This window comes from Amblyraja radiata, chromosome 36, assembly GCF_010909765.2.
Source record: "Amblyraja radiata isolate CabotCenter1 chromosome 36, sAmbRad1.1.pri, whole genome shotgun sequence".
NCBI classification, from domain to species: Eukaryota; Metazoa; Chordata; class Chondrichthyes; order Rajiformes; family Rajidae; genus Amblyraja; species Amblyraja radiata.
In genome coordinates, this window is record NC_045991.1 from 15,091,762 (window position 1) to 15,163,850 (window position 72,089).

Consider the following 72,089-nt stretch of genomic DNA (forward strand, 5'->3'; position numbering starts at 1 on the left):
CCCAAAAGAAGTCCCAATGATCCAGAAACTTGAATCCCTGCCCTCTGCACCAGTCTTTCAGCCACGCATTTATCCTCCACCTCGCTCCATTCCTACACTCACTGTCGCGTGGTACAGGCAGTAATCCTGAGATTGTTACCTTTTTGGTCCTTTTCCTTAACTCTCCTCCCAACTCCCTAAATCCTCCCTTCAGGACCTCTTCACTTTTTTTACCTATGTCATTTGTACCAATATGTACCACGACCTCAGGCTCCTCTCCCTCTGATTTCAGGATATCTTGGATGCGTTGAGACACGTCCGAGACCTTGGCACCAGGGAGGCAGACCACCATCCTGGTCTCCGACTGCGTCCACAGAAACGCCTATCCGACCCCCTAACAATAGAGTCCCCAATTACAATTGCCCTCTTCTTTTTTTCCCTACCTTTCGGAGCAACAGGGCCGGTCTCTGTGCTGGAGGCCTGTCCGCTGTCGCTACCCCCGGGTAGGCTGTCACCCCCATCCGTACTCAAACAGGAGTACTTATTTGCAAGGTGTACTGACATTGGAGTACTCCCTCGTTCCTGCCTCTGCCCCTAGCCCTTCCTTAGTGTGACCCACATGTCTCTCTCCCGTGGTTAGGGAAATGCCTGTTATGTATGGGGTTAATCGATATTTGTAATTGGGTGATTAAGAGACAACCCCCATGTGGTTCGGCCCCTCGAGTTTGTGGGACAGATAAAAGTCCCTGGTCACGAGGCTCAGGACCGATCATCTGGAAGAGCGCTCAGGACCAGGCACCCTTCTTGAGTGCCTCTGCCTGTGCGAGGCCTAGAGGGCTTGAACAGATAGACGCAGGGATCGAACCCACGGTGGGATAGGTACAGTCTGTGACGTGCTTTTGGTAGAATACAATTCATTGATTCAGTGCTTTTACTGAAACTAGACTGGGGGGAAGCTTAGAACCGAGCAATTATCAGCGCTTGCATTTAAATTTATCTCTGCTGTTGGCTTCAGTCCCTCCAATGCAAGTGAGGTCCATGTTCTCATGACTGCATTCCTTTAGGTATTTATTGAAGACCACGTTACATTTCAACTTTGATTATTAGTCTCCCCTTCAATTTGAGATATTATTTCATCCCCACACATTTAAATCCACCGATAATATTAAATTCCCTCTCATCATTCCTGACATCTTCTACAGATGAAATCCCACGACCTGCCCAGTCTTTTCATTAAGTTCCATCCTCTCAGTTATGGCGTCATTCTCATGAACATTCCTTGTGCTTTCCCCCATCGTTCTACATCTCTGCGACAATATCCGCTTTCGCTCTGCATGTCAGTGGTGATAAGAGTTGGGAAATGGGAATTATCAGAGGGTTGTAGAAATTTGGTGAAATTCCTGCTGTCGGGATGAGGACGGTCCATCTCAATCAACTGAGATTTGTGTTTTATTTCTTTCAGGAGGAAGCTGGTCGCAAGCGAAGGTATGACATTGTCCTGACGGAAACAGAGTAAGTGTTTTGTGGAACACCTTAAAACATTTCTAATGCTCAGTTTATAACCAGCTTTTTAATATTTGCAGGGTTCGTGATGAAGCCAAACCACTGTCGGTGGTAGATGAAGCCTTGCCGATTGAAAAGTTTCATTGCCCTGTTTCGTTCAACACGGCATTCAAAGAAACATCTGATGACTTCAAGCAAGGTAAAGCTTGTACCTTTTCCATTATTCTTCTTTGTGATATCTTTAAGCAATACCTAGATGCAAACATTAATGGTCTTTTGGACTGAAGGGAAATTGGATCTACCACTAAACCCATCAGCTGGGAAGCATCACCGAGTCAGACGTTCACACTCATGCCTTGGGTGAAATACCGTGGCTATTCACCCTATCTGTAAACCTTGTATAGATCTTATACACATCTATAAAAACACCCGGGCGGGCTCCAAAGACAAATGTTCCTGCCTGTCCAACGTCTCCTTATAACCCAGCCCTTCAAACCTGATGAAATTATCGTAAATACTTTTGCACCCTCTCTAATTTACTAACAACCATATTGTGTCAAATTTAATATCCTGACCAATGAAAGCATGAGTGACAAACACAATCTTCACCACACTGCCTGTCACTGTTTCATCTTCCATGGAACTGTGTACCTGCAGCCCGAGATCTCTCAGTTCTATAAAGTTCCCCGTTTACTGTGTATGTCCTGCCCTGGTTTGTCTCAGCAAAGTGCATCACCTCACCTTCACATGAATAAATACCACCTGCCGTTCCTGACCCCATTGGCCCAGTTCACCGGGATCACATTTACTCTCAGATAACCTTCTTCACTCTCCACAATGTTACCAATTTTAGTTCCTTCTGCAAACTGACTAACCGTGCAACCTACATACACACCCAATCGTGTATATAAATAAGGAACAACAGTGGACTCTGTCTCCAGTCTGAAACACGACCCTCTACCAACATCCTCTGTCTGCGACCTTCAGGTAAATGTTGTATTCCATCGGCTAGTTCACCCCGGATTCCATGAGATCCAACCTTCCAGAGCGGCCTCTCATGCGGTGTGCAGAAGTTGTATCTCCCAGAGGGCAGTGAATATCTGGGATGTTGTGCCCAAGGTGGTGGTGAAAAGCTGAGTTATTGGATATGTGCAACTTGGCTACAAATAAATATTTGATAGATCCAATATTTAAGATTATGGGGAACTCACACAGAAGAGGAATTGGTGCCAGCTTAGATCAGCCATGATCGCATTGAATGGAGGGGCAAGCCTGAGGAGCGGATTCTAATCCTGCTCCTGTTTTCTTGTGTTCCTATGCTCCTGTGTACCGATAAATTGACAGACTTGACACAGAGGAATTGAAGCAAAGATTAACAATACTTGTTCCTGGGACAATGAGTTTGTTGTGCGGGGTGAGATTGAGTAGACTAGGCCTGGGTACTCGAGAATTCGGGTGTATAGGAGGAGATCTCAGTGAAACTCAAAGTTCTTACAGGGCTCAGTGGGCTGGATGCGGGGAGGATGTTTCCCCTGACTGTGGGGTCTGGAAAACGGGCACCCTCTCAGAATGTGGGCTGCAACATGTAGGACAGAGATAAGGAGACATTACTGCACGCAGAGACTGGAGAACCTTTGGAATACCCTGCACAGGTGGCTGTGGAGACTCAGTCATTCAGTGCTCTTGGAGCTGAGAGCCTTGGTTGTACATTACAGCGTCGGGCCATTTGGCCCATCATGTCCATGTCCAACTATTTCCCATCTTTACTAATCGATTTGCCCACATTACATTGGTATTCTTCTGCATCTCACCTAGATAAGTGCCTCAAATATAATGATTAGACATTACCACCGCCTCCTCTGTAGCATGCTGCAGATATCACCCACTCTCAGTGTAAAGATAACTTACTAATCAGATCCACTTTAAAATTCCTTGCTCTCAAGATAAACCTGCACTCTTGATTTGATATCCCTGCTGCAGCACCGATCTCTGCTGCACTCCACCAGTCACAGACCTCCAAGCAGAAAAATCATCCTTCTACCGCTACCTTCTACCTCCAACCACCAAGCCAATTGTGGATCCATTTCACCAGCTCGCCTTGGATCTCACCTGCCTTCACTTTCTGGACCAGCCTTACATGCGGAACATTGACAAGTCCCTCAGTGAAGTTCATATATTGGTTCACAATGAGATCAGTGTGTTCTTGGTTGTACACACCCATCAAATCCACCCGTGAATCCCCTCTCTTTCAGCGACCCTACAACCACAAGTCCCCACATATTCTGTCCAACACCCGATCATTCAACCTCTGCTTCCTCCCATGGTCCAAGCCACCCCTCCGTCTCTCTCACCCTCCACTCAAAGAAACAGGGGAAGGTCCTCTGGTCCCTCATGTCTCCCCCTCCCATTCACTATGGTCATGGCGACTCCACCCCACACCTCTACCTCCTTTTTAACAACCTCAAACTACCAATCACCTCAATATCCTCTTTGCTCCGATCTGCCTCCATTTCTGAATAGCCCGCTTCATTTCTCCATCCCCACCGCAATCTTGCAATCCTCCTCACTCTCTGCACTCGTCCTCCCCGTCCACCCTCCCCCACCTCGCGAAATTCCCCTCTCCTTCCCTGGATAAAAACTCTGGGAAAGATGTCTGTTGTCCACCCGATGTGGTTGTGGGTGAAACCCCGGGCAAGGTTCCAGTTGTCCGCCCGCCTGTGCCTGAGGCCGAGCGGCTTCTCCCCCTGTCCCGGGGCCGCGCTGCCCGAGTCTCCCCCCGACCCCCGGGGACTCTCTGATTCTCTGCTTCTCCCCCCAGTCTCCGTCACCCTGGATGTGGAAACAGCGCATCCGTGGCTCGAGGTGTCTGAGGATCGGAAGAGGGTGAGAGGGACCGGGACCGAGAGGAGTCTCCCTGACACCGGGAAGAGGTTTACAGACTGGGAGTGTGTGCTGGGATCGGAGGGATTCACATCGGGGAGACATTACTGGGAGGTGGAGGTGGCGGGGAGTCGGTGGAGGCTGGGAGTCGCCGCAGAGTCTGTGGAGAGGAAGGGAGCGGTCACACGGACCCCGGAGACTGGAGTCTGGAGCATCGGGTGGTGGTTTGGCGAGTTTGATGCACTCACCTCCCCTCCATCCCCTCTCCCCGCCCGTCCCATCCCCGGGAGGGTGGGAGTTTATCTCAGTTACGAGTCCGGGACAGTTTCATTTTACGACGCGGACACCAAGTCCCATCTCCACACCTTCACTGGGAATAAATTCACGGAGAAACTTTATCCTTTCTTCTGGACTTGGGATGGAAACAACTGGCTGAGAATCTGCTCCGGTTCCGCTCCGGGTGTGTAAAAAAAATGTAAATGTGGGAAGAGTGAAATAAACAGCAACTGAAATCAGAGCTGTCTGTCTGGCTGTCGATCCGTTCATTTTAACGCGTTAACCGCGTCCGGCAACGGAACAGAAATTACTTTTCTTGATTCCGTTGGCATCTAAAAAGTTTCAGAAGTGATAAATCTGGCTGTAAATTTTTTAAATCGTCCATGGTTCTCAAGTGGGTTTTTACATAGAAAATGAAAACGCATCTGAAGAAAAATTCACAGCCAGATTTATCACTTCTGAGAATTTTTAGATACCAAAGGAATCAAGAAAAAACACAAATAATGCCTTACTGTTGATGAAATGCAGTGAGCAAACGCGATAATTCACAATATTTTCAATGTTTACCAAGCACTTTAGCTGCTGTAGTCCCTTCAGTTCTCGCTTCTCTATACCTTCATTTCGCTTCACATTTGGAATTCTAAAGTTGGGTACATGTCTCTCACACTTACCCCGACCCACAATTTTTTTCAGCGCAAAAATTCAACATTTTGGCGGTTTTTAACAGGTAGTACAGTACGCGTTTCTAGCATTAATAACATGTACGGGAAGTGCCGGATGTCTTCCAGTTGGATTTAGCGGCTCCGTGCGTCGAGCCCTATGACCCAGTGACCTTTCGTGCAACCCCCTGTCGGTTAATTGGCTTGGCGTATGTGTAAAATTGTCGCTATTGTGTGCAGGATAGTGTTCATATGGGGGTCGCTTGTCCGTGCGGACTCGGTGAGCCGAAGGTCATGTTTTCGCAAATGTAGCTAGAAATCAAACCAAACCCAAAGGTCAGAGCATTGGTACTTGCATAGATGGGGCAGCCAATTGCCTCTTAAACGCCACTTTCGCATCTGCCTCCACCACCACCACCCCTGGCAGCGCGTTCGAGGCACCCACACACCCTGTGCCCCGCACATCTCCTTTTAACTTCCCCCAGCCGGCGCATGCAGGAAAGTGTTAATGTGCGGGGATGGTTGGTCGGTGCGGACTCGGTGGGCCGAATGGCCTGTTTCCCAAAACTAAACATAACGAAGTAGAACTGATCATCAGACAAAGTCAACCTTTGCAAACTGCAATAAATGTTAAAGGGTCATATAATATCCTTTAAAGTAACCATACACGCAAACATAGATTGCCCCGAAGGCTGCTGCATGAGAGACAGGTGCACTGTTGTGGATTAAAATGAGGGCGGAGGGAGGTCTCGGGGGGGGGGGGGGGGGGGGGGGGGGGGGGTTGCTGTGAACGGAGATGCGGGTGGCGGGTCCCACTGCCCCACCGGTGTAACATCTCCTCAGGTTACACCCGAGGCTCCGTTCCTTTCTAAACATAGAAACATAGAAAGTAGGTGCGAGAGTAGACCACCAGGTCCGTCGAGCCCGCACCGCCATTCGCTCATGGCTGAACACTAAACAGACACACTTACCCACAAACAGTAGACACAAGACACAGAACACAAGACACTACCCTCCCCTTTATACCGCTATCACCCCTCTCCACCCCAAGAACCTCGCGATCTCCTGGGGGAGGCAAAAAACCGGATAAAAACCCAGGTCCAATTCGGGAAAAAAATCCGGGAAATTCCTCTCCGACCCCAATCCAGGCGATCGACACTTGTCCAGGAGATCACTCAGGTCTTACTATACTAACCATAACTAGGTCCATATCCCTGCCCTCTCCCCGTAGCCCCTTATCCCCTTGGCAGCTAAAAAACCATCTATTTTAGTCTTAAATATATTTAAAGTTTCTGCTTCCACTGCTCCCTGGGGCAGTGAATTCCATAAATTAACCACCCTCTGGGTGAAGAAGTTCTTCCTCATCTCAGTTTTAAAAGAGCCCCCCCTTATTCTGCAACTATGTCCCCTAGTTCTAGTTTCCCCGATCATTGGGAACATCCTCGGTGCATCCACCCGATCAAGGCCCCTCACGATCTTATATGTTTCAATGAGATCGCCTCTCATTCTTCTAAACTCCAAAGAGTAGAGTTCCAGCCTACTTAACCTTTCCTCATATGTCAATCCCCTCATTGCAGGAATTAATCTTGTAAACCTTCGCTGCACTGCCTCCAGGGCTAGTACATCCTTTCTTAAGTATGGACCCCAGAACTGTACACAGTATTCCAAATGTGGTCTCACTAATACTGTGTACAGCTGCAGCAAGACCTCCGTGTTTTTATACTCAATCCCCCTAGCAATAAAGGCCAAAACTCCATTGGCCTTCCTGATTGCTTGCTGCACCTGCATACTAACTTTTAGTGATTCATGTACTAATACCCCTAAATCCCTTTGCGTTGCATTACAACGCAGCTCCTCCTCATTTAGAAAATAACTTGCCCTATCATTTTTTTTCCCAAAGTGAATGACTTCACATTTATTAGTATTAAATTTCATCTGCCAAGTTGTTGCCCACTCACCTAGCTTATCTATATCCTTTTGCAGACTCTTCCTATCCTCCTCATCCCCTACTTTTCCTCCCATTTTTGTATCGTCCGCAAATTTTGATATATTACACTTGGTTCCCTCCTCCAAATCATTTATATAAATTGTGAACAACTGGGGTCCCAGCACCGACCCTTGCGGAACCCCGCTAGTTACCGGTTGCCATCCCGAGTATGAACCATTTATCCCCACTCTCTGCTTCCTATTTGTTAGCCAATCCTCTACCCATGCTAATATATTACCCCCAATCCCATAATTTTTTATTTTTAGCAATAGTCTCTTATGTGGCACCTTGTCAAAAGCCTTTTGGAAGTCCAAGTATACCACATCCACCGGTTCCCCTTCTGTCCTGCCTTAATCTTTCACAAGCCCCTTGCTCAGCTTTGTCTTTTTTCAGGCCAGTTTAATGTCTAACTATCCCCTCCCTCGTGTGAGATTAGTTGGAAGCAAATATCCTAGAGCAGTGGTTCCCAACTTTTTTTAGCTCATGGTCCCCTTGGGATCTTTTAATTTTTCTGTGCCCCTCCCCCCCCCCACGCCCTGACACTATTAGCGGGAAAAAACGTATTTCAATATTATAATACCTTCCATAAGTGTCTATTAATTGCACATATATTCTCTTTTATTCTATTCCACAAACATCAAAAATATTTCAACTACATTTTGAATTTATTAGAACTGAAATTTAGGAGGCAACAGGGTGGTAGCTCTGTGGCCCCCTTCACTGGCATCAGCCAATCTACCCTGTCCCGCCTGCAACTGGTCCAAAACGCCGCAGCGAGACTCCTGACGGGCACCCGAAAAAGGGACCACATCACCCCGATCCTGGCCTGTCTCCACTGGCTCCCTGTGCGGTTCCGTATAAACTTCAATAATAATAATACATTTTATGTATGGTCGCCTTTCAAGAGTCTCAAGGACACCTTACAAAAATTTAGCAGGTAGAGGAAAAACATGTAAGGGGAATGAAATAAATAGTAGAGACATGACTAGTACAGACAGAATTCAATTCAAAACACAATATGAGGCAATTAATGCACAGATGAAATGGGAGGGGGTCGTGGGGCTAAGGATAGGCAGAGGTGAAGAGATGGGTCTTGAGGCGGGACTGGAAGATGGTGAGGGACACGGAATTGCGGATCAGTTGGGGGAGGGAGTTCCAGAGCCTGGGAACTGCCCTGGAGAAGGCTCTGTCCCCAAAACTGCGGAGGTTGGACTTGTGGATGGAGAGGAAACCGGCTGATGTGGATCTGAGGGACCGTGAGGGTTGGTAGGGGGAGAGGAGGTCATTGAGATATGGGGGGGGGGGGGGGCAGATGGTGGAGGGCTTTGTAGGTGAGGATCAGGATTTTGTAGGTGATCCGGTGTGAGATGGGAAGTCAGTGAAGTTGTTTGAGGACTGGAGTGATGTGATGCCAGGATTTGGTGTGGGTGATGAGTCGGGCGGCTGCGTTCTTGTTCAACATACTCCTCCATGTCTACAAAGCCCTCAATGGGCTTGCCCCCACCTACATTAAAAGTCTTCTCACCCACCACTCCACCTCCAGGCCCCTCAGATCGGCCGACATGGGGCTGCTGAATATCCCGCAGTCTAGGCATAAGCTCAGGGGCGACCGCGCCTTTGTGGTTGCAGCACCTAGACTGTGGAACAGCATCCTCTTTCCCATCAGAACTGCCCCCTCCATCGACTCTTTTAAGTCAAGAATAAAGACTTATCTATACTCCCAAGCCTTTCCTGACGTCCTCTGAGTGAGGGCTACATGTATATATATGTAGTCTGTTTTGTTGTGCTATTCTTATAACAAATGTAAAGCACTTTGGCCAACGGGAGTTTTTTAAATGTGCTATATGTAGCTTGCACGAAAGGTCACTGGGTCAGAGGGCTCGACGCACGGAGCCGCTAAATCCATCTGGAGGACATTCGTCACTTCAGGTATATGTTGTTAATGCTAAAAACCCGTACGTTCCTACCTGTTAAAAACCGCCAAAATGTTGAATTGTTGTGCTGAAAAAAATTGTGGGAGTCGGGGTAAGTGTGAGAGACATGTACCCAACTTTAGAATTCCAAATGTGAGGCGAAATAAAGGTAAAGAGAAGCGAGAACTGAAGGGACTACAGCAGCTAAAGTGCTTGGTATACATTGGCCGTGCAGATATCGGAATTGAAAATATTGTGAATTATCGCGTTTGCTCACTGCATTTCATCAACAGTAAGGCATTATTTGTGTTTTTTCTTGATTCCTTTGGTATCTAAAAAATCTCAGAAGTGATCAATCTGGCTGTAAATTTTTCTTCCGATGCGTTTTCATTTTGTATGTAAAAACCCACTTGAGAACCATGGACGTATAAAAAAAAATTACAGCCAGATTTATCACTTCTGAAACTTTTTAGATGCCAAAGGAATCAAGAAAAAACACCTTAGTTGATGAAATGCAGTGAGCAAACGGCCAATGTTCGCCAAGCATTCTGGCTGTTGTCCCTTCAGCTCTCGCTTCTATCTGCCGTCATTTCTCCTCACTTTTGGAATTGTGAAGTTGGCTAAATGTCTCTCACGCTTATCCCGATTTCCATAATTATTTACAGGCAAAAATTGACAATTTCAGCGGTGGGGTTTTAACGGGCCCGCTACGCTGGAAACAATGGTAAGTGCCTACCTGCAGTTCATCGCGTGTAATCCATTTGGAGTAGCGTAGCAACAGTACGGGTCATGGGTCGTGACCCGACTGCCGTGAAACCGCCCTATATAAATAAATGTGACTTGACTTGACTTGATTGAACCTGTGGCCCCCTAAATCCCAATTTTTTTCTGTGCCCCCCTGAAATTTGCCATGGTATGGCCCCAGGTTGGGAATCACTGTCCTAGAGAATCTTTGGTTGGAAGTGGCCAGGACACCTTCACACTGAACACTTGCAGCCGAATAACATGCATTGCCCGGGACGGCAGCGAGCGCAGTGGACACACGCGGTAATGCGGTGGCAACTCGCTGTAATGCAGGGATTCAGCAACTACACGTCAGTGAAAACATATTGAACCAGGGAGATAATAAAATGGCTGCGAAACGCCCGGCCGGGAGTTGGACCGAGGAGGTAGTTTGTCCCATCTGCCTGGATTTCTTCACCGATCCGGTGGCGCTGGACTGCGGGCACAACTTCTGCCGCTCCTGTATCACACAGAGTTGGGACAGGGAGGGGAGAAACTCCTGCCCGGAATGCAGAGAGGATTCTGCAAACCGCACCCTCAGGGTGAATCGGGCCTTGGTTAGACTGTCTGAGAAAGCTCGAACACTGAGCCTGAATCTCAAAGCGAAGAAAAGCAAACTTCAGTGCGAGAAACACCAGGAAGAACTGAAGCTGTTTTGTAAAACTGACAAGAAACTGATCTGTTTGATTTGTGCAACTGCGCGGGAACACAAGTCTCACAGCTTAACGCTGATAGAAGAAGCAATTGAATCCTACAAGGTAAAACCAAATCACTTTTGATCACATCATTGTCTAATCTTTTCTTCCTTGTCTGACATTTTTATTCTCTGATCTGAAACCCAACCCCAGGAACAGGTGAAATCTTCTTTCGAATCTCTCACAGAAATGGAATCAGAGATCCAGAAAATGGAGCAGGAACAGAAAACGAGCATTTCTGGAGTTCAGGTGAGGCTTTGTGCTATCGATTTAATGTTCTTGTGTGGATTTGATGCAGTGATGTGTGCAATAATTTGGGAGAGAGGGATGGGAGGAGTGGGAGAGGGGTGAGGAGAGGGAGATGGAGAGGGGGAGGAGAGAGTGGTGGGGGGGGGGGGGAGGAGAGAGGGGAGAGGGAGAGAGGTGTGGGGAAGGGGGGAGATGGGGTACCACCATGAGGTACCATCTCCTGTTTAAATTCCATTTGGAATATTTTGGAGGACCAAGAAACCAAGAATCAAGAACCTTTATAGAACTCAGTAGTTGAGAGCCAGAACTCTTGGTAGAGGTTGAGCAGCCAAGGACTTTACTCCCTGGACCACAGCAGTCTGTGGCAGGTGTATAATATCATGAAATGAAATGATGTGTTAGATGGTCAATCTCGTACCCTTAGTATGGGGATCGAGAATGTGGAGCATTTTGGTTTTAGCTGAGAGGGAAAAGATTTAAAATGAATGTGAATGACAACTGTGGAAGTACTAGGGTACATGGAACGAGCTGCCAGATGAGGTAGCATACTCGGGTACCGTAACAACATTTAAAAGATATTCAAACAAATTTGTGGAGAGCACCGTTTTAGAACTGTCTTGGCCAAATGCGGACAAGTGGAACTAGTGCAGATGGGGCGTGTTGGTCGGTATCTAACACTTTTTCATCATTGAGCTGACGGTCCCATGGGAGGAGGCTGTGGATGAGGCTTATGAAAGGAAAAAGCTTTGATATTCAAACCTTGCAGCAGAGGAGAGAGGTTGGAGTGTAAGGGTGTGTCCAGTGGCGGTGGGGTGCAGGGGCTTTGTAGCCAGTTCCACCGCAAGGCTCCTGAGGGAAGTAGGAGTCAGAGGGCAGACACAAAGGAGGACAAGAAAAGAACTTGCCAATGCTGCCGAACGGAGCAGTCACTGGCTGTGGCTGAAGAGGATAGATGCTGTCTGGGCTGCCACGTGACCATCTAGAGACCAGCAATAAGACACACACCCAGGTCTGATCACCCTGCGGTGGGCCTGCCTCGACTGAGGATGTCTTGTGATAAAAGGCCGAAACACCCAGTGACGTTGAGGTACACAACTGAAGATGTGTCTGATTGTTACCAAATTCACTTGGTGGTCATACCCATGAATGTCAATTGTAGTGAAAATCTTAGGGATTGTAACACCCAGTCCTACTAATCAATCTTGCTGTGTGACTCTATGAAGTCTGTCATTCTAAGTGGTGCTGGTGTCTGCTACTTCTGATGACCTGGTTCTGTCCACTGAGGGTTAATGGACACATGAAATGGAATAGGCTGCAGGGAATTATACTGGGGAAATGGGAATTATTTGATTGTGCGTTACTTTCACATATTTCATAATTATCAAGACGAGTACTTAAATTGCCAAGGTAATGAGATAAAGAAGCAGAGGAAGGAGTATATGGAGGAGATAAAAAGTTTAAAAGCGGATATGCTGGTGTCTCACGAGAAAAATAAAGAAGACTTAATAAAACAAGTTATAACGACGGTAAAAAGTATGATGGATGAGTGGAAGGAAAAGGCTAATGCCGAGTTACAAACTCAAATTGAGGAGGTAAAGGATATAGCTGCTGGGATGGAAAGAAAGCTGGATGACAAGATAGATCCTACTATAATTTCGCTAGACCAACAAGGCGAAGCAATTAAAGAGCTAACTAAGATTGCTGAAGTGAATACTAAGGAGACCGAAAAACTCCGTGCCGAGAACAAACGCCTCTTAGAATTATTACGTAAAACAAACGAGAAATGTATTGATCTGGAGGGACGCCAACGCCGTAAAAATTTGCGTATAGTTGGTCTGAGCGAAGGTCGTGAGGGGAGTCAAGATCCTCGAAAATTTGTTGCAAAACTTTTAATGGATATTCTGAATTTGGATCATGAACCCCTGTTGAGCCGTGCACATAGGGCTCTAAGACGGGCCCCTGGGATAGGTTCATCGCCCAGACAAATGATTGTAAAAGTGGCCTTTGACCATGTCTTCGAAGAAATGATGAAGATAATAATAAAAAAGAGAAACCTGAAATACGAGGGAGACAACATCAGTATTTTTAGAGACTACCCAGCAGAAGTGGCCAAGAAAAGATCACTATTTAAATAAACAAAAGGTATCCTGAGGAATTTACAGAATACTAAGGATCTGAGATATGGCTTGATGTACCCAGCAACACTGAGAGTAACTTATGATGACAAGGAATATCGTTTCGTTAAGCATACTGAAGCATTGGAATTCGCCCGAGGCATACAGCAGAAGCCAGAAGATGAAGAGAGAGAAGACGTGGAGGAAGAACCCGAGGGAGAAGGAGAGGACTGAACTTTTATCATCGACCTGTGGTTATGAAATACTCACTTAGAAGGAAGTGGAATAATGGACATTTAGTTGTAGTTCTGTATTAATTATTAGAAAATATTTAATTATTCCATGATAATAGTATTACATATTATAGTATTAAATACAATTGATATTAGTAATTAGCAAATAGTAATATGAATAATAGAAATAATTACTAAGTACTAAGTATATAAAGTTAGTACCCCACCCCAATATATATAGCATTTGAGATAGGAGCTGGTATAATTAACATCTTTTTTTTTAATTAAAAAAACGGAAGTCTTTAGATTAATGGCCACGTTAGTGTGGCTTTCACCTTCACATACTACACACTATACAAGTGTAGTTTCTTTTTTTTCTGAGCACCCTATTAACACCTTTTACTTTTTTTTAATTATTGATATTTCTTATTGTTTTTGTTTTTTATTGATTTTATATTATATATTATTTGAATGTAGATGTGAAGGATATTGTGTATTTAGTTTAAGAAGACATAGATGCGGATTAAGGTGGATAGAAATTCTCATTGGATTGATGTCCGGGTGCAACGGGGAGCTGGGGGAGTCAAGAAGGCTACTCCAAAAAAAGCCACCCTAATAGTAAAATGCATGATATAAAGGTGAAGTGATGGAGTAACCTTCTGCAGTTGGAATGTAAAAGGAATTAATGAACCAATTAAAAGGGGAAAGGTGTTAGCTCAGTTGAACAGATTGAAGACAGATGTCATTTTCCTTCAAGAGACTCATCTTAAAAAAGATGCTCAACATAGATTAACAGCTAAATGGATTTCTAAGGTGTATCATTCTACATTTATTCATAAATCTAGAGGAGTTGCAATAATTATTCGCAAAGGTATACCTTTCATACAAAGTTCTATTATAGAGGATAAAGAAGGCAGATATGTAATAATTACAGGGGAATTATATTCAAAAAAGGTAATTTTAATGAATATATATGCCCCTAATTTTGATAATCCATTATTTTTTAAGAAAATATTTAATAATATTCCTATATCCACTCAACACAATTTAATAATTGGAGGTGATTTAAATTGTACTTTAGATAACTATCTAGATAGATCATCTGCAAAAAGGAAAGCTGCCTCGAAATCAAGTAAATTCATAAATGCTTTTATCAATACATCTAATATTAAAGACATCTGGAGGTTAGATAATCCATCCGGACGAGAATATTCTTTTTTCTCGCCCGTACATGGAACCTATTCGAGGATAGATTATTTTTTAATAGATTCTAAATTACTTCCTTTTACGTATGATGCAAAATATCATAATATTATCATCTCGGATCATGCGCCATTAACATTTAAGATAAAATTAAAAGATATATCTAATAAAACTACTACCTGGAGATTTAACCCTCAGATATTAAAGGACAATGACTGTTGTAAATATGTGATGGATCAGATTAAATTATTTTTTGAAACTAATGATAATCCTGAAACTTCTCCATCACTATTTTGGGACACATTTAAGGCATTCATGCGTGGCGCAATAATATCCGCACAAGCACATCTCAATAAAGAAAATCGAAAAATAGAACAAAATTTAGAAAATGAGATAAAACGTCTAGATAATGAAAATATAAAACAGCCTTCCAAAGAGTTAAGTAATAAAATTGCATCAGTAAAATATAGATTAAATAAAATATATTCTAATCAAGTGATTAAACTTTTTCAACAAACTAAGCAAGTGTATTTTGAATTTGGAGATAAGCCACAAAAATTACTAGCACGACAGCTTAGAAAATTAGAAGATGAGAAGATGATACACGGAATTAGATCGGAGTATGGAAATATATTAATTACTCCAAAAGATATTAATGATAGATTTTTACAATATTATAAAAATCTTTATTCGTCAAAACTAACAGGACAAACAGATAGTATGGAAATATTTTTACAAGAATGTCAAATCAATAGCTTAGATCAGGAAGGTAGAGAATTGTTAAATGCTGAAATAACAGTAAAAGACATTATAGAATCAATTAGTTCGCTAAAGAACGGAAAAGCAGCGGGCCCAGATGGCCTGAGTGCAGAATTTTATAAAAAATTTCAAGATCTGATTTCTCCAAGATTACAAATAATGTATAGATATGCATATGACCAAGGAAAATTACCAGAATCTCTAAATGAATCCACAATTACACTCATCCCTAAAGTAGATAAGGATTTGGAAGATCCTGGATCATATAGAGCGATTGCCCTTTTAAATACAGACCAAAAAATATTAACTAAGGTCTTATCTAGGAGATTAAGTTTAGTGATCTCTAAATTAATACATTATGATCAAACAGGTTTTATCCCAAAACGTTACTCATCCCATAATCTCAGACGTTTGTTTAATATTATATATTCAAAAAGAATACGAGATACGGAACTAGCGGTTATATCACTAGATGCAGAAAAAGCGTTTGATCAGGTGGAATGGATGTATTTATTTAATATAATGGAAAAGTTTCAATTGGGGGATAGATTTTGTAAATGGGTAAGAATTTTATACTCGAATCCTATGGCAAGAATTTTGACTAACCAAATTTTATCAGCCAAATTCAAACTCTCTAGGGGATGCAGACAGGGATGTCCGTTATCACCCTTATTGTTCGCATTGGTGATAGAACCATTGGCGGAAAAAATTAGATCTGAACCTGAAATATATGGCTATAATACTGATACAACAATTAATAAAATTTCTTTATATGCAGATGATGTTTTGATTTATATTACAAAACCGGAAATTAGTATTCCCAACCTGCTAAACATTATAACTAAGTTTGGTGCATTTTCTGGGTATAGGATTAATTGGGATAAAAGCGAGATTATGCCAATAACAGGAATAAATCTAAATACATTACAACAATACCCATTAAAAGTAGTTACAGACAAACTTAAATATTTAGGGATTAACGTAACTAAAACTCATAACTCATTAATAAAATCCAACTATCCTCAACTATTAGATAAACTTAGAAAAAATATTTTATATTGGAAAACACTTCCTATATCCATGATTGGTAGAATAAGTGCCATAAAGATGGTATTTCTACCACAGTTGTTATATTTGTTTCAGGCTATTCCTTTTTTTCTTCCGAAAACTTTTTTTTAAAAATTGATAATATTGTCAATAGTTTTATTTGGGATTATAAAAATCACAGAATAAATAAAAAACATCTATGCAAAGCTAAGATAAATGGAGGATTAGCACTTCCAAACTTTTTATATTATTTTTGGGCTGTTCAGATTAAGAATATGAATTTCTGGTGGGTAAATATGGATCATGAACCGACATGGTTAAATATAGAAAAGGAAGACTGTCTACCTTTCAATGTAGGTTCGATAATTTTTGCACCAACGGAAGTACAAAAAAAATATTATAAAGACAACCTAATAATATATAATAATAGACGTATTTGGAAACAAATAGTTAAGACTCTACATTTGGATAATCTCTCATTTAGATTACCAATTATGAATAATCCATCGTTTAAACCTGCTATATTAGATGGGGGGTTTAAACAATGGGATGATTTAGGAATTACAAGGATAGAACACCTTTATAGAAAAGGAAAATTTCTTCTATTCCAGGAGTTACAAGATATTTATGGATTGTCTCCACAACATTTGTTTAGGTATTTACAAATTAGAGATTATATTAAATCCAATACACAAGATTATAAAAATAAAGAAGCAGGATTGTTAGACGAACTGTTTAATTTATATCCAAATACAGAAAAATTAATAGCCTATATATATAACATCATTTTGGATAAGGAGAATCCAATAACGGAAGTATATCGTCAAGCATGGGAAAATGAAATGGGATTGGCTATAACAAAAGAAAACTGGGAAGAAAGTCTACAACGAATACACCGGTGTTCATTAAACGCCAGACATATACTGATACAATTTAAAGTATTATATAGGTTACATTATTCGAAAACTAAATTAAATAGTATTTTTCCGAATCTCTCCGCTATTTGTGATAAGTGCAAGAAAGCAGAGGCAAATTTAATACATAGTTTCGTTACATGTCCTAAATTGAATTATTACTGGACAGAAATTTTTAAAGTTATTTCTGAAGTCATCAAAGTTAAATTGGACCCTAACCCAAAGCTAATAATATTTGGAATTCCGGATTTACATCTATCACTTACAGTAAATCAAAGAAATTTTTTTGATTACTGTTTGATAATTGGGAAAAAAATCATATTGAAATTTTGGAAGGGAACATTATCCCCCACAACCAAAATGTGGGCAACAGAGATGATGGAGACGTTACATCTGGAAAGAATTAGATTTGTCCTATTGGACAAGTATAATTCTTTTGAACAGATATGGTCTCCATATATACAGTATTTAGAGAAGTAGCTGTTCTTGGCAACACAGCTCGGCGTGCACCCTGCGGGATTTGGTGAGAATAATTCATTTTTATATTGGAATTAACATATATGTCTTTATTGATACTATCACTTGTAGTAGTGTTATTAATAATACATATTGTGGTTTCTCAATTTTTTTTTTTTTTTTTTTTTTTCGTTTCTCTTTTCTTTCTTATATATAATCAAATTATTATTTAATCACTCTCTTATTGATTTATAACTGTTCTATTCTTTCTCTATCATTATTTCTAAAAAAAATAGTAGATAAGTATTACTAGTGTTTTACTTAATGCAAATTGAATTAATTTGATATAAAGTTGTTTGAAGCATTGTAATTGATTACCTTTAATAAAAAAATATATTATAAAAAAATAAAAAAAATAAATTGCCATGGTAATGAAAGCTATGGATTAAATACATGTAAATGGGATTAGTGTAGATACGTACAGAGCCCAGCATGGACATGTTGGGCCGAATGGCATATTTCTGCACTCCAGAACTCGACATTGATTAGCTGATTGTCACATTCCATGTCATGAGGAAACACGGCAGAGTGACACATTATATATATTTTTTTAATTTAATTTTATTATTTATTTCGAACAGAATAAAAGAATAAAAAGCAAATGTGAAACAGCATACAAAAAACAAAACAAGAATATTTATAAAGTGTCATAAACAATATCTATAAATAAATGAAATCATATGTGTCCGAAAAGCAGCAGGAAGAAGCCAAAGCTTATTAATTCCCACCCCTTATTCAACTGCTTGTAATTATCTTATACAAATTTAGCTGCAATATGTACACCATATGTACACCATCCACTATATGTACACCAAATTAGTTACATTTGAACACTAATCAAATATTTACAAAGCCATACAAAAAAGAGAAATAAAATAAAAAACCCGCATATACTATACAGTATCTTAGTCATATATACAACCCATCACTCTATAATCACCCTTCCCAATACAATCAGTATAACAAATATCCCACTCACCTATCCTCATTCCAATACCCCTTTAAACAAGTGTTTTTGTACATCTTTTTAAACTGATTGCTATGCACATACTTTTAAGAGTTGTTGCGTACAGTTTTGGTCTCCAAATCTGAGGAAGGACATTATTGCCATAGAGGGAGTGCAGAGAAGGTTCACCAGACTGATTCCTGGGATGTCAGGACTGTCTTATGAAGAAAGACTGGATAGACTTGGTTTATACTCTCTAGAATTTAGGAGACTGAGAGGGGATCTTATAGAAACTTACAAAATTCTTAAGGGGTTGGACAGGCTAGATGCAGGAAGATTGCTCCCGATGTTGGGGAAGTCCAGGACAAGGGGTCACAGCTTAAGGATAAGGGGGAAATCCTTTAAAACCGAGATGAGAAGGCAAGGCAAGGCAAGGCAAGGCACGTTTATTTGTATAGCACCATTCGTGCAAACAGCAATTCAAGGTGCTTTACAGGAAAGAAAAAATAAAATAGTCAATAATTAAAAATTGCAAAATAAGCAATACGACAAATGTATGAATAATAAAACAACGTCAATGAAACAATAAAACGATTTAAAAAAGCACATAAAAGGGTTAAAATTAGACGGTTAAGATTACCTGCATGTCGGGTTATGGAAAAGCTCTAGTAAACAACAGTGTTTTTAGGCCTGATTTAAATGCGCTTACAGTCTGTGCACACCTCAGGTGTTCAGGGAGCTTGTTCCACAGGTGTGGAGCATAAAAACCCAATGCTGCTTCAGCCTTTTTAGTTCTGACCCTGGGAACACAGAGTAAACCTGTCCCTGAAGACCTGAGGAGTCTAGGCGCCTCATATACAACAAGTAGGTCAGAGATGTATTTTGGACCAAGGCCATTCAGTGCCTTGTAGGTCAGTAACAGAATTTTAAAATCTATCCTCTTACACACAGGGAGCCAGTGCAAAGATTTAAGGACAGGTGTAATGTGGTCCATTTTCTTGGTGTTGGTCAAGACTCTGGCAGCGGAATTTTGGATAAGCTGCAGTTGTTTAATTGATTTTTTATTGAGACCTGTAAATATGCCATTACAATAATCTAACCTACTAAAAATATATGCATGAACAAGTTTTTCAGTGTCGTCTTTGGACAGAAATCCCTTGATTCTTGCAATATTTTTTAGATGGTAATAGGCAGATCTGGTAATGGTCTTTATATGGCTGTTAAAATTCAAATCCGAGTCCATAACTACACCAAGATTTCTGGCTTTGTCTGTGGTTTTCAGTGCAATTGAGTCGAGTTGAGCACTCACCTCTAGCCTTGATTTTTTGGGACCAAAGACAATAATTTCTGTCTTATTTGTATTGAGCTGGAGGAAGTTCTGGTTCATCCACTCATTGATATGTTTGACACACTGGCTCAGTGAGTGTAGGGGACTATGGTCATGTGGTGACACTGCGATATATAGTTGTGTGTCATCAGCATAAGTGTGGTAGGATATGTTAAAATGCTCTATGATCTGAGCTAGGGGGAGCATATAGATGTTGAACAAAATGGGTCCAAGAATGGAGCCCTGAGGAACCCCGCATGTGAGTTTTGTACGTTCTGATTCAAAATTACCAAGGGAAACAAAATAATCCCGATCTTTCAAGTAAGTTTTGAACCAGTCCAGCACAGAACCAGAGAGTCCCACCCACTTCTCCAGTCTGTCAAGCAGTATGTTGTGGTCCACCGTATCAAAAGCAGCACTGAGATCTAGCAGTACCAAAACTGAAGCTTTTGATGCATCACTGTTTAGATGTATGTCGTTTAGGACCTTAGTGAGTGCAGTCTCGGTGCTGTGATGTGGCCGAAATCCCGACTGGAAAACATTAAAAATATTGTTTTGGGTCATAAAGCAATAAATTTGTTGGTAAACTACCCTTTCAATAATCTTTGCCAAAAATGCTAAATTAGATATGGGCCTGTAGTTGCTCATAGCTGAGGCATCCAAATTAGGCTTCTTTGATGAAGCTGAATTTTAGTTAAAATATAAGAAGATATTAAATTGGCTTCTGGGCTAGCTTACAGCTTATATTTAGTCTCAAATTAGGCTTGCCTCAGGTTGCGGGTGTGTGGGATAATAAATCCTATAACATTGTCTCCCAAGTGAGGAAGTGACAGAGAAAGAAACAGCTAGTCACATCTTTGAAGTAAGATGCCATAAACCAAATGGCCTATGTTTATGAAGGACCAAATGACAGAGAGGAAGCAGCGAGAGCTAGGGTGATCTCTGTGAAGATAAAATGTCGTAAACCAAATGGCCAATGTTATCTTGTACTATGTAAACAAAAGGCCTTTGATGTGATGCATTCTGTGGAAACCTTTTCATGTACCTCTGACCAACCTCTGACCATGACTAATGTCTGTGAAATGTGCTAAGGGGACAAAAAAACACTATTTAAGGCAATGTAATTCTGTTGTTCAGTGAGGTGAACGGAGGACGATCAAGTGTCTGTAATGGTCACTTGACTGGTGTTCTCCCTCCCTTCCATCGGCCGATAATAAGTAAAGTTTTGAACTGGTCTACCAAACAGTTTGTGTGGTGTCTGTTTATTAAGAAGCGAACCTGGTTTAGTAGTTAAGAAAGTAGCTTTTTCATCTTCAATAGGGGCTTGATCACTGCTGTTTTTAAGGCTTTGGGAAAATGCCCCGATTGAAGGGAAGTGTTTACTATATTCAGTACTTCTGGTGCAACACTGTTAAAAATATTTTTAAAGAAGCTTGTGGGCAGCAGATCAAGACAGCAGGTAGTGGACTTTAGCTGTTGAACAGTTTCAGTCAGAGATGCACAATCTAAAAGTTTAAAATGTTGTAGATTCATTAGTGAATCTGGAGGCATAGGTGACAAAGCCATGTTCCCTGAGGTGGAGCTAGACATTGTTTGTCTTATTTTCAGAATTTTATCGGTGAAGAAATCTGCAAAGTCATTGCACGACTTGCTGGACAGGAGCTCAGGAGGGACTGATGATGAGGAGTTTGTCAGTCTATCGACAATGGCAAACAGGGTGCGGGAATTATTATTTTTGTTGATAACCTCTGAGAAAAAGGACTGCCTTGCCCCTTTCAATTCCTGATTCTAGATACGGAGGTTGTCTTTGTAGATGTCGTAGTGGACCTGTAGTTTGGTTTTTCGCCACCTACGTTCGGCCTCTCTACACTTTGTTCTTTGGGATCTTACTGCTGTGGCATTTCTCCATGGTGACATTTTCCTTCCAGATAAAACCTTGGTCTTTAGTGGTGCAATAGCATCCATAAGAGTCATAACATTGAAGCTAAAACCATCCACAAGGTCATCGACAGAGGCCGAGGGCAGAGTTGCTGGTGGTCTATAGGCCTGAGCAAACAATGCGCCGGTGTTTTCATTGATACAGCGCCTTTCGATCACCTCTGGTTCTCTTCTGATACTGCTAGCAGAGATGGTCGTTTAAAAAAATACACAGTGGTGATCGGAAAGAACAACATCAGTCACCATAACATCAGAAATGTCGAGACCCTTGGAAATAATCAGATCCAATATATGCCCCCTATTGTGAGTTGGCTCTGTTACGTGCTGATTAAGTCCAAAGTTGTCCAAAATGTTCAGGGCTCTTTTGTACCTCCATCCTCTGCATTATCTATGTGAATATTAAAATCACCCACTAAGTCAACACAATCGAAATCAATGCATACAATGGACAGTAATTTGGCAATCTCATCAAAAAACTGTGCATCATATTTTGGTGGCCTGTAAATAGTTAAAAGTATTGTTTGCTGGGGAGAACTCAGCTGAGCAGCGACATATTCGAAGGAGTTGAAATTTCCACAGGACATTTTCTTGCATTGTAAAGTCTCTTTATATAAAATGGCGACCCCACCTCCTTTTCTGTGTATTCTGGCTTCATTTATAAAAATAAAACCGGGAGGTGCTGATTCAATCAAAACTGTGTCACTATTATTTACACTTAACCATGTTTCTGTTAAAAAGATAAAGTCAAGATTGTGCTTAATAATAAAATCATTGATTAAAAATGACTTGCCTACTAGTGATCTAATGTTCAGTAATGCCATACTTGTATTAAAAGCATGATTTGCAACAGTTGGTAGAGTTGGTAGAGGTGTGTAGTCCACGGACCGCAGATTGTCCACACAGACTCCAGCGCCCCTGTTCCTCCTCTCTCGAGAAGAACTTTTTTCACACAGAGAGTGGTGAATCTCTGGAACTCTCTGCCACAGAAGGTAGTCGAGGCCAGTTCATTGGCTATATTTAAGAGGGAGTTAGATGTGGCCCTTGTGGCTAAGGGGATCAGAGGGTATGGAGAGAAGGCAGGTACGGGATACTGAGTTGGATGATCAGCCATGATCATATTGAATGGCGGTGCAGGCTCGAAGGGCCGAATGGCCTACTCCTGCACCTAATTTCTATGTTTCTATGTTTCTATGTTCTGTTTAAGAGTTTTTTTTAATTATGTTCCCCTCTCAAATTATACCCACCCTGTCTTTCCATAAACAGTTTTTGTATATTTCTTGGAAGTAAATTATTTCTTGCTTTGTACATGATTTGCGCAGTCTTAAATTTAACCAGATCAGTGAACTTCAGTGTATGTGACTTTAAGAATAATAAATTGGTATGTTCAAGATATCCAACGTTATTGATAATTCTTATTGCTGTTTTTTGTAATGTGCATAACGGCTGTAGGTTGGTTTTGTAGGTGTTAACCCATATCTCCACACAGTAACTCAGATATGGCAATATGAGTGTATTATACAGAGTATGTAATAATTTGTGGTCCAGAATGTGTCTTGATTTTCCCAATTTTGCTATAGACTTTGCCAGTTTTGCTTTGACGTGGTTTATATTGATTTGCATCTTTCATCTGACAGGAAGAGTCACACAACCTTCAGTCACTGATCACATCCCAGTTTGCTGAACTGCACCAGATTCTCACTGAGAAAGAGCAGCGCTTACTCAGAGATGTCCGGGAAGAAGAGGAGAAGATTGTAAAAACAATGGAGAAAAATCTTCAAGAGATTCAAGAGAATTTAAATTCCATTCAGGAGGAACTCTCAAAATTACAGGGACAGATAGACCACAAGGACGGTGTGATATTTCTGAAGGTGAGGGGTTACACTACAGTTGGCAAAGTGAAAGTGCACAGTAACAAAATGGTGGGTTAAATTTCTGAAATAAATGCTGCATTTACCAGTATTTCAGTACTAGGTCAATGTTCCATCTGTCGAACTACTCACCACATCCGACAATAATGCCCCAAATTCCAGGAAACTTCATGTATTTATCCTACTTCAACTTAAATTTATCTGCAATATTGTCTTCAGGCCACCCTGTGAGTTCCACATTCTTTTTACTGTTATTCTTGTAGAATTTATTAAAGTCCATCATACATTTCAGGTTTTATTTTTCTTCTCCCCATAAGTAGTGACAATATTTCCAACCCCCATACATTTAAATCTGCCGCTGATCTTAAAATGTTCCATCACATTATCTCTGACATGTTACAATAAAAGACAAATGGTGCAGGAGTAGGCCCTTCGAGCCATTCAATATGATCATGTCTGATCATCCACAATCAGTACCCCATTCCTGCCTTCTCCACATATCCCCTGACTCCGCTATCATTAAGAGCTCTATCAAACTCTCTCGTGAAAGCATCCAGAGAATTGGCCTCCACTGCCTTCTGAGGTAGATCATTCCACAGATTCACAACTCGGGGTGAAATGTTTTTCCTCATCTCTAAATGGCCTATGCCTTATTCTTGAACTGTGGCCCCTGGTTCTGGATTCCCTGAACATCAGGAACATGTTTCCTGCCTCTAGCGTGTCAAATTCCTTAATAATCCTATATGTTTCAATAAGATCCCCTTCCATCCTAAATTCCAGACTATAAAGATGTTCGGCATGGACTTGTAGGGCCGAGATGGCCTGTTTCCGTGCTGTAATTGTTATATGTTATTATACAAGCCCAGCTGCTCCATTCTATCAATATATGACAGTCCCGCCATCCCGGGAATTAACCTTGTGAACCTAAGCTGCACTCCCTCAATAGCAAGAATGCCCTTCCTCAAATTTGGAGACCAAAACTGCACACAATACTCCAGGTTTGGTCTCACTTCAGTCTAGTACAACTGCAGAAGGACCTCTTTGCTCCTGTACTCAATTCCTCTAGTTTTGAAGCCCAACATGCCATTAGCTTACTTCACTGCCTGCTGGACCTGTGTGCTTACTTTCAGTGACTGATGAACAAGGACCCCAGATCTCTTTGTACTTCCCCTTTCCCCAATGACACCATTCAGACAATCTGCCTTCCTGTTCTTGTCACCAAGGTGGATAACCTCACATTTATCCACATTAAACTGCATCTGCCATGCATCTGCCCACTCACCCAACCTGTCCCAATTCCCTCTGCAGCCTCATGGCATCCTCCTCACAGTTCACACTGTCACCCAGCTTTGCGTCATCTGCAAATTTGCTCATGTTACTTTGAATCCCTTCATCTTAATCATTAATGTATATTGTAAATAGCTGCAGTCCCAGCACCGAGCTTTGCGGTACGCCACTAGTCACTGTCTGCCATTCTGAAAGGGACCCGTTAATCCCTCCTCTTTGTTTCCTATCTGCCAACCAATTTTCTATCCATGTCAGTACCCTACCCCCAATATCATGTGCTGTAATTTTGCCCACTAATCTCCTATGTGGGATCTTATCAAATGCTTTATGAAAGTCCAGGTACACTACATCCACTGGCTTTCCCTTGTCCATTTTCCTAGTTACACCCTCATAAAATTCCAGATTAGTCAAGCATGAATTCCCCTTGGTAAATCCATGCTGAATCAGACCGATCCTGTTACTGCTATCCAAATGTGCCGCTATTTCATCTGTTATAATTGACTCCAGCATCTTCCCCACCACTGATGTCAGGCTAACTGGTCTATAATTCCCTGATTTCTCTCTCCCGTCTTTCTTAAAATGTGGGGTAACATTCGCGACCCTCCAATCCACAGAATTTGATCCTGAATGTGTAGAACATTGGGAAATGATTACCAATGCATCCATGATTTCTAGAGCCACTTCCTTAAGTACCCTGGGATGCAGACCATCAGGCCCTGGTGATTTATCAGCCTTCAGTCCCATCAGTCTACCCAACACCATTTCCTGCCCAATGTGAATTTCCTTCAGTTCCTCTGTCACCCTAGGTCCTCTGGCCACTAGTACATCAGGGAGATTGTATGTGTCTTCCTTCAGGTAGAAGGTACAGGAGCCTGAAGACTGCAACAACCAGGTTCAGGAATAGCTACTTCCCCACAGCCATCAGGCTATTAAACCTGGCTCGGACAAAACTCTGATTATTAATAACCACTTTCTGTTATTTGCACTTTATCAGTTTATTTATTCATGTGTGTATATATGTACATTATGGTGTATGGACACACTTATCTGTTTTGTAGTAAATGCCTACTGTGTTCTGTGTGCTTAAGCAAAGCAAGAATTAGGGACACATGACAATAAACTCACTTGAACTTGAACTTGAAGACAGATCCAAAGTACCTGTTCAACTCATCTGCCATTTCTTTGTTCCCTATAATAAATTCACCTGTTACAGTCTGCGTTCTTGGCTAGCTTACCTTTGTACCTTATCTTCCCCCCCCCCCTCCCCCCCCCCCTGTATTACCTTTTTAGTTATCTTTTGTTGCCCTTTAAAAGTTTCCCAATCCTCACTCAGGCTTCCCGCTCATCTTTGTTACGTTATACTTCTCTTTTATGTTTATACTGTCCTGGTCTTCCCTTGTCAGCCATGGTCGCCCCTTACTCCCCTTGGAATCTTTCTTCCTCTTTGGAATGAACTGATCCTGCACCTTCTGTATTATTCCCAGAAATACCTGCCATTGTTGTTCCACTGTCATCCCTGCTGGGGTATCTTGCCAGTCAACTTTGGCCAGCTCCTCCCTCATGGCTCCATGGTCCCCTTTGTTCAACTGTAATACTGACACTTCCGATATTCCCTTCTCATTCTCAAATTGTAGATTAAAACTTATCATATTATGGTCATTATCTCCTAATGGCTCCTTTACCTCGAGTTCCCTTATCAAATCCAGTTCATTACACAATACTAAATCCAGAATTGCCTTCTCCCTAGCAGGCTCCAGTACAATATGCTTTAGGAATCCATGACGGAGGTACTCCACAAACTCCCTTTCTTGGTGCTGCCGAACGGAGCAGTCACTGGCTGTGGCTGAAGAGGATAGATGCTGTCTGGGCTGCCACGTGACCATCTAGAGACCAGCAATAAGACACACACCCAGGTCTGATCACCCTGCGGTGGGCCTGCCTCGACTGAGGATGTCTTGTGATAAAAGGCCGAAACACCCAGTGACGTTGAGGTTCACAACTGAAGATGTGTCTGATTGTTACCAAATTCACTTGGTGGTCATACCCATGAATGTCAATTGTAGTGAAAATCTTAGGGATTGTAACACCCAGTCCTACTAATCAATCTTGCTGTGTGACTCTATGAAGTCTGTCATTCTAAGTGGTGCTGGTGTCTGCTACTTCTGATGACCTGGTTCTGTCCACTGAGGGTTAATGGACACATGAAATGGAATAGGCTGCAGGGAATTATACTGGGGAAATGGGAATTATTTGATTGTGCGTTACTTTCACATAATATTTCATAATTATCAAGACGAGTACTTAAATTGCCAAGGTAATGAAAGCTATGGATTAAATACATGTAAATGGGGTTAGTGTAGATACGTACAGAGCCCAGCATGGACATGTTGGGCCGAATGGCATATTTCTGCACTCCAGAACTCGACATTGATTAGCTGATTGTCACATTCCATGTCATGAGGAAACACGGCAGAGTGACACATTATATATATTTTTTTAATTTAATTTTATTATTTATTTTGAACAGAATAAAAGAATAAAAAGCAAATGTGAAACAGCATACAAAATAACAAAACAAGAATATTTATAAAGTGTCATAAACAATATCTATAAATAAATGAAATCATATGTGTCCGAAAAGCAGCAGGAAGAAGCCAAAGCTTATTAATTCCCACCCCTTATCCAACTGCTTGTAATTATCTTATACAAATGTAGCTGCTATATGTACACCATATGTACACCATCCACTATATGTACACCAAATTAGTTTCATTTGAACACTAATCAAATATTTACAAAGCCATACAAAAAAGAGAAATAAAATAAAAAACCTGCATATACTATACAGTATCTTAGTCATATATACAACCCATCACTCTATAATCACCCTTCCCAATACAATCAGTATAACAAATATCCCACTCACCTATCCTCATTCCAATACCCCTTTAAACAAGTGTTTTTGTACATCTTTTTAAACTGATTGCTATGCACATACTTTTAAGAGTTGTTCTGTTTAAAAGTTTTTTTTAATTATGTTCCCCTCTCAAATTATACCCACCCTGTCTTTCCATAAACAGTTTTTGTATATTTCTTGGAAGTAAATTATTTCTTGCTTTGTACATGATTTGCGCAGTCTTAAATTTAACCAGATCAGTGAACTTCAGTGTATGTGACTTTAAGAATAATAAATTGGTATGTTCAAGATATCCAACGTTATTGATAATTCTTATTGCTGTTTTTTGTAATGTGCATAACGGCTGTAGGTTGGTTTTGTAGGTGTTAACCCATATCTCCACACAGTAACTCAGATATGGCAACATGAGTGTATTATACAGAGTATGTAGTCATTTGTGGTCCAGAATGTGTCTTGATTTTCCCAATTTTGCTATAGAATTTGCCAGTTTTGCTTTGACGTGGTTTATATTGATTTGCACCTTTCATCTGACAGGAAGAGTCACACAACCTTCAGTCACTGATCACATCCCAGTTTGCTGAACTGCACCAGATTCTCACTGAGAAAGAGCAGCGCTTACTCGGAGATGTCCAGGAAGCAGAGGAGAAGATTGTAAAAACAATGGAGAAAAATCTTCAAGAGGTTCAAGAGAATTTAAATTCCATTCAGGAGGAACTCTCAAAATTACAGGGACAGATAGACCACAAGGACGGTGTGATATTTCTGAAGGTGAGGGGTTACACTACAGTTGGCAAAGTGAAAGTGCACAGTAACAAAATGGTGGGTTAAATTTCTGAAATAAATGCTGCATTTACCAGTATTTCAGTACTAGGTCAATGTTCCATCTGTCGAACTACTCACCACATCCGACAATAATGCCCCAAATTCCAGGAAACTTCATGTATTTATCCTATTTCAACTTAAATTTATCTGCAATATTGTCTTCAGGCCACCCTGTGAGTTCCACATTCTTTTTACTGTTATTCTTGTAGAATTTATTAAAGGCCATCATACATTTCAGGTTTTATTTTTCTTCACCCCATAAGTAGTGACAATATTTCCAACCCCCACACATTTAAATCTGCCGCTGATCTTAAAATGTTCCATCACATTATAGAAACATAGAAATTAGGTGCAGGAGTAGAGGCCATTCGGCCCTTCGAGCCTGCACCGCCATTCAATATGATCATGGCTGATCATCCAACTCAGTATCCCGTACCTGCCTTCTCTCCATACCCTCTGATCCCCTTAGCCACAAGGGCCACATCTAACTCCCTCTTAAATATAGCCAATGAACTGGCCTCGACTACCCTCTGTGGCAGGGAGTTCCAGAGATTCACTACTCTCTGTGTGAAAAAGGTTATTCTCATCTCGGTTTTAAAGGATTTCCCCCTTATCCTTAAGCTGTGACCCCTTGTCCTGGACTTCCCCAACATCGGGAGCAATCTTCCTGCATCTAGCCTGTCCAACCCCTTAAGAATTTTGTAAGTTTCTATTAGATCCCCTCTCAATCTCCTAAATTCTAGAGAGTATAAACCAAGTCTATCCAGTCTTTCTTCATAAGACAGTCCTGACATCCCAGGAATCAGTCTGGTGAACCTTCTCTGCACTCCCTCTATGGCAATAATGTCCTTCCTCAGATTTGGAGACCAAAACTGTACGCAATACTCCAGGTGTGGTCTCACCAAGACCCTGTACAACTGCAGTAGAACCTCCCTGCTCCTATACTCAAATCCTTTTGCTATGAAAGCTAACATACCATTCGCTTTCTTCACTGCCTGCTGCACCTGCATGCCCACTTTCAATGACTGGTGTACCATGACACCCAGGTCTCGCTGCATCTCCCCTTTTCCTAGTCGGCCACCATTTAGATAATAGTCTGCTTTCCTGTTTTTGCCACCAAAATGGATAACCTCACATTTATCCACATTATACTGCATCTGCCAAACATTTGCCCACTCACCCAGCCTATCCAAGTCACCTTGCAGTCTCCTAGCATCCTCCTCACAGCTAACACTGCCCCCCAGCTTAGTGTCATCCGCAAACTTGGAGATATTGCCTTCAATTCCCTCATCCAGAGGGAATTAACTCTGACATGTTACAATAAAAGACAAATGGTGCAGGAGTAGGCCCTTCGAGCCATTCAATATGATCATGTCTGATCATCCACAATCAGTACCCCATTCCTGCCTTCTCCACATATCCCCTGACTCCGCTATCATTAAGAGCTCTATCAAACTCTCTCTTGAAAGCATCCAGAGAATTGGCCTCCACTGCCTTCTGAGGTAGATCATTCCACAGATTCACAACTCGGGGTGAAATGTTTTTCCTCATCTCTAAATGGCCTATGCCTTATTCTTGAACTGTGGCCCCTGGTTCTGGATTCCCTGAACATCAGGAACATGTTTCCTGCCTCTAGCATGTCAAATTCCTTAATAATCCTATATGTTTCAATAAGATCCCCTTCCATCCTAAATTCCAGACTATAAAGTTGTTCGGCACGGACTTGTAGGGCCGAGATGGCCTGTTTCCGTGCTGTAATTGTTATATGTTGTTATACAAGCCCAGCTGCTCCATTCTATCAATATATGACAGTCCCGCCATCCCGGGAATTAACCTTGTGAACCTAAGCTGCACTCCCTCAATAGCAAGAATGCCCTTCCTCAAATTTGGAGACCAAAATTGCACACAATACTCCAGGTTTGTTCTCACTTCAGTCTAGTACAACTGCAGAAGGACCTCTTTGCTCCTGTACTCAATTCCTCTAGTTTTGAAGCCCAACATGCCATTAGCTTACTTCACTGCCTGCTGGACCTGTGTGCTTACTTTCAGTGACTGATGAACAAGGACCCCCAGATCTCTTTGTACTTCCCCTTTCCCCAATGACACCATTCAGACAATCTGCCTTCCTGTTCTTGTCACCAAGGTGGATAACCTCACATTTATCCACATTAAACTGCATCTGCCATGCATCTGCCCACTCACCCAACCTGTCCCAAGTCCCTCTACATCCTCATGGCATCCTCCTCACAGTTCACACTGTCACCCAGCTTTGCGTCATCTGCAAATTTGCTCATGTTACTTTGAATCCCTTCATCTTAATCATTAATGTATATTGTAAATAGCTGCAGTCCCAGCACCGAGCTTTGCGGTGCGCCACTAGTCACTGTCTGCCATTCTGAAAGGGACCCGTTAATCCCTCCTCTTTGTTTCCTATCTGCCAACCAATTTTCTATCCATGTCAGTACCCTACCCCCAATATCATGTGCTGTAATTTTGCCCACTAATCTCCTATGTGGGATCTTATCAAATGCTTTATGAAAGTCCAGGTACACTACATCCACTGGCTTTCCCTTGTCCATTTTCCTAGTTACACCCTCATAAAATTCCAGATTAGTCAAGCATGAATTCCCCTTGGTAAATCCATGCTGAATCAGACCGATCCTGTTACTGCTATCCAAATGTGCCGCTATTTCATCTGTTATAATTGACTCCAGCATCTTCCCCACCACTGATGTCAGGCTAACTGGTCTATAATTCCCTGATTTCTCTCTCCCGTCTTTCTTAAAATGTGGGGTAACATTCGCGACCCTCCAATCCACAGAATTTGATCCTGAATGTGTAGAACATTGGGAAATGATTACCAATGCATCCATGATTTCTAGAGCCACTTCCTTAAGTACCCTGGGATGCAGACCATCAGGCCCTGGTGATTTATCAGCCTTCAGTCCCATCAGTCTACCCAACACCATTTCCTGCCCAATGTGAATTTCCTTCAGTTCCTCTGTCACCCTAGGTCCTCTGGCCACTAGTACATCAGGGAGATTGTATGTGTCTTCCTTCAGGTAGAAGGTACAGGAGCCTGAAGACTGCAACAACCAGGTTCAGGAATAGCTACTTCCCCACAGCCATCAGGCTATTAAACCTGGCTCGGACAAAACTCTGATTATTAATAACCACTTTCTGTTATTTGCACGTTATCAGTTTATTTATTCATGTGTGTATATATGTACATTATGGTGTATGGACACACTTATCTGTTTTGTAGTAAATGCCTACTGTGTTCTGTGTGCTTAAGCAAAGCAAGAATTAGGGACACATGACAATAAACTCACTTGAACTTGAACTTGAAGACAGATCCAAAGTACCTGTTCAACTCATCTGCCATTTCTTTGTTCCCTATAATAAATTCACCTGTTACAGTCTGTGTTCTTGGCTAGCTTACCTTTGTACCTTATCTTCCCCCCCCCCTCCCCCCCTGTATTACCTTTTTAGTTATCTTTTGTTGCCCTTTAAAATTTTCCCAATCCTCACTCAGGCTTCCCGCTCATCTTTGTTACGTTATACTTCTCTTTTATTTTTATACTGTCCTGGTCTTCCCTTGTCAGCCATGGTCGCCCCTTACTCCCATTGGAATCTTTCTTCCTCTTTGGACTGAACTGATCCTGCACCTTCTGTATTATTACCAGAAACACCTGCCATTGTTGTTCCACTGTCATCCCTGCTGGGGTATCTTGCCAGTCAACTTTGGCCAGCTCCTCCCTCTTGGCTCCATGGTCCCCTTTGTTCAACTGTAATACTGACACTTCCGATATTCCCTTCTCATTCTCAAATTGTAGATGAAAACTTATCATATTATGGTCATTATCTCCTAATGGCTCCTTTACCTCGAGTTCCCTTATCAAATCCAGTTCATTACACAATACTAAATCCAGAATTGCCTTCTCCCTAGCAGGCTCCAGTACAAGATGCTTTAGGAATCCATGACGGAGGTACTCCACAAACTCCCTTTCTTGGGGTCCAGCACCAACCTGATTTTCCCAATCTACCTGCATGTTGGGCAAGAGTGACCATAATATGGTTGAGTTCTTCATTAGGATGGAGAGTGACATTGTTAATTCAGAAACAAGGGTCCTGAACTTAAAGAAATGTGACTTTGAGGGTATGAGACGTGAATTGGCCAAGATAGACTGGCCAATGATTCTTAAAGGGTTGACGGTGGATATGCAATGGAAGGCATTTAAAAACTGCATGGATGAACTACAACAAGTGTTCATCCCAGTTTGGCAAAAGAATAAATCCGGGAAGGTAGTGCATCTGTGGATAACAAGGGAAACAGGGATAGTATCAAAACAAAAGAGGAAGCCTACAAATTAGACAGAACAAGCAGCCTGCCAGAGGACCGGGAGAAATTCAGAGTCCAGCAGAGGAGGACAAAAGACAAATTAGGAAAGGGAAAATAGATTATGAAAGAAAACTGGCAGGGAACATAAAAACTGACTGCAAAAGTTTTTATAGATATGTCAAGAGGAAAAGATTAGTTAAAACAAATGTAGGTCCCTTGCAGTCAGAAACAGGCAAATTGATCATGGGGAACAAGGACATGGCAGACCAATTGAATAATTACTTTGGTTCTGTCTTCACTAAGGAAGACATAAATAATCTGCCGGAAATAGCAAGGGACCGGGGGTTAAATGAGATGGAGGAACTGAGTGAAATCCAGGTTAGCCGGGAAGTGGTGTTAGGTAAATTGAATGGATTAAAGGCCGATAAATCCCCAGGGCCGGATAAGTTGCATCCCAGAGTACTTAAGGAAGTAGCCGCAGAAATAGTGGATGCATTAGTGATAATTTTTCAAAACTCTTTAGATTCTGGAGTAGTTCCTGAGGATTGGAGGGTAGCTAATGTAACCCCACTTTTTAAAAAGGGAGGGAGAGAGAAAACGTGGAATTACAGACCAGTTAGTCTAACGTCGGTGGTGGGGAAAATTCTGGAGTCAGTTATTAAAGATGGGATAGCAGCACATTTGGAAAGTGGTGAGTTCATTGGACAAAGTCAGCATGGATTTATGAAAGGTAAATCATGTCTGACGAATCTTATAGAATTTTTCAAGGATGTAACTAGTAGAGTGGATAAGGGAGAACCAGTGGATGTGTTATATCTGGACTTTCAGAAGGCTTTCGACAAGGTCCCACATAAGAGATTAGTATACAAACTTAAAGCACATGGTATTGGGGGTTCAGTATTGATGTGGATAGAGAACTGGCTGGCAGACAGGAAGCAAAGAGTAGGAGTAAACGGGTCCTTTTCAGAATGGCAGGCAGTGACTAGTGGTGTACCGCAAGGCTCAGTGCTGGGACCCCAGCTATTTACAATATATATTAATGATCTGGATGAGGGAATTGAATGCAACATCTCCAAGTTTGCGGATGACACGAAGCTGGGGGGCAGTGTTAGCTGTGAGGAGGATGCTAGGAGGCTGCAAGGTGACTTGGATAGGTTGGGTGAGTGGGCAAAGGCATGGCAGATGCAGTATAATGTGGATAAATGTGAGGTTTTCCACTTTGGTGGCAAAAACAGGAAAGTAGACTGAATGGTGGCTGATTAGGAAAAGGGGAGATGCAACGAGACCTGGGTGACATGGTACACCAGTCATTGAAAGTAGGAAGGTACACAAAATTGCTGGGGAAACTCAGCGGGTGCAGCAGCATCTATGGAGCGAAGGAAATAGGCGACGTTTCGGGCCGAAACCCTTCTTCAGACTGATGGGGGGTGGGGGGGGAAAGAAAGGAAAAGGGGAGGAGGAGGAGGAGCCCGAGGGCGGGCGGATGGGAGGGTGGGAGGAGACAGCTAGAGGGTTAAGGAAGGGGAGGAGACAGCAAGGGCTAGCCAAATTGGGAGAATTCAATGTTAATGCCATAAGGACGCAAGGTCCCCAGACGGAATATGAGGTGCTGTTCCTCCAATTTCCGCTGTTGCTCACTCTGGCAATGGTGGAGACCCAGGACAGAGAGGTCGGATTGGGAATGGGAGGGGGAGTTGAAGTGCTGAGCCACCGGGAGGTTATTGCGGACTGAGCGGAGGTGTTCGGCGAAACGATCGCCCAACCTACGCTTGGTCTCACCGATGTAAATCAGCTGACATCTAGAGCAGCGGATGCAGTAGATGAGGTTGGAGGAGATACAGGTGAACCTTTGTCGCACCTGGAACGACTGCTTGGGACCTTGAATGGAGTCGAGGGGGGAGGTGAAGGGACAGGTGTTGCATTTCTTGCGGTTGCAACGGAAAGTGCCCGGGGAGGGTGTGGTGCGGGAGGGAAGGGAAGAATTGACGAGGGAGTTGCGGAGGGAGCGGTCTTTGCGGAAGGCAGACATGGGGGGAGATGGGAAGATGTGGCGAGTGGTGGGGTCACGTTGGAGGTGGCGGAAATGGTGGAGGATTATGTGTTGTATTTGCCGGCTGGTGGGGTGAAAGGTGAGGACCAGAGGGACTCTGCCCTTGTTGCGTGTGCGGGGATGGGGAGAGAGAGCAGTGTTACGGGGTATGGATGAGACCCTGGTGTGAGCCTCATCTATAGTGGCGGAGGGGAATCCCCGTTCCCTGAAGAACGAGGACATTTCCGATGCCCTGGTATGGAATGTCTCATCCTGGGAACAGATGCGGCGTAGGCGGAGGAATTGGGAGTAGGGGATGGAGTCTTTACAGGGGGCAGGGTGGGAAGACGTGTAGTCCAGATAGCCATGTGAGTCAGTGGGTTTGTAATGTATGTCGGTCAGGAGTCTGTCCCCTGTGATGGAGATGGTGAGGTCAAGGAATGGTAGGGAAGTGTCGGAAATCGTCCAGGTGTATTGGAGTGCCGGATGGAAGTTGGTGGTGAAGTGGATGAAGTCAGTCAGTTGTTTGTAGGTGCAGGAGGTGGCACCAAAGCAGTCGTCAATGTAACGGAGGTAGAGGTCGGGGATGGGGCCCTGGTACGTCTCGAACAAGGATTGTTCAACGTACCCGACAAAGAGGCAGGCGTAGCTGGGGCCCATGCGTGTGCCCATAGCTACGCCTTGTGTTTGGAGGAAATGGGAGGAGTCAAATGTAAAGTTGTTGAGAGTGTCAGTGGCTGGGTATAGGTTGCTCCTCTGGTCGAGGAAGAACCGGAGGGCTCCGAGGCCATCTTGGTGGGGGATGGAGGTGTAGAGTGACCGGACATCCATGGTGAAGATGAGGGGGTGAGGGCCCAGAGAGTGGAATGCGTGGAGGCGGCGGAGAGTGTCTGAGGTGTCTAGAACATAGGTGGGGAGGGATTTGACCAAGGGGGATAGGATGGAGTCAAGGTATGTGGAGATGAGTTCGGTGGGGCACGAACACGCAGAGATAATGGGTCTGCCGGGAGAGCCGGGTTTGTGGATTTTGGGGAGAAGGTAAAAACGGGCCGTGCGGGGCTGGGGAACGATGAGGTTGGAGGCTTGGTCAGGTAGGGCGTGGGAATTGATGAAGTCGGTGATGGTGCTAGAAATGGTGGCCTGGTGCTCGTCAGTGGGGTCATTGTCCAAGGGTAAGTAGGAGGATGTGTCCGAGAGTTGGCGCGTGGCCTCAGCTTTGTAGAGATCGGCGCGCCAGATTACCACGGCAGTAGGAAGTAGGAATGCAGGTGCAGCAGGCAGTGTAGAAAGCAAATGGTATGTTAGCATTCATATCAAAAGGATTTGAGTATCAGAGCAGGGAGGTTCTACTGCTGTTGTACAGGGTCTTGGTGAGACCACACCTGGAGTATTGTGTATAGTTTTGGTCTCCTAATCTGAGGAAAGACATTCCTTAAATTAAACAGTAACAAAACAGAATTTCTCCCCATTGGCTCCAAATCAACACTTACCAAAATTAACAACAAACCCATTCTCACTATTGACGGCACCACTGTCTCCCCATCTCCTCAGGCCCGCAACCTTGGTGTGATCTTTGACTCAACCCTCTCCCTTGAGCCTCACATCCGCCATGTTGTCAAAACCTCCTTCTTTCACCTCCTGAACATCGCCAAAATCAGACCCTCTCTCACACCCCCCGCTGCTGAAAGACTCATCCATGCCTTCATCTCCTCCCGACTGGACTACTGTAACTCTCTTCTCTTTGGCATTAATTCCAGCAACATCAACCGACTCCAACTGGTCCAGAATGCAGCCGCCCGACTCATTACCCACACCAAATCCTGGCAGCACATCACCCCAGTCCTTAAAGAACTTCACTGGCTTCCCATTTCCCACCAGATCATCTACAAAATCCTGGTCCTCACCTACAAAGCCCTCAACCACTTGCCCCCCCCTTATCTCACTGACCTCCTCTCCCCCTACCAACCCTCACGGTCCCTCAGATCCATTTCAGCCGGTCTCCTCTCCATTCTGAAATCCAACCTCTGCACTTTTGGAGACAGAGCCTTCTCCAGGGCGGCTCCCAGGCTCTGGAACTCCCTCCCACAATTGATCCGAACTTCTGAGTCCCTCACCCTCTTCCAGTCCCGCCTCAAGACCCATCTCTTCACCTCTGTATACCCTTAGTCCCATGTCCTCCTCCCCTTTGCATCTCTGTCTTACTGCTCTATTTTGTTTTGTTCTTGACTCACCATGTAAAGCGACTTTGAGTCCTTGAAAAGCGCTATACAAATAAAATGTATTATTATTATTATTATTATTCTTGCCATAGAGGGAGTACAGAAAAGGTTCACCAGACTGATTCCTGGGATGGCAGGACTTTCATATGAGGAAAGACTGGATAGACTCGGCTTGTACACGTTGGAATTCAGAAGACTGAGGGGGGATCTTATAGAAACGTACAAAATTCTTAAGGGGTTGGACAGGCTAGATGCAGGAAGATTATTCCCGATGTTGGTGAAGTCCAGAACTAGGGGTCACAGATTAAGGATAAGAGGGAAGACTTTTAGGACCGAGATGAGGAAATCATTTTTTACACAGAGAGTGGTGAATCTGTGGAATTCTCTGCGACAGAAGGGAGTTGAGGCCAGTTCATTGGCTATATTTAAGAGGGAGTTAGATGTGGCCCTTGTGGCTAAAGGGATCGGGGGGTATGGAGAGAAGGCAGGGATGGGATACTGAGTTGGATGATCAGCCATGATCATATCAAATGGCAGTGCAGGCTCGAAGGGCCGAATGGCCTACTCCTGCACCTATTTTCTATGTTTCTATGTTGAAATCTCCCATAACAACCGTAGCATTAGCTTTGGGACATTTTGCGACCAATTTTAACTCTTGATTCATCTTGCACCCTATATCCAGGCTACTATTTGGGTGACTGTATATAAGTCCCATTAGGGTCTTTTTACCTTTACAATTCTTCAGTTCTATCCATACTGACTATACATCTCCTGATTCCATATCACTCCGTGCTGGGGACTGAATTTCATTCCTCGCCAACAGAGCTACCCCACCCCATCTGCCCACCTGTCTGTCTTTTCGAAAGGACGTAAACTCTTGAATATTCAATTCCCAGCCCTGGTCCTCGTGCAGCCATGTCTCTGTAATTCCCACAACAAATTTCTAACTGAGCCTCAAGCTCATCCACTTTATTTCTTATACTTCGTGCATTCATAATAATAATAATAATAATAATAATATATTTTATTATCATTGCACATAAGCACAACTAGATTTGGTATGCAGCTTCCATCCGATGTCATAACTTGAATAACTAATACAATTTAGATATCCCGAGAACATGGTTTGTAAAAGAATAGAAAATAGTCAAAACAGTTCAAACAGACCAAAGTGCAGATGTGTCTGTGCGACGTGACCATCCGAGGGAGACAGTCCAGGGGGGATGGGGGGCACTCAGCAGGGCTGGTTCAGAGTCGCTATAGCTCTGGGAATGAAGCTGTTCCTGAGTCTAGAGGTTCGGGCGTAGAAGGCCTTGTAACGTTTGCCGGAGAGAAGTAGTTCGAACAGTCCATTACAGCAGTGTGAGGAGTCTTTATGGATGCTGACGGCCTTCCTGAAGCACCGTGTGTGGTAGATGCCCTCCAAGGCTGGTAGCAGTGTCCCAATAATCTTCTGCACTCTGTGGAAGACGCTCCTCTCCGCCTCCGTGCAGCTGAGATACCACATAGAGATGCCATACGTTAATATGCTCTGTGGTGCAGCGGTAGAAGGTTGTCAGCAGCGTCCTTGTCATAGATAAAACTTTTAATCCATTACTCCCCGCACCATTCACATTGATGCCCATTTCACTTGGCTTTATTCCCCTATCCCTTCCTGGGCGTTCTGCCCCGTTAATTCTGGTACCTTCTCTTTTCTTTTACTCTCTTTCCCTTGTATCTCCATTTTGTCCTCCCTCCTCCAGATAAAATCCCATGACCTGCCCGGTCTTACTCGTAAGTTGCATACTCGCAGTTATTTTCATCGACATTCCTAATACTCTCTCCCCCGTGTTCGATGTCTCTACGACAATATCCACTTACTGTCTGTGTGACAGCGACAAAGCGTTGGGAATTCTCAGAGGGTATTTTGTAGCAATCTAGTGAAATACCCGCCGTCGGAATCATGACGATCCATCTCAGTCTATTGAGATTTGTGTTTTTATTTATTTCAGGAGGAAGCTGGTCGCAAGAGCAGGTAGGACATGCGTTTGACTGAAACAATGTACGTGTTTACAGTACCGCTCAAAAAAAACAGCTAATGCTCAGTTTCTAACCAGCTGTTAAATATTTGCAGGGTTATTGATGAAACCAAACCAATGTTGGTGGTAGATAGCGCGTTGCCCATTGAAAAGTATGATCGCACCCTTTTCTACAACATAGCATTGAGCGAAACATCTGATATCATCAAACGAGGTAAAACTGATACCTTTTCCATTGATCTTTTTTAAGACATCTTTATGCAATACTTATATGTGAAGATTAATGGTATTAATGGACTCTGGGGGGAAGTATCACAAAGACAAAGCAAAGATTGTTTGCATTTGAATAGATCCTTGTTCCTGGGAGAATGGGTTTGCTGTGCTGGGTGAAATTGCGTAGACTAGGCCTGTGTACTCGAGGGTTCAGGTGTATTAGAGGAGAATTCAGTGAAACACAAAGTCCTTACACGGCTCAGTGGGCTGGATGCAGGGAGGATGTTTCCCCTGTCTGAGGGGGTCTGGAGCCAGCGGAAACCCTCTGAATGTGAGCTGCACCATTTAGGACAGAGACAAGAAGACATTACTGCATGCTGAGACTAGGCAACCTTTAGAATTCATTGCACACCCGGTGGCTGTGCATAATCAGTCATTCAGTGCTCTTGGAGCCAGAGAGCCATGGTTGTACATTACAGAATCATGCCATTGGGCCCATCACCTCCATGTCCACCCTTTTCCCCAGCCACACAAATCCCATTTGCCCACATTAGAACCATATTAGTCTGAAGAAGGGTTTTCGGCCCGAAACGTTGCCTATTTCCTTCGCTCCATAGATGCTGCTGCACCCGCTGAGTTTCTCCAACATTTTTGTGTACCTTATTCTACACCTCGTTTGCCAAATCGCAATGCCTCTTAAATATAGTGGTTACATCTGATTTCACCACCTCCTATGGCAAAATATTCCAGGTATTAACAACCATTGCTGTTCATTTTATGTTTTCATGGCTTTGATGTGAATGTAGGAGGTGTGACTACTAAGTTTGTGGAGAATGGGTAATGTTGGGGATAGCAAGGTAGTCTGTCAAAGTCTGCAGAAGGATATAGGCTCGATCATCGAAACCTTATTGTCATGCAGGGATATCAATACCGGAGGTTGCAGGTGGTTGCCGGAGGTTGCAGGTAGGGAGACTGACAAAAACCTCCGGGAACCGCACGGAAACCTTGGGCAAAGTCTCCAGAGGTTTCCGTTCAGGTTTCCTAAGTGGGACAGGGGCATAAGTCTCTTTGAAGAGCAGCCACGAATGGCAACTGAAATGCAGGAGTCAATTTGTAGACAGGAACACACAAAAGGAGTTTAAAAAGATGCTATACAGTGCAAAGTGATTTGGGTTTATTTCAATTGAAGTATTAGAAGCACCAAGCACAGAATTCATATAAATCTTTCTATTCAGTTCTTGTGAATGTTACTGGTGATGCGAATTATCCAAATTCAACATCAGGGTATTAAGTGTATGTTGTATTAATTTACAAACCTACAATATTGTAAGTGGTTAAGAAGTGTTTAAGATGGAACTGCAGATGCTGGAAAATCGAAGGGACACAAAAATGCTGGAGAAACGCAGCGGGTGCAGCAGCATCTATGGAGGGAAGGAAATAGGCAAAGTTTCGGGCCGAAACCCTGAGGCTAAAACCAAGTTTAAATGATCTATCACACCAAGGGGGAGGGTATAAAATGACCCTATCTGCTGACCTATGACCTATAAATGAACAATTATCTACTGCCTTGGGTCTACCAGACACCCTAAATGGACCCTTGGACCCATCTAGGCTAGCCTAGATATTAAAGATACCAGTTAAAACCAGGTTTAGATGGTCAATTACAGCCTTGGAAATACAAAATCACCCATTGCCTTGGTCCTACCAGATTCCCCAAATAGTCCCTGAATTGCCTGACTTTTTTTAATACTGAAGATATGAAAGTGAATTAGGTGACAAATTAAACTTCTTTTTTTGCTTTATCTGTTGGGATAAATTGCAGACTTGATTTTAAAAATCTCAAAAATTTGTAACATTGCTTGATGGGGGCACGCACATTGAATTCTCCCAATTTTGTTAGCCCTTGCTGTCTCCTCCCCTTCCTACCTCTCCTTCAGCCCTCTGACTGTCTCCTCCTCCTTTATCCGCTATTCTCCCCGCCCCCCACCAGTCTGAAGAAGGGTTTCGGCCTGAAACCTTGCCCATTTCCTTCGCTGCCTAGATGCTGCTGCACCCGCTGCGTTTCTCCAGCATTTTTGTCTACCTTCGATTTTCCAGCATCTGCAGTTCCTTCTTAAACAAATAACATTCACCAAAGATCCTATAGCTCCGAGATGGGATCTTTGCTGCCGCATGGAGTCAGTCGCATACAGGTGGGACAGGCCTCGTAAACACTGCCTCGTTAACCTGCCGTCACTCATGAGCGCGCTCCAGTTAAAGCTCCATTCACAAAATCATTTGTTCTCTCTGACGTCACCGGGCCGCCCACTGACGCGTGTTTGGCCGGTCCAGAGCACTATTACCCGCCCACTGACGTGTGATTGGCCGCCCGTGATCACGATGGCCCGCCCACTAACGTGTGATTGGTCGCCCGTGATCACGATGGCCCGCCCACTGACGCGTGATTGGTCGCCCGTGATCACGATGGCCCGCCCAATGACGCGTGATTGGTCGGCCCAGATCTGGATGGCCCGCCCCCTTAAGCGTGATTGGTCGGTCCAGATCACTATGATCCGCCCCCGGATGCGTGATTGGCCGGCTGAGATCATGATGGCCCGCCCGCTAACGCGTGATTGGTCGGTCCAGATCACCATGTCCCGCCCACTGACGCGTGATTGGTCGGCCCAGACCAGGATACCCCGCCCCCCCCCCGCTGACCGCGTGATTGGCCCGCGCCATCCCTTCTCTCCAGGGATCTCAAGTCAAGTCAAGTTTATTCGTCACATACACAGACCCAGAGATGTGCAGTGAAATGAAAAGTGGCAAATGCTCGCGGACTTTGTGCAAAAAGACAAACAACCAAACAAACTATAAACACAATCATAAACACACACATATTATTTTACATATTAAATATTGGAAGGAAAAACGTTCAGTAAAGTTAGTCCCTGGTAAGATAGGAGTTTACAGTCCGAATGGCCTCTGGGAAGAAACTCCTTCTCAACCTCTCCATTGGCTATTTCCATGCCTGACCTGTTCCGCTGAGTTATAGACCCAGAGACAGACAAAAAAAACAAACAACCGTGCAAGCTATTCATTCACACATGGTCAGTATCTGTACATTTAATAGTGTTATTTATTCATGCGGTGACTTCGACTTCTGTACATTCATCACCTATCGTTCCAGAGAGTACTCGTGGGAAAATGTTAAAACGCGTGCAAAGGTTGTAATTTGTCTGTACACAAAAAAGCTGGAGAAACTCAGCGGATGCAGCAGCATCTCTAATGAGCGAAGGAAATAGCCAACGTTTCGGGCCGAAACCCTTCTTTACTCTGATGGTGGGTGGGGTGCTGGGAGAAGAAAGGAAAAGGGAGGAGGAGGAGCCCGAAGGCTGAGGGAGAAATAGGAAGGGGAGGAGACAGCAAGGGCTAACAGAATTGGGAGCATTCAATGTTCATGCCCCCAGGATGCAGACTCCCCAAGCGGAATATGAGGCGCTGCTCCTCCAATTTCCGCTGGTGCTCGCTCTGGCCATGGAGGAGACACAGGACAGAGAGGTCGGATACGGAATAGGAGGTGGAGTTGAAGTGCTGAGCCACCAGGAGGTCAGGTTGGTTAATGCGGACCGAGCCGAGGTGGTCGGCGAAACGATCGCCAAGCCTACGCTTGGACTCAGACTCTGCACAATAACATCACTTCAATACCAGACACTGCAATGAAGAAGGGGCCTCGTCCCGAAACGTCACCCATTCCATCTCTGCAGAGATGAAGCTTGTCCCGCTGAGTTACTCCAGCTTTTTGTGTCTATCTGCAGTTCCTTCTTATACGCTCGATTTTTATTTAATAATCTCATGTGTAAACTTGAATTCAATGATTCAATTATACTCTATTGTCACGTGTACCTCGTGACTGTGGGATTATTTTCTTTTGCATGCAATCCGGTAAAATACAGACCTCGCCTCCTCCATGGCCAGAGTGAGTCCCACCGCAAATTGGAGGAGCAGCACCGCATATTTCACTTGCGTAGTTTGCACCCCAGCGGTATGAACATTGACTTCTCCAATTTCAGGTAGTCCTTGCTGGCCTCTCCCCTTCCAAGCTCTCTCACACATACCACTGTCTCCGCCTCTTCCTTTCTTCTTCCCCCCCCCACCCCCACCCCCATACCAGTCTGAAGAATGGTGATAAAATCACTTCAATACCAGACACAATAACATCACTTCAATGCCAGGCACTGTAATGAAGAAGGGGTCTCGACCCTAAACGTCAACCATTCCTTCTCTCCAGAGATGCTGCCTCACCCGCTGAGTTTCTCCAGCATTTTTGTCTACCTTCGATTTTTCCAGCATCTGCAGTTCTTTCTCAAACAATCATACTCTATTGTTCAATGTACCTCGGATCAGTGAAATGCCTTGTTTTTGCCAGCAATCCGGTAAAATACAGATCTGACCTGGGCGGTAAAGTGGGCGCCGACTAGGTTGCGAGAAGTTCATGGAACAGTCTATATTTCCCCGCAGCGGCGAACCAGGCCCCGCCGCACCAGGCAGCAGGCGCCACCCGCGCCGGCTCCCCCTTTGTTCTCGGCTGCCCACGCCCGGTTGCTCTCGGCTTGAAATGATTCAGGGCTATTTTCCCAGCGTGGAAAAGTCAATGACGGGACGCCATAGATTTTAGTACAGTAGGGGATCTTTCAAGGAGATGTGCGGGGCATGTTTTATCACACAGGGTGGTGGGTGCCTGGAACGCGCCGCTGGAGTGGTGGTCGAGGCACATACGGAGGAGGCATTGCAGTCTGATGTGGGCTGAAGGAACTGTTCTGGTTCTATGTGGCCCTCAACAAAACCGACAGGTTCATTAGAGCTCCCATTCTCAGCTCCTTACCCACAACCATTAGATTCTTGAACCGACCTGTACTGCCTGCGTTTGGCCCCCATACCTCTAACCTTTCCTATCAATGTACCTGTCTAAATGCTTCTGAAACGTTACGATAGTGCCCGCCTCATATACCTCCTCCAGCAGCTCATTCCATACACCTACCACCCATTGTGTGAACAAAGTTACACCCTCAGGTTTCTATTAAACCTTTCCACCTTCACCTTAACCCTCTGTCCTCTGGTACTTGATGCCCCTCCTCTGGGCAAGGGGCTCTGTGCGACTACCCGATCTGTTCCTCCCATGATTTTTTTACATCTCTTCTAAGATCATCCCTCATCATGGAAAAGCAGCCAACATAATCAAATACTTGTTCTACCCCGGTCATTCATTCTTCTCACTGTACTTGTCGGGCAGAAGGTACAGAATCTTACCAGTCTCAGGAACAGCCTCCTTCCCTCTGTTATCAGGCTTCTGAATGATCCTTCCATAAGCTAGACATTGTGTGTTGAAGGGCCTGTTCCTGTGCAGTATTGATGACGTCTTGTTTTCTCTGTTGAGCGGCAGTGCAAGGTTGATTTTCTGACCAGTGGAGCTTACTTTACTTTAGATATACAGCATGGAAGTAGGCCCTTCGGCCCACCGAGTCCACATCGACCATCGATCACCAATTAGTCACCAATCACTTGGTCTCTGTTATCCCACCTTCCCGTTCACTCCCAACATACTTGGGGCAATTTACAGAGGGCCAATTACCCTACAAACCCGCATGTCTTCTGAATGTGGGAGAAAACCGGAGCACCCGGAGGAAACCCACGCGGTCACAGGGAGAATGTGCACGCTGCGAACAGTGAACATGGTCAGGATCGAACCCGGGTCTCTGGCCCCGTGAGGCAGCGGTTCAATCTGCTGCTCCATATTACCTCAGAAATATTAACCCTTCCCTCTCCAGATACTGTACACTGCCCGACCTGCTGAATGCCGACAACGCTTTCTGTATTTTTGTTGGCATTTTATGGTCAGACTCATGTTCCAATCACCCATTTAACTGGAACAACTTTAGTTTAAGGGAATGAAATTTACCCGAAGCTGATTACAAATGACATCGGCTTTCTGGTCAGGGCTGTGATTGACGGGGCTGAGCCCCGCCTCCCCTCAGCCTTGCCCCGCCCCTTTCATTGATTGTTCCACAGCTCCGGGCTCCCCCGGGTCCTAAAGCCCGTCCACACGTTGTTGTCCAGCCTGACTTACCTCCTCTGGCAGCTTGTTCCATTTCCCCACGACCTTCAGTGTGGAAATATTGTTCCCCAGGTTCCGATTAAATCTTGCACCTCTCACTAGGTATGTTGCAAAGCCTACCTGAAGCGTCGCTGAATATCTGCCGCTGCGGGTGTGAGCGATTTTGGCGCCGTTTAGAGGGGGCGGGTTTAAAACGCGATTTTCTCAAGGCTGTTCCAATCGAAAATGTTCAGCCTAGTTAATTATTAACGAAAAATCGCTGATAGACCCCGTCGCAAAAGCTATTATTAGATTTAAAGGCCTTGAATAATAGTTATAGTAGTTTAAAAATCAATCTTTAAACCCGCGACCGTCAGCAACCGCAGGGTCTCATAAAGAAAATAGCAGAAGGTAGGTTGTATATTTTTACATTCAAAAGGGCTTCTAAAGATCCTTTTATACAAAATTTAATATTGCGAGTAGCTCAATTTGGGCCCATTATATCGCGCAGTATTTTTCTCGGCATTTGAGGCACAAATCTACCGCAATGTGAACATTCTAAACCAGCGCGTTCCACAGGGACCCACTGGAAAGCTGATTTAAATGGGCCTTTATTTACAGCAATTAAACACTGAATTCCTTCCATTTGGCCTATAAATTAATGTAAATGAGATTTAAAAATCATGTTTATTGTGAATTATTTGTGAATATTATTTGGACATTTAGGCTATTTAAAAATGTTAATCATTTATTAAGAAATGGATAGATGTTTAGATCTAGTAATTGAAGTCTGAAATTAGCTACAATTAGGTAACTAACTAATTATATGCTTTAATTTCAGGTCATCCAAGTAAGATTATTTTATATTTGTTTCAGAATGCTTCAATCTATGATAACTGAAAATTTCATTCAGTTCTCTTAATTTTTAAGAAAGTTATGGGCTTTTGACTGTTCACGATCACAGCTTTTTTGTTATGTCCATAGAAAATCAATAGGGAACAAGATGCTCATTTCCGAGTATGAAAATGGCCATAACTTTTTAAATACTTGAGATATGAAAGTGAATTAGGTGTCAAATTAAACTTATTTTTATGCTTTATCTGATGGGATAAATTACAGACTTGATTTTTAAAATCTCAAAATTTTGTAACATTGCTACTCTCACCACAAACCTGTGTCCTCTAGTTCTCGACTCCACTACTCCGGGTAAAAGACTGTGCATTCACCCTATCCATTCACCTCTTGATCCCATGAACTTCAGCCTCCAGCGCTCCAATTAATTACTGCAGGGCGTCAGCAGTTTCAGCGAATGGGAATGCGTTTTGAACCAGGAAGTGGAGGTTAAAATGGCTGCGAAAAACCCGGTCGAGAGTTGGACCGAGGAGGTACTTTGTCCCATCTGCCTGGATTTCTTCACCGATCCGGTATCACTGGAGTGTGGGCACTACTTCTGCCGCTCCTGTATCACACGGAGTTGGGACAGGGAGGGGAGAAACTCCTGCCCGGAATGTAGAGAGGAGTTTACAGACCGCACCCTCAGGGTGAGTCGGGCCTTGGCGAGACTGTCTGAGAAAGCTCGAACACTGAGCCTGAATCGGACAGAGAAGGAAAGTAAACTTAAGTGCGAGGAACATCAGGAAGAACTGAAGCTGTTTTGTGAAACTGACAAGAAGCTGATCTGTGTGATTTGTCGAGATGCGCGGGATCACAGAGATCACCGCTTCATGCCGGTTAAAGAAGCTGTTGAAACCTACAAGGTAAAAGCAAACCGATTTTGATCGCATCATTGTTTAATTCCATCTTTATAATCTAACACTTTTATTCTCTGATTTTCAATCACAATCCCAGGATCAGGTGAAAACTTCCATCCAGTCTCTCACAAAAAAGCAATCAGGGATCCAGCGAATGGAGCAGCAACAGAAACAGAAGATTTCTGGAGTTCTGGTGAGGCTTTTAAGTTTCGATTTCCTGATCTTGTGTAGATTTGATCCCTGTGATGCGTGTAATAATAGGGCAGCGCAGTGACACAAGTAGTGCTGCTGTCTCCTAGTTCTGGTGAGCGGGTTCGATCCTGACCTCGGGTGCTACCCGTGTGGTTCATGCCTTCTCCCTGTGACCGCGTCGGATTCCTTCCACGTCCCCAATACACGCTGGTTCAATGGTCAATCGGTGACTGTTATAATCCCTGGGAAAGTGGGTGGTGGACGGATAAATGGGAATTAATGGGCAGGTGAAAAGGAACAGGCAGCAGGGAATTGTATTGGGGTAGAGGATTGATGGGTTATAACATTACCCTCACGACATTTCCTGAAGTCTGAACAAGGGTCTCAAGCATCACCCGCTGAGTTCCTCCAGCATTTTTGTCTACATTAGACAAACTATTGAAATGCCGAAACAAATAAAACATGCACAGGCCAAATGTCACCGTTAAAGTCGTGAGGAAACACAACCAGTGACATTATATATTAATCTTCACCTTTTATTTCATAGGAACAGTCACACGACCTTCAGTCCAAGATCACATCCCAGTATGCTGAACTGCACCAGATTCTCACTGAGAAAGAGCAGCGCACACTGGCAGATATCCGGGAGGAAGAGAGGAAGATTCTAAATACAATGGAGACAAATCTTGGAAACCTTCAAGAGAATTTAGAATCCATTCAGGAGGAACTCTTAAACTTGCAGCTACAGATGGATCAAAAAGACAGTGTGGTGTTTCTGAAGGTGAGGGGTTACACTACAGTTTGGTGAAGTGAAAGTGCAGTCACAAAATGGTGGGTGACATTTCAGAAATAAATGCTGCATTTACCAGTAATTGAGAACTGGGTAAATGTTTAATCTATTCCAGCTGTTGTTGTTCCTAAACTAATTGGCCTCCCGTATAATCTATGGGATCTCAGGAATGCCTGGCCGGAATGTAGAGAGGTGTTTGTATTCTGTAGCGTTTGGAACAACGATGGGTGATCCTATATCTGATCCCAAGGACCACGAATGGACAGAGGGCAGTAAATCTCTGGGATTCTCCAACCAAGAGACTCTGAGAGGGGTCACAGCTTAAGGATAAGGGGGAAATCCTTTAAAGCCGAGATGAGAAAAACTTTTTCTGTGGAACTCTCTGCCACAGAGGGTAGTTGAGGCCAGTTCATTGGCTATATTTAAGAGGGAGTTAGATGTGGCCCTTGTGGCTAAAAGGATCAGAGGGTATGGAGAGAAGGCAGGTACGGGATACTGAGTTGGATGATCAGCCATGATCATATTGAATGGCGGTGCAGGCTCGAAGGGCCGAATGGCCTACTCCTGCACCTAATTTCTATGTTTCTATGTAAGATGTATTTAAACCAGAGGCAGATACATTTTTGAAAATTCGGGCGATTGTAATTGAAGTGAATGGGGCAAAGAGGAGAAGTTCAGTCCTGGGCTAGATCAGCCATGACCACATTGTGGGGATTAACATTGAAATCTAAAATGTGGCGCACACATCATCTATATCCGGTTCCAATCAGCAGTGGGTGGTCACCTTGAGGGAATTTGCTCTGTTTGTTTTGTCCATCTTGTTTCACCATAGAATGACATCCCATTTAACATCATAGACAGTCCATTTGGCCCATCCTATCCAGTCAAGATTTCTGCTCCACTCATCATCCCTCCTACCTATTCTCCACACCCGGTAACTATATCCCAAATTCCATGAGCCCTAATGTGTTTACCCCACTGTTAATCCTGGCTAAATTGGACCAGCCAGGACTTCAAAATGGGGTTAAGTTTCAGGGTTTGCTGGGAGATTTGGTCAAATTGGAATTGCTCTCTGGGACTGGCTGCGAGAGATTCCAGGAAGTCTGGAACTTAGATACAATTTGCAAGCAAAGAATGGGAAGCCTTGCAAATCCTGTCAATCTGGTACAAAATGCATAGAATGGATTGGATGGCTGCAAACCAGACATATACCTTGTAAATAGCTTGTAAATAATGTTGCAGAGTCTGACTGCTAAGTGTTGATTGGATGAGGTGTTGAGCCTTGTATTAGAGTTCTGTTCATCGGGGTAAATGTTTCCAAGTTGACTTCATCTTGAAGTCGGTTGTGAATACAATGTATTGAATTGTTGTATCATTGGGTTAACCATATAACATATAACAATTACAGCACGGAAACAGGCCATCTCGGCCCTACAAGTCCGTGCCGAACAACTTTTTTCCCTTAGTCCCACCTGCCTGCACTCATACCATAACCCTCCATTCCCTTCTCATCCATATGCCTATCCAATTTATTTTTAAATGATACCAACGAACCTACCGCCACCACTTCCACTGGAAGCTCATTCCACACCGCTACCACTCTCTGAGTAAAGAAGTTCCCCCTCATGTTACCCCTAAACTTCTGTCCCTTAATTCTGAAGTCATGTCCTCTTGTTTGAATCTTCCCTATTCTCAAAGGGAAAAGCTTGTCCACATCAACTCTGTCTATCCCTCTCATCATTTTAAAGACCTCTATCAAGTCCCCCCTTAACCTTCTGCGCTCCAGAGAATAAAGACTTAACTTATTCAACCTTTCTCTGTAACTTAGTTGTTGAAACCCAGGCAACATTCTAGTAAATCTCCTCTGTACTCTCTCTATTTTGTTGACATCCTTCCTATAATTGGGCGACCAAAATTGTACACCATACTCCAGATTTGGTCTCACCAATGCCTTGTACAATTTTAACATTACATCCCAGCTTCTATACTCAATGCTCTGATTTATAAAGTCTAGCACACCAAAAGCTTTCTTTACCACCCTATCTATATGAGATTCCACCTTCAAGGAACTATGCACGGTTATTCCTAGATCCCTCTGTTCAACTGTATTCTTCAATTCCCTACCATTTACCATGTACGTCCTATTTTGATTTGTCCTGCCAAGGTGTAACATCTCACATCGATCAGCATTAAACTCCATCTGCCATCTTTCAGCCCATTTTTCCAAATGGGCTAAATCACTCTGTAGACTTTGGAAATCCTCTTCATTGTCCACAACACCCCCTATCTTGGTATCATCTGCATACTTACTAATCCAATTTACCATCCCTTCATCCAGATCATTGATGTACATGACAAACACCAAAGGACCCAACACAGATACCTGAGGCACCCCACTAGTCACCTGCCTCCAACCCGACAAACAGCCATCCACCATTACCCTCTGGCTTCTACCATTCAGCCACTGTTGAATCCATCTTGCTATTCCTGCATTTATACCCAACAGTTTAACCTTCTTAACCAACCTTCCATGAGGAACCTTGTCAAAGGCCTTACAAAAGTCCATATAGACAACATCCACTGCTTTACCCTCGTCAATTTCCCTAGTAACCTCTTCAAAAAATTCAAGAAGATTAGTCAAACATGACCTTCCAGGCACAAATCCATGTTGTCTGTTCCTAATCAGACCCTGTTTATCCAGATGCTTATATATATTATCTCTAAGTATCTTTTCCATTAATTTGCCCACCACTGAAGTCAAACTAACAGGTCTATAATTGCTAGGTTTACTCTTAGAACCCTTTTTAAACAATGGAACAACATGCGCAGTACGCCAATCCTCGGGGACTATTCCCGTTTCTAATGACATTTGAAATATTTCTGTCATAGCCCCGGCTATTTCTACACTAACTTCCCTCAATGTCCTAGGGAATATCCTGTCAGGACCTGGAGACTTATTGACTTTTATATTTTTCAAAAGTGTCAGTACTTCTTTTACTTTGAAACTCATAGTATCCATAGCCACTCTACTCGTTTCCCTTACCTCACATAATTCAATATCCTTCTCCTTGGTGAATACAGAGGAAAATAAATTGTTCAATATCTCCCCCATCTCTTTTGGCTCTGCAGATAGCTGCCCACTCTGTCTCTCCAATGGACAATTTTATCCCTCGTTATCCTTTTGCTATTAATATAGCTGTAGAAACCCTTTGGATTTACTTTCACCTTACTTGCCAAAGCAACCTCATATCTTCTTTTAGCTTTTCTAATTTCTTTCTTAAGATTCTTTTTACATTCCTTATACTCCACAAGCACCTCATTTACTTCATGCTGCCTATAATTATTGTAGATCTCCCTCTTTATCCGAACAAGATGTCCAATTTCCCTTGAAAACCAGGGCTCTTTCCAATTTTTACTGTTTCCTTTCAACCGAACAGGAACATAAAGATTCTGTACTCTTAAAATATCCCCTTTAAATGTCCTCCATTTCTCTTCTACATCTTTCCCATAAAACAAAATGTCCCAGTTCACTCCTTTTAAATCATCTCGCATCTCATCAAAGTTAGCCTTTCTCCAATCAAAAATCTCAACCCTAGGTCCAGTTCTGACCTTCTCCATAATTATATTGAAACTAACGGTATTGTGATCACTGGACCCGAAGTGCTCCCCAACGCATACCTCCGCCACCTGTCCTGTCTCATTTCCTAACAGGAGGTCCAGCACTGCCCCTCCTCTAGTAGGTACCTCTATGTATTGCTGCAAAAAACTATCCTGCACACATTTTACAAACTCCAAACCATCCAGTCCATTTACAGAATGTGTTTCCCAGTCTATGTGTGAAAAGTTGAAATCTCCCACAATCACTACCTTGTGCTTACTACTAATATCTGCTATCTCCTTACATATTTGCTCTTCCAATTCTCGTTCCCCATTTGGCGGTCTATAATACACCCCTATAAGTGTTGCTACACCTTTCCCACTTCTCAGTTCCACCCAAATAGCCTCCCTAGATGAGCCCTCCAATCTATCCTGCCAAAGCACTGCTGTAATATCTTCCCTGACTAGCAATGCAACACCTCCACCTCTTGCCCCTCCAATTCTATCACACCTGAAGCAATGAAATCCTGGAATATTTAGTTTCCAATCACAGCCCTCCTGCAACCATGTTTCACTGATCGCCACAACATCATACTTCCAGGTGTCTATCCAGACTCTAAGCTCATCCACCTTTCGTACAATGCTCCTAGCATTAAAATATGCACATTTAAGAAACCCCCCGTCTCTTCTTCTCTGTTTATTTCCTTTTTTTTCTTTCTCCTCTTGTGTCCGAGTGCTTCCCTTTTCTGCTTCCTGCCTCCCATTCTGTCTACTAGCTTTCTCTATTTGAGTCCTTCGCCCCAACCATTCTAGTTTAAAGTCTCCCCAGTGACCTTTGCAAATTTCCCCGCCAGGATATTGGTCCCCCTCGAGTTCAAGTGCAACCCATCCTTTCTGTACAGGTCCCACCTTCCCCAAAAGAAATCCCAATGATCCAGAAACTTGAATCCCTGCCCTCTGCACCAGTCTTTCAGCCACGCATTTATCCTCCACCTCGCTCCATTCCTACTCTCACTGTCGCGTGGTACAGGCAGTAATCCTGAGATTGTTACCTTTTTGGTCCTTTTCCGTAACTCTCCTCCCAACTCCCTAAATCCTCCCTTCAGGACCTCTTCACTTTTTTTACCTATGTCATTTGTACCAATATGTAACACGACCTCAGGCTCCTCTCCCTCTGATTTCAGGATATCTTGGATGCGTTGAGACACGTCCGAGACCTTGGCACCAGGGAGGCAGACCACCATCCTGGTCTCCCGACTGCGTCCACAGAAACGCCTATCTGACCCCCTAACAATAGAGTCCCCAATTACAATTGCCCTCTTCTTTTTTCCCCTACCTTTCGGAGCAACAGGGCCGGTCTCTGTGCTGGAGGCCCGTCCGCTGTCGCTACCCCCGGGTAGGCTGTCACCCCCATCCGTATTCAAACAGGAGTACTTATTTGCAAGGTGTACCTACATTGGAGTACTCCCTCGTTCCTGCCTCTGCCCCTTGCCCTTCCTTAGCGTGACCCACATGTCTCTCTCCCGTGGTTAGGGAAATGCCTGTTATGTATGGGGTTAATCGATATTTGTAATTGGGTGATTAAGAGACAACCCCCATGTGGTTCGGCCCCTCGAGTTTGTGGGACAGATAAAAGTCCCTGGTCACGAGGCTCAGGGCCGATCATCTGGAAGAGCACTCAGTACCAGGTACTCTTCTGGAGTGCCTCTGTCTGTGCGAGGCCTAGAGGGCTTGAACAGATAGACGCAGGGATCGAACCCACGGTGGGATAGGTAGAGTGTGTGATCTGTGACGTGCTTTTGGTAGAATACAATTAATTGATTCAGTGCTTTTACTGAAACTAGACTGGGGGGAAGCTTAGAACCGAGCAATTATCACCGCTTGCATTTAAATTTATCTCTGCTGTTGGCTTCAGTCCCTCCAATGCAAGTGAGGTCCATTTTCTCATGACTGCATTCCTTTAGTTATTTATTGAAGACCGCGTTACATTTCAACTTTGATTATTAGTCTCCCCTTCAATTTGAGATATTATTTCATCCCCACACATTTAAATCCACCGATGATATTAAATTCCCTCTCATCATTCCTGAAAACGTCTACAGATGAAATCCCATGACCTGCCCAGTCTTTTCATTAAGTTCCATCCTCTCAGTTATGGCGTCATTCTCATGAACATGTCTGTCGATCCGTTCATTTTAACGCGTTAACCGCGTCCGGAAATTACTTTAGTGAAAATATGAAGATTGAAACAATCTCCCTTCCCGCGGGTTCAGCAGCAGCCGCGGGCGGCGGGTCCTGAGCTCCGGGCTCCCCCGGGTCCTAAACTCCCCCCGAGTAACAACACAGGCTGGGCGTGTGTGCTGCCCAAACAAGCGGTGTTGGTGCGGAATTCAACAGCGGCGTAAAGGCGAGTTTGGGGATAGGTGGAGATGGAAGGGCGGAATAACATCGGAAGTGGTCAAGATGTTACTTTTGAAATAGATTTAAACTAAAATGTATTTACAAATAAGATCCGACATAATATTTATAGCGGATAGATGGATAGAGGTGTTTTAGAAATTGGTATATGTGAGGGAGATTGAATTGAGTTACGCGAAGTGCGTGTAGGATGGTGTTAGTGTGCGGAGATTGTTGGCCGGCGTAGATTGGTGGACCGAGGGGCTCGTTTCCGCTCTGTGTCGTCAAATTAAACAAATTGCGAGCAATTTCGCAAAGTGCAAAGTGAGTAACTCAGCTGGTTTCCCCCAAGAATGATACCCAAAACGTTGAGTTACTCCAGCACTTTGTATCCACAAGTACATCCACTTCCTCCCGAATGAGGAAGTTCAAACAGGCTGCCACCTGGCGTCACCTCGTCCGTTACTCAATTCTCCAACACATTGCACAACACCATATCATGCAACTATTCCGAGAATCATTTCACCCCATAATTTTGCTGGAGCTACTATAGAAAACATAGAAAAATAGGTGCAGGAGTAGGCCATTCGGCCCTTCAAGCCTGCACCGCCATTCAATGTGATCATGGCTGATCATCCAACTCAGTATCCCATCCCTGCCCTCTCTCCATACCCCCTGATCCCTTCAGCCGCAAGGGCCACATCTAACTCCCTCTTAAATATAGCCAATGAACTGTGGCCTCAACTACCTTCTGTGGCAGATAAATCCACAGATTCACCACTCTCTGTGTAAAAAATGATTTTCTCATCTCGGTCCTAAAAGACTTCCCTCTTATCCTTAAACGGTGACCCCATGTTCTGGACTTCCCCAACATCGGGAATAATCTTCCTGCATCTAGCCTGTCCAACCCCTTAAGAATTTTTAAAGTTTCTATCACATCCCCCCTCAATCTTCTAAATGTCTGCGTGTACAAGCCGAGTCTATCCAGTCTTTCTTCATATGAAAGTCCTGCTATCCCAGGAATCAGTCTGGTGAACCTTCTCTGTACTCCCTCTATGGCAATAATGTCTTTCCTCAGATTAGGAGACCAAAACTGTACGCACTCATTTGATTTTTGTATAAAAATTCAAAAAGTTTGGACTGAAATTTTTGAAATCTTCACAGAATTAGTTAAAATAAAATTGATACCAAAAGCAGAATTGATTATTTTTGGAACAATGGAGGACAGCCCTGAACTAACTGTGTTTCAAAAGAATCTATTTAATTACGGGTTAATAACGGGAAAAAACTTATACTTAAATTATGGAAAAACGCCCCAATACCAACAATAAATATGTGGATTTCAAATATGTTCGAAACATTACACCTGGAAGATATGAGACTCCTTCTTGCAGGCAAATCAGACCACTTCCAAAAGACGTGGTCTGCATTTATCGACTTACTACAAGTATAAGGTGCAACAGTACTCTGAAAAGAAATGGTTTCAGGATCTGGTAAGGGGGGGATGAAAAATACGAAGTTGGTATATTCCTTTCTGCTCTGTCTTCTTAATAGAGCTTTTGTTTCATTTTCTCTTTTGTCTTTTCTACGGCCTATTTCTTAACTTTTTTCTCGAACTCTTCGCGTAATGGGTCTTTTTTCTTGATCACTTTTTCACACAATCACGACTCTTTCTCACTTTCTTTACTTTTTTCTCTTTTGAAAGCTTAAAAAATGAAGTGGTACAAGAAATGTAATAAGTTATATTTGGCTTGAATTAATGTAATGTACTTTACTTCTAAAAAATAAATAAAATAAATAAAATAAAATAAAAATAATAATAATAATTTAGCTGGAGCAAAAATAAAATATCTATTAAAGCATCTTTAGGGTGGCATTGTGGCATAGTGTGAAAAGAGTGAAGACATACACCACCAGATTCAGGGACAGTTTCTTCCCAGCTGTTATCAGGCAACTGAATCATCCTACCACAACCAGAGAGCAGTCCTGAACTACTATCTACCTCTTTGATGACCCTTGATTGAACTTTGCTGGCTATACCTTGCACTAAACGTTATTCCCTTATCATGTATCTGTACACTGTAAATGGATCAATTGTAATCATGTGTTGTCTTTCTGCTGACTGGTTAGCACGCAACAAAGGATGTTCACTGTCCCTCGGTACACGTGACAGTAAACTAAACTAACTAAACTGGCGTTAGATCTACGGCCTTACGGCGCCAGAGACCCGGGTTCAATCCTGACTACGGGTGCTTGTCTGTGCGAGGTTTGTACATTCCTACATGGGTTTTCTCCGACATCTTCGGTTTCCTCCAACACTCCAGAGACGTACAGTTCTGTAGGTTAATTGGCTTGGTATAAATGTAAATTGTCCATAGTGTGTGTAGGATAGTGTTGATGTGCGGGGAACGCTGGTCGGTACGGGCTCAGTGGGCCGAATGGCCTGTTTCCGCGCTGTATCTCTAAACCAAATTAAACAAATTACAATACCAGGGCCAGACATGGCACAACAAACGTGAATAAAAGCATTACACCAAAATTAATTAAATATGCTACACATTTTTTACACAATTATGAAATTTCAAATATAGTACCAGGAATTTTCATTATCAATCCCTTACTACAATGGCGAACGAATACACTAGATGGCAGTAAAATGCAAACCATTTTTAAATTACAGTAAAAAATCCAGTTTACAACCCAGCGGTATGAATATTGATTCCTCTAGCACCCTAACCCCTGCATCCCCCCTCTCTCCGTCCCTTCCCCACACAAGTACTTATACCAGCTTCAAAGCCGTCTTGTTGAGTCTCATTGTCTGTAACTCATTCGCATCCAGCCCACAGCTAACATGGAAATTTCTTCCCAATAACCCTTTCTGGCTTAAGCCCTCCCTTCACCACCTCCAGTTTAAATTCCATTTGGAATATTTTGGAGGACCAAGAAACCAAGAACCAAGAACATGGAAAATAGGTGCAGGAGTAGGCGATTCGGCCCTTCGAGCCAGCACCGCCAATCAATATGATCATGGCTGATCATCTAAAATCAGTAACCCGTTCCTGCTTTCTTCCCATATCCCTTGATTCCATTAGCCCGAAGAGCTAGGTAGACACAACATGCTGGAGTAACTCAGCGGGACTGGCAGCACCTTTGGAGAGAAGGAATTCCTTCTCTCCAGAGATGCTGCCAGTGCCACTGAGTTACTCCAGCATGTTGTGTCTCCCTTCAATTTAAACCAGCATCTGCAGTTCTTTCCTAGCCGTAAGAGCTATATTTAACTCCATCTTGAATATATCCAGTGAATTGGCCTCCACTGCCTTCTGTGGCAGAGAATTCCACAGATTCACAACTCTCTGGGTGAAAAAGTTTTTCCTCATCTCAGTTCTAAATGGATTACCACAGTCTCACACTGTGACACCTGTCACTGGACTCCCCCAACATCGGGAACATTTTTCCAGCATCTAGCCTTTTTCTAACCACGGCCTGTTCCCTTTATCATTGTTATTTTTTTGCATATCTTTCATTCATTTGTTTTATATCTTCCTCTATCACCATCTATATCTCTTGTTTCCCTTTCCCCTGAATCTCAGTGCGAAGAAGGGCCTCGACCCGAAACGTCACCTATTCCTTTTCTCCAGAGAAGCTGTCTGACCCGCGGAGTTGCTCCAGCTTTATGTTCTCAAATATCTTCATTGTGTGAAGTTTTTTTTAATAACATCGAACATTGTTCTTAAGTCCATCTGAATGCTTTTATTTTTAAGCCGTTTGGATAACAGTGAGACCCTTGGGTTTAACAAACACACTCCCCCTATGATGTGACACAAACCTCAGGAAAATCCAAGTGTGATAAATCCAAAGTAACAGGCAGTTATTTGGGATATGAAGCTGGATCCAATCCCTTAAGGGCCTGTCCCACCTGGGCATCATTTGCGCGTCACGCAGGTGAAAGCAACAGGTGTCCTAAACTTTCTGAGGCGCAACTTTCATCAATGTTCAACTTCTGTCAAGGAGAAGCTATACTTCACCCTCGTTAGACCTCATTTGGACTATGCAGTTGCAGCATGGGACCCATACACAAATACAAACATTTCTTCCATCGAACGTGTCCAAAGACAGGCAGCTCGATTTGTTACTAACACCAATGAGAGAGAAGCGAGTATCACCAAACTTCTGAATTCTCTGGGGTGGAACCCTCTACAAGACAGACGTGAAGCTCACCGTTTGACCTGTTTTTACAAAATGTTAAATGGTCAGCTCGACATAGATTACAAGACCTACACCAAACCCAAACCAATTAGGAGCAGACGAGGGTATTCGATCCAATTTGCGATCCCAGCTACAAAGACAGATGTGTACAGCAATTCGTTCTTCCCCCGCACAATTAAAGCATGGAATAATCTCCACCCAACTATAGTTACCCAACCAGATGCAACTACATTTAAAGTAGCACTTTCTTCCCAATAACTCTTTCTGGCTTAATTCCTCCCTTCACCACCTCCAGTTTAAATTCCAGTTGGAATATTTTGGAGGACCAAGAACCAAGGATATTTTTTTTTTTTGTATTTTTATTAGAAGCAATCTACAGTAGTATAAACCGCGGCATACGACAAAATACATTTTGTGTACAACTTCTATTTTAAATTTAACAAGAAAGAAATAGAACGAGAAAGAAAGAACGAGAAAGTGAAAGAGTGAAGGAAGTAGTGATGTCAGACTCAGATTCAGATTCAAACTTTATTGTCATTGTGCAGTGTACAGTACAGAGAAATGGAAATGCAGTTCACATCTCACCCAGAAGAGCGAACATAGAATAATGAGCAATAAATATATGTACGTACATACAGTTGTAGTAGTGCAATTTTCTGGGGGGAGGAGTGTCCGGGGGTGGGAGGGGGGGGGGGGGGGGCGGGTGACTGGCATTCACCGAGGTACAGATTTATATAATGTAACAGCCACAGGGAAGAAGCTGTTCCTGGACCTGCTGGTCCGGCAACGGAGAGACCTGTAGCGCCTCCCGGATGGGAGGAGGGTAAACAGACTGTGGCTGGGGTGAGAGCAGTCATTGACGATGCTGAGCGCCCTTCGCAGACATCGCTTGCTCTGGACAGGAACCGGTGATGCGTTGGGCAATTTTCACCACCCTCGGCAGTACTTTCCGGATGTGTAAACCTCTGGACTGCCAGATGTGCAGACCAGGGGAGAGCAAGTGATAGTCTATAGGACAAATAAAGAAGGAAACCCATAAAATAATTTTTAAAACGCGAAAAAACAGAAAGGAGAAAAGAAGAAAAAATGGACCCTTATGTGTGGATATACCGGCTTCATATCTCACCACACCCATCACCCAGTTCGTGAATCGGTTGATTTCCAGAGTTGTGTTGCACCATACTATACTTGTAATGAATCAATTAAAGGAGACCATGTCTTTAAAAATTGCTCTGATTTTCCTGCTAAGACGAGTCTCATATCTTCAAGATGTAGCGTCTCAGACATGCCGTGCGAGGATTTTGAGAATCCCAAAGTCCTGGTGCGCCGCGCTACCACACGTCACTGCCTACGCCACCACGTCTCACCAGGCGCCTTGCGCACGTCGTGCCTCGTGACGCATAAATGATTTTGCGTAAATGACGCACAAATGACGCACAAGTGGGACTGGCCCTTTAATCATCAAAAGCCTCCCGCTGCCTCAGCAAGGCCAGCAGCATAATCAAGGACGAGTCGCACCCTGGCCACTCCATCTTCTCCCCTCTCCCACCACGCAAAAGTATACATGTGAAAACGCACACCTCCAGATTCAGGGACAATTTCTTCCCAGCTGTTATCAAGCAACTGAATCATCCTACCACAACCAGGATGTGGTGCCATCCTCAACTACTATCTACCTCATTGGTGACCCTTGGACTCTCCTCGATCAGAGTTTGCTGGCTTTACTTTGCACTAAACACGATTCCCTTATCATGTATCCGTAAACGGCTCGATTGTAATCTTGTATTGTCTTTCCGCCAACTGGATAGCACGAAACATAATAGTTTTTCACGGCACCTCGTTACACGTGACAATTAATGAAACAAAACCAAAAAGCCATTCCGTCTTCCATGAGACGTTCCCTCTGTGAAGATTGCTTCGTGATGGGAGGAGGGCAGTAGGTTCTGAAGATGACAGTCAACTCTTCCTGCTGTTGATCACATGCAGGACTGGGCCTTCAGGCACACCTGTGGGAAGGGTGGACGGTCGGGCAGGTAATATTCACCTGGACTCGTTGCGGTGAGCTACACAAACCGCTGGTGGTGGAATAGCCCAACCAGGGTGGCCAAGGGTGGAGGAAGCTCTCGCACTTCAGTCCCAACTCCTGTCTCTCAGGGACCGGCAATCGCTCATCCAGGTGGGCCACTGGCGTGAGGTAGACCTGCAGAGCAACAATGGAGAGCAGAAACAGCAGAAGCCTCTTCACCACATCCTTCTCAGCTGGGATGGTCTTCCGAGGCTGTGGATCCAAATAGAGAGAGAGTCAATGAAAGGATCTAGGGAATAGTCTCACTCGCTAGAATTTAGAAGATTGAGGGGGGATCTCATAGAAACGTACAAAATTCTAGAAGCTGCTGCACCCGCTGAGTTTCTCCAGCTTTTTTGTGTACCTTCGATTTTCCAGCATCTGCAGTTCCTTCTTGAACAAAATTCTTAAGGGGTTGGACAGGCTAGATGCAGGAAGATTGTTCCCGATATTGGGAAAGTCCAGAACTAGGGGCCACACACATTCTAAGGATAAAGGGGAAATCTTTTAGGACTGAGATGAGAAAAAATATTTTTTACACAGAGAGTGGTGAATCTGTGGAATTCTCTGCCACGGAAGGTAGTTGAGGCCAGTCTCATTGGCAATATTTAAGAGGGAGTTAGATGTGGCCCTTGTGGCTAAAGGGATCAGGGGGTATGGAGAGAAGGCAGGTACAGGATACTGAGTTGATGATCACCCATGATCGTATTGAATGGCGGTGCCACCCTGGAGCTTACTGTGGCAACGTGAAGGTACACCATAGGAAACATCAGGATGTTACTGAGGCAATAAATAGATTAATGGCTGCCACGGTGGCCCAGTGGTAGAGTTGCTGCCTTACAACGCTTGCAGCGCCAGAGACCCGGGTTCGATCCCGGCTATGTGTGCTTGTCTGTGCGGAGATTGTACGTTCTCCCCGTGACCTGTGTGAGTTTTCCCCGTGATCTCCGGTTTCCTCCCACTCTCCAAAGACGTACAGGTTTGTAGGCTGAATGGCTCGGTGTATGTGTAAATTGTCCATAGTGTGTAAATTGTCCATAGTGGGCTCCACTTTTCCTTGATCCTTTTTGCGTACCTTTCATTCATTGGTTCTCTGTCTCCATACTAAACTACCAAACTATCTTGTAGTAATCAAAATTTCGCACAGCACGGCTCAAGAACAGGCCACCGCGTCTGCTGAACCTGCGCCCAAGATCGGTGTTGTTATGGTGCGTAAGGTCGAGGGTAGGCTGATCTGTAACGGGGTCCCCCCCCCCTCTCTCTCTCTCTCTATCCCCGCATGTTGCTGCATTTACGAGAAGCCTCGAGCGTTCGGGGAGAGCAGCTCGGAGAGCGTAGAGGAGAACGGCGGCTGCGGCAACGCTCACTGCCTGCGGGGCCACAAGAAGCCCTTCCCGGGGGCTGCCAGTGCGGGGCCCGCTGGCGGGGGGGGGGTTTAAAGCCCGGGGGTCCCGCCGACAAACCCCACCCCCCAGAGCCGGCCCACAGCCCCAAACCATCCCACCCTCCGGCACCGCCACCTGCCCACAAATGACCCGGCGGCAGAGGCACTGGGGAGGGGGGAAGGGGGGGGGAGGACGCATCACCACCCCCCTGGACCACCCACTCCCCTTCCTCCCTCACACCTCCCCTCACCCCCTCCCTCAACCGCCCTGCGACCCCCAGCAAGTCTGCCCCCTCCCCGAACTGAAGCGACCCCCCCCCTGAACCTTTGCTTTCTCCCACATGAGAGGTTTCTTTTTTAAACTAGATCTGTACGTTTATATTGCATTTGTAATTCATTTAATAGGAACCTTTTTTTTTCTTTTGTGTCGGTTTGCCACAGCAGGCGGACCCTGGGGAACAACGGGGAAAGGGGATGGACCCGGAGGGGTGGAGGGGTCGGGGGGGGGGGAGGTTGGATGCGACGCAGGGAACCACAGGTTTGCACCATAATCCCGCAGAAAATTCGTGAATGGAGGGACGAGAGTGGGGGAGAAAAGAGTTAAGAAGAGAGAGGAGAGGAGATAATGAGAGGATTGGAGGGGGAGGGGAAGAGTGGGAGGAGCGGAGAGGGAGAATGGGGAGGACTGAGGAGGGGGAGGACTGAGGAGGGGGAGGACTGAGGAGGGTGTGGGTGAGAGAGAGGGTGGGAGATTAGAGAGGGGAGGAGAGAGAGTTGGAGGAGGATTCTGGGGAGTGGAGGGGGCAAATATTAGTCGCTGGGGAGCGCGTGATCGAGACCCATGGAAGGTCGGGGAGAGGAGGGGGCGTAGGGTAGGCATCTGTCCCCGTAGGGCCCGAGACAGGTGGCACGGTGTAGACTGACTTTGTAACCTCCCCCACTTCCCCTCTCCCCCCCCCCCCTTGTGTCCTCCCCCTTCCCTCAACACAGTCACGCATGTGGGAGTCTCTTCATCCCCCCCCCCCCCCACCCCGCCACAGATCGGATGTATTGAAATAAAATTGGTCTTGCTCAAAACTGGAGGTAGCGTGGGGGACATTGAATGAAGCGCCGGCCGGGGCGGTGTACTGTACTGTCTGTGTGGACTTTGTGCGTTCCTTCCCCTGTGACCTGCGTGGGATTCCTCCCACACTCCAAAGACGTGCAGATTTGTAGGTTAATTGGCTTCGGTAACAGTTGTGTAGGATGGTGTTAGTGTACTGGGAGAGGAGAGGGAAAGGGGATTGTCCCCCTTGGGGTAAAAATCGTAAGTGATAGGAGTAGAAGGCCATTCGGCCCATCAAGTCTACCCCGCCATTCAATTGTGGCTGATCTATCTCTGCCTCCCAACCACATTCTTCTGCCTTCTCCCCATAACCTCTGACACCCGTACTAATCAATAATCTATCTACAATGCCCTCCATAATGTTTGGGACAAAGACCCATCATTTATTTATTCGCCTCTGTACTCCACAATTTGAGATTTGTAAAATAAAAAAATCACATGTGGTTAAAGTGCACATTGTCAGATTTTAATAAAGGCCATTTTTATACATTTTGGTCTTACCATGTAGATATTACAGGAGTGTTTATACATAGGTGTCCCCCCCCCCCCCCATTTCAGGGAACCATAATGTTTGGGACACAGCAATGTCATGTCAATGAAAGTAGTCGTGTTTAGTATTTTGTTGCATATCCTTTGCATGCAATGACTGCTTGAAATCTGTGATTCATGGACATCACCAGTTGCTGGGTGTCTTCTCTGGTGATGCTCTGCCAGGCCTGTATTGCAGCCGTCTTTAGCTTATGCATGTTTGGTGGCTAGTCCCCTTCAGTTTTCTCTTCAGCATATAAAAGGCATGCTCAATTGGGTTCAGATCAGGTGATTGACTTGGCCACTCAGGAATTGACCATTTTATAGCTTTGAAAAACTCCTTTGTTGCTTTAACAGTATGTTTAGGATCATTGTCTTGCTGTAGAATGAACCGCCGGCCAATTAATTTTGAGGCATTTGTTTGAACTTGAGCAGATAGGATATGTCTATACACTTCAGAATTCATCATGCTACTCCCTTCAGTAGTTGTTTTATCAATGAAGATAAGTGAGTCAGTACCTTCAGCAGCCATACATGCCCAGGCCATAACACCCCCACCACCGTGTTTCACAGATGAGGTGGTATGCTTTGGATCTTGGGCAGTTCCTTCTCTCTTCCATACTTTGCTCTTGCCATCACTCCGATAGAAGTTAATCTTCGTCTCATCTGTTCACAAGACCTTTTTCCAGAACTGTGGTTGCTATTTTAAGTACTTCTTGGCAAACTGATTTTTGCGGCTAACCAGTGGTTTGCATCTTGCAGTGTAGCCTCTATTTCTGTTCATGAAGTCTTCTGCGGACAGTGGTCATTGACAAATCCACATCTGACTCATGAAGAGTGTTTCTGATCTGTCAGACAGGTGTTTGGGGATTTTCTTTACTATAGAGATAATTCTTCTGTCATCAGCTGTCGAGGTCTTCCTTGGCCTGCCAGTCCCTTTGCAATTAGTAAGCTCACCAGTGCTCTCTTTCTTCTTAATGATGATCCAAACAGTTGATTTGTAAGCCTAAGGTTTGGCTGATGTCTCTAACAGTTTTATTCTTGTTTCTCAGTCGTATAATGGCTTCTTTGACTTCCATTGGCACAACTTTGTTCCTCATGTTGATAAACAGCAATAACAGTTTCTGAAGGTGGTGGATAGACTGGAGGAAGACTAGGTGCTGAGAGCTCTCTTATACCTGCATTAAGGAGTCATTTAAACACACCTGAGCAATTACAAACACCTGTGAAGCCACGTGTCCCAAACAGTATGGTACCCTGAAATGGGGGGACTTTGTAAAAACACAGCTGTAATTTCTGCATGGTTTAATAGTCACAGTTTAATAATAAGGGGAAATCCATTTAGGACTGAGATGAGGAAAAACAATTTCACCCAGAAAGTTGTGAATCGATGGAATTCTCTGGCACAGAAGGCAGTGGAGGCCAATTCACTAGATGTTTTCAAGAGAGAGTTAGATTTTGCTCTTAGGGCTAACGAAATCAAGGGATATGGGGGGAAAAGCAGGAACGGGGTACTGATTCTGGATGATCAGCCATGATCATGTTGAATGGTGGTGCTGGCTCGAAGAGCCGAATGGCCTACTTCTGCACCTATTTTCCAAGTAACATCCTCTCCACATCCACTCTATCCGAACCTTTCACTGTTCGGTATGTTTCAATGAGGTCCCCCCTCACACTTCTAGACTCAGTCTGTGACATTGTGGCAGGGTAGGGGAGTGTGTCACACCTATTCTCTCTGTTTCTATTCTGTTTCTTCAGAGATGCTGCCTGACCCACTGAGTTACTCCACCTTTTTGTGTTATCTTCTTGTGTTGTGTGTTTGGGTAGATCTGCAGGCCTGGGGTGGGGGGGGGGGGAGGTACAAAGTGCTGGAGGGCCTCGTGGGTCAGGCGGCATCTGTGGTGGGGGCAGGAAGGGGTGGCGTCACATCTGGAGGTTTCCCCCAAGATGGACACAATAAGCTTGAGTAACTCAGCACGACAGGCAGCATCTCTGGAGAGAAAGAATGCGTGAGGTTTCGGGTCGAGACCCTTCTTCAAACTGAGAGTCGGGAGAGGGAGACACGGAGATATGGAAGGGTAAGGTGTGAAACGCAAGATCAAAGGGGACAAAGTTCAAGGAAAATGTAGAATTGGTCATTGTTGGCTGAGGTGAAGGTGACAATGAGGCGCACAAAGTAAAATATAACCAGGGGGACAGGCAGGCTGGTCGGAGAATAGGATGGGGGAGAGATGGATATAGCTTCCACTGCACCAGCTTGTGGAATAGGGTTCTAGGGCAGCACACAGTGTAGCGAGTAGACCTGCCGTCTCCCAGTGTCAGAGACCCGGCTTTGATCCTGACTTTGGGTGCTGTCTATGTGGTGTTTGCACGTTCTCCCTGCGACCGCATGGGTTTCCCCTTGCATCCCAAAGACGACGAACTCAAGACTGGGCGGTGGGAGGGGAGGTAGAAGCTGCAATCAATGCAGGGGAGGGGAGGAGGAAACCTAAAAAATAGGTGCAGGAGTACGCCATTCGGCTAAGAACAGTTTTGGTCTCCTAATCTGAGAAAATACATTCTTGCCATAGAAAGAGTACAAAGAAGGTTCACCAGACCGGTTCCTGGGATGTCAGGACTTTCATATGAAGAAAGACTGGATAGACTCGGCTTGTACACGTTAGAATTTAGAAGATTGAGGGGGGATCTTATAGAAACGTACAAAATTCTTAAGGGGTTGGACAGGCTAGATGCAGGAAGATTATTCCCGATGTTGGGGAAGTCCAGAACTAGGGGTCACAGTTTAAGGATAAGAGGGAAGTCTTTTAGGACCGAGATGAGAAAAACATTTTTCACACAGAGAGTGGTGAATCTGTGGAACTCTGCCACAGAAGATAGTTGAGGTCAGTTCATTGGCTATATTTAAGAGGGAGTTAGATGTGGCCCTTGTGGCTAAAGGGATCAGGGGGTATGGAGAGAAGGCAGGTACAGGATACTGAGTTGGATGATCAGCCATGATCATATTGAATGGCGATGCAGGCTCGAAGGGGGCGGTTGGGGTTGGGGGGGGTGGGGGGTGGGGGTGGGGGGGGGGTTGGATTGCATCCTCAATAAGGATGGGGAAATAGTGATAATACTCCTGCACCTCATTTCTATGTTTCTATGAAAGAACTGTAGATGCTGGAAAAATCGAAGGCAGACAAAAATGCTGGAGAAACTCAGCGGATGAGACACGCAAGAATTGCATGAGGCTGCCTCACCCGCTGAGTTTCTCCAGCATTTTTGTCTACCTTCTTTGTACATGTGATTTGATGCCTGCCATCCGGGGCAGGATCCGTGTGTTCACGTGATTACATGTGGCCCGCCATCTGCTCACAGACATGCGTCCTGGCCCCTATGCAGAACAAGGTTGCCGACCTCTGGACTAGAGCTACAGGGTACCACAAACTGGAAACCCGCCTGGAGGGGAGGGAGGGCCGGTGCGCAGACCGGCTGCGGAAGGGGCTAAAAGGCCTTGACGGGGGGGGGGGGGGGGAGGCGGGAGTGGAGGCCCCGCAGCAGACTGGTGCCCGGCTGGACCAGGCGCTGCTCCAGGAGGCCGAGCACGTGGACTGGACGCAGCCTACAGAAGTGGAGGACAGCACGGCTATGTTCCTTTCTTTCTTTTTAAATCTTTTTATAATTTTTTTTCAAAAACAAAAACAAAACAACACAAAAAAACCCAATAATGATAAACATCACAGCGATATTGATACACAGGGATCAGGATTACATTAATAACAGGTATAACCCAAGTATGAGTCCAGTGTCAAAATACACATTGGGTATAGACCTCCCGGTCTCTATGTAAATAAAGTTTAGTGTTTAAAAGAGAACTTGTATATATAAAAACAAAAAGATAAAAATAATTAAAAGAGAAAAACAAAACCCCCTAAACGCAAAACAAAATCTGGGCTGCAAAGAAGTTCAACAATTTAAGTCCGTTTGTCGTCAAGTCCGTCCCACCGTATAAAGGTAAAATAACTATTATAACGGTTTGAGAGGGGACAATTTATATTGTGTGAAAATGTTGAATAAAGCTTCCCCAAGTCCTATCAAATTTAACCAAGGGTTCAACAATGTCACTCCTAATTGTTTCTAAATTTAAACATGATATCGTTTCAGAATACCAATGAAACGGGGTAGGTGGATTAGAGTCTTTCCCATTAAATAAAATCGACCTTCTGGCAATGAATGTAGGAAAAGCAATCAGCCGATGGGCAGAGAAGTAGAATCTAACATTGGTAGCCCAAATATTGCAGTAATAGAATGAGGTTGTACCTAAAACTACAGAAATAGTGTCAAACATTTCTTTCCAATGTTTTTCCAAAGTTGGGCAAGGCCAAAACATGTGAGTCAGTGAGGCCACTTCAGAGTTACATCTGTCACAGATAGGATTTCTATCACCATAAAAACCAGCTAACTTATCCTTTGACATATGAGCGCTGTGAACCACCTTGAATTGTATCAGAGCGTGTCTTGCACACATTGAAGAGGTATTAACTAATTGAAGAATCCTCTCCCATTTCTCTATAGGTAGAGACATTTGAAGTTCTCTTTCCCAGAGAAATTTGAAGTTCTCTTTCCCAGTCATTCTTAATTTTATCCAATGTATCTATTTGTAATTTCAAAATCAACTCATAAATAGTCGTTATTAAACCTTTCTGATAAGTGTTCAAATGTAAAAATTTTTACAAGATTTCGGTTTGATGTGGTAACGGAAAAGTGGGTAGAGTAGCCTTCAAAAAATGTCTAATTTGTTAATAAAGAAATGTGAGTGAGGTAGATGATATTTATTGGTGAGTTGTTCGAAAGACATGAAACATCCATCCAAAAACAAGTCACGAAAAACTGATAATCCCTTCCTCTTCCATAACAGAAAGGCTTGATCAGTACTAGGTTGGAAGAAAACATTAGATATGATAGGACTCGATAAGATAAAATCATTCAATCCAAAAAACTTACGAAATTGAAACCATGTTCGGAATGTATGTCTTATTATTGGGTTAATCGTAAACTTATTAAATCTCGTAATTGTAAAGGGTAATGAGGCCCCTAGAATAGAAGCCAATGATAGCCCTTGCATAGAATCACGTTCTAGATGTATCCATCCTGGGCATTGGGTAGCTTCTAAATCTTTTGTCCAAATCGATAAATAGCGAGCATTAACTGCCCAATAGTAAAATCTAAGGTTCGGCTGTGCCAAACCACCATCTTTTTTTGATTTCTGTAAGTATTTTTTACTTAGTCTGGGATATTTATTCTGCCATATATATGAAGAAATTTTTGAGTCAAAACGATTTAGCAATAAAAATTGGTATTGTCTGAAATAAATACAAGCATTTATGTAGGATAAACATTTTAATAGCATTGATTCGGCCGATTAGAGATAAGGACATTGGTGACCATTTAGTAAATTGTTGTCTGATGTGGTCAATTAGGGGCATAACATTGTCTTTAAATAGATCCTTGTGTTTCTTGGTAATCTTAATGCCTAAATAAGTAGAACAGTCGGTAGTCAATCTAAATGGAAACTGTCCATAATTCGACATTTGATTGTTTAATGGAAAAAACTCACTCTTACTTATATTTAGTTTATAACCAGAAAAACGACTAAATTGATTAAGTAGTGCTACTATTGCAGGAATAGATTTTTCCGGGTTAGAGATAAATAATAACAGATCATCTGCATAGAGAGATAGTTTATGCGTCTTATTCTCACCAACAATACCAAAAATATTAGGGGATTCCCTAATAGCGGTGGCCTAAGGTTCCAAAGTGATATCAAACAATAAAGGACAGCCCGTCTATTACCTCGAAAGAGCCCGAAAAAAGGGGATTCTGATTACTGGTAAGTACAGAAGCTTGAGGTATATGATACATCAGCTTGATCCAAGAGATACATTTTGGACCAATCATAATTTTTTCAAGTGTATTGAATAAGTAATCCCATACTAATCTATCAAATGCCTTCTCAGCATTGAGTGAAATGACACATTCTAGAGTTTTATTTCACGCTGTATATACAATATTCATTAATCTCCTAACATTAAAGTATGAGTAACGATTTTTAATAAAACCTGTCTGATCTTCAGACATAATTTGCGGTAAAATATTTTCTAATCATAGAAACATAGAAACATAGAAAATAGGTGCAGGAGTAGGCCATTCGGCCCTTCGAGCCTGCACCGCCATTCGATATGATCATGGATGATCACCCAACTCAGTATTCCATCCCTGCCTTCTCTCCATACCCCCTGATCTCTTTAACCACAAGATGAGAAAAACTTTTACATACAGAGAGTGGTGAATCTGTGGAATTCTCTGCCACTGAAGGTAGTTGAGGCCAGTTTTTTGGCTATATTTAAGAGATAGTTAGATGTGGCCCTTGTGGCTAAAGGGATCAGGGGGTATGGAGAGAAGGCAGGTACAGGATACTGAGTTGGATGATCAGCCATGATCATATTGAATGGCGGTGCAGGCTCCAAGGGCCGAATGGCATACTCCTGCACCTATTTTCTATGTTTCTATGTCTATGTTTCTAATGTCGAGTTATTGGCTTAAAACACTATTGTTCTGACATGGAGGGCAAGGAAAAATATTGAAGGGTTGTTTAGAGACATGGGATTGCTAACGCATACATGGAGAAGGCCTATAAATCAACACAGAAGATGTGGAGGCATTGAATGAGTTGGCGATATTTCTTAGAGGTTGTTGTAGCTCGATGAAAAATCTCAACCACACGGAGGAGATGAATCTTGTTTGTAATACTAGAGCCATCATTCTAAAACTGTCCAGACGACTTGGAGAAAAGTGAAGAGATAAATCAGGCCGAATAATGGAAAAGAACCGAGTAGCCATGTTACCAGACCTGGTGGGTTTCTTGGAAAGGGAAGTACGGTTCATGTTAGATCCACACAACGTGAGTATCCAAGATCATAAACCAATTGCAAATGTCAAACTGTGAACAATAAAGGAAGATCAGGACCTAAGGGAGGCAGTTTTCCAACCGCTATAATACCTGTGGAAACGACATGTGGAATGAAAGGAGATGTATCTACTATCAAGCAAAAAGGATTTTGTTTGTATGTGATGAAGTTGGTCACACGATAGGGTGGTCAAGATTCACGTACAAGGAAATAAATAAAAGGTGCATTTCTTAAAGGAGAAGGGAATTTATTTTGGATGTTTGGAGAAAGAACACAGAGGGAAAGACTGTCAGAGTCCTATAACTTGTGATAGGTGCAAGCAAAATCGTCGTGAAGCACTTCACACTGTAAATAAGCCACCGGAGCAAACAGAAGAGAAGGAGCCAGGGCAAATATAAAATAAGGAGAAGCCAGTTACCAGTGATGCTGTCATCTCACCTCAGATAACTACTTATATTGGGGCTTGGGGTAGAACCCTGTATATTCTCTATCATACTAGTACAAGTAAGGAATAGCATGCCGATTACAGTATTGCAAACATATGTATCTTTGGATCTAGGAAGACAGACAGGAAATAAAGAGTGGGGATTAATGGGTCTCTTTCAGAATGGCAGGCAGTGACTAGTGGTGTACCGCAAGGCTCGGTCCCGGGAAAACAGCCATTTACAATATGCATTAATGATTTAGATGAAGGGGTTACAAGTAACATTAGCAAATTTGCTGATGACACAAAACTGGGTGACAGTGTGAACTGTGAGGAGGATGCTAGCAGGATGTCCAGTCAAGTCAAGTTTATTTGTCACATACGCATACGCGATGTACAGTGAAATGAAAAGTGGCAATGCCTGCGAAATGTGCCTGCAGAATGCAGGCTAACATGGACAGGTTGGGTGAGTGGGCAGATGCATGGCAGATGCAGTTTTAATGGGATAAATGTGAGGTTATCCACTTTAGATAGCAAAAACAGGAATGCAGATTATTATCTAAATTGTGTCAAGTTGGGAAAAGTGGGAGTACAACGGGATCTGGGGGACCTTGTTCATCAGTCAATTAAAGTAAGCATGCAGGTACAGCAGGCAGTCAGGAAAGCGAATGGCATATTGGCCTTCATAACAAGAGGAGTTGAGTGTAGGAGCAAAGAGGTCCTTCTACAGTTGTTCAGGACCCTAGTGAGACTACACCTGGAGTATTGTGTGCAGTTTTGGTCTCCAAATTTGAGGAAGTACATTCTTCCTATTGAGGGAGTGCAACGTAGGTTCACAAGGTTAATTCCCGGGATAGCGGGATTTGTCATATGCTGAGAGAATGGTGCGGCTGGGCTTGTATACTATGGAATTTAGAAGGATTTGAGGGGATCATTGAAACGTATCAGATTATTAAGCGTTTTGGACACGCTAGAGGCAGGAAACATGTTAGAAACA

At 43.7% G+C, this 72,089-nt stretch overlaps 1 protein-coding gene across 1 annotated transcript; it reads left to right on the top strand.

Moving 5' to 3' along the window:
* The first annotated feature begins 10,780 nt into the window (after window positions 1-10,780).
* LOC116966251 (E3 ubiquitin-protein ligase TRIM69-like) lies at window positions 10,781-39,749 on the top strand. Its single transcript, XM_033012392.1, has 4 exons — window positions 10,781-10,924; window positions 23,556-23,789; window positions 39,397-39,419; window positions 39,519-39,749. Exons 1-4 carry the CDS (start codon window positions 10,865-10,867, stop codon window positions 39,670-39,672), a joined length of 471 nt encoding a protein of 156 aa, XP_032868283.1. The 5' UTR covers window positions 10,781-10,864; the 3' UTR covers window positions 39,673-39,749.
* Window positions 39,750-72,089: the final 32,340 nt, after the last annotated feature.

Bases quoted from the DNA above. Each gene is read 5' to 3' on its own strand.
- LOC116966251 (XM_033012392.1), top strand. From the start codon at position 10,865: ATGGAATCAGAGATCCAGAAAATGGAGCAGGAACAGAAAACGAGCATT. The intron at 10,925-23,555 runs GTGAGGCTTTGT...TTCATCTGACAG, and splicing joins CGAGCATTTCTGGAGTTCAG to GAAGAGTCACACAACCTTCA. The intron at 39,420-39,518 runs GTAGGACATGCG...AAATATTTGCAG, and splicing joins GAAGCTGGTCGCAAGAGCAG to GGTTATTGATGAAACCAAAC.